Source organism: Oryx dammah, unplaced genomic scaffold (assembly GCF_014754425.2).
Source record: "Oryx dammah isolate SB20612 unplaced genomic scaffold, SCBI_Odam_1.1 HiC_scaffold_5, whole genome shotgun sequence".
Taxonomy (NCBI): Eukaryota; Metazoa; Chordata; class Mammalia; order Artiodactyla; family Bovidae; genus Oryx; species Oryx dammah.
Genome location: NW_024070189.1, coordinates 104,528,146 through 104,594,749, shown reverse-complemented (window position 1 = coordinate 104,594,749; position 66,604 = coordinate 104,528,146). Strand labels below are relative to the sequence as shown.

Below are 66,604 nucleotides of genomic sequence, written 5' to 3'. Positions count from 1 at the left end.
GCTGAGAAGGGGAGTGTGCCCACAGAGGGCAGAAGCGAGCCCGATGGTGATGGAAGAGCTCTGTCTTCTTCGCAGATACACAGGCCTACATGTGTGATCAAATCAGAGCTGCATGCAAGCGAGCATGTGGCAGCCTGGAAGAACCTGAGTGCGCCCTGTGGCTGGCCCATGCCCCCTCCCTGGACTATCGGAGGCAAGATGTTGCCCGAGGGAACTGGGTGAAGGGTATATGAGACCTCCCTGCTCATTTTTGCATGGCTTCCTGTAAATCTATAATTATTTCAAAATAAAACGTTGAAAAAGGAGCTGCCTCTGGAGAAGATGGATCCATGCCAGTGAGAAGGGAGAGGGCAGTCAGTTTTCATGAAAAGCCTTTACTGGGTTTTTTACCCATGTGTAGGTGTATTTCTATTTTTTAAGTCTCTGATCCCTGGAGAAGGAAATGGCAATCCACTCCAGTATTCTTGCCTGAAGAATCCCATGGACAGAGAAGCCTAGTAGGTTACAGTCCACGGGGTCGCAAAGAGTCAGACACGACTGAGCGACTTCACCTTCACCTAAGTCTCTGATAAAGGAAGCAGACAGAAGCAATATGAAGTACTGGCAAGAGGAAGGAATGGGCATGGGTGGACAGAATGTGAGGCCACAGGGGCAAAGTGAACCCCAGAGAGAGGAGACAGAGATGCAGGTAAAACCACGCCCAAGGAGGGCAAAGGCCCAGCATGGGGAGGGGCCTGGGAAGGGCTGGTTAAGGGGACACCAGGGCGCCAGGGTAGGCAAGCCCCAGGCTGATGCCCCATCTCACTCACGGGGTTCAAGAGAAGCAGGGTGGAGAACGGACAGGTTCTGGGCTCAGGCACTTTTTTTCTGAGCTACCTGTGCAAATGGCCTTGTGCCATTCAGCCCCTCAGGGCCAGCAAGGCTGCAAAGTACTCCTGCACCCCACCACCCCAAATCAGACTGTCTGCTGCCCCTGCTGCAGCTAAGTAACGGAGGACAGGTCAGCAGGAGAAGTGGTGACGCATGGTGAGCCTCTGCTCAGCCAGCACAGCACAAATTTGAGCTGGAACCTTCTCTGTGGGGCCATCTTGGGCACTGCTGGACACTAAGAGCACCCCTGGGCTCGGCCTCCTCAATGCCAGGAGCAGCCACACCTGAGTGACAACCACAGATACCCCTGGGGCAGGGCTGCCAGATAAAATACATGACGCCCAATCAAATTTGTATTTCAGAAAAAAAATTCATTTTTGAATAACTTCTTTAGTGTAAGTACTTCCCAAACACTACATAGGTCATCCCCCCAAAGTCACTCGTGTCTGTCTGAGATGTACCTCAGCATCCCACAGTTTTCCTTGCCCAGCCCAGCAGCCCAGCCTGGGGGCACAACCACAGCGGCACGAAGAGGAGGCTGAGGGCACCTGCAGCCTCACCAGCCAGCCTGGCGGGCAGACCCGGGTGAAGAGGTGCGCCAGTCCTGCGTTCCACCCTCCCTCTGCCAGGCACACACAGAGAACACTGCCCAGAAACCAGCTGCGCCCAGGCTCAGCACGATCCCGCTGAGACCAGCACCAGGGAAGGGCATGCAGGGAGACGAGCCAGCAGCAGACCTCAGCAGCCAGCCCGCCGGGGTGGCCCCCAGAGGCACACCTGGGCTCCCCAAAAGCCAAGCAGCCCAGCTTGCAAAACCTGCAGGACTCCTCTAACAGCCAGTACTCAACAAACACATGGTCAGGATGAAGAGAGACTTCAAAACACAAAGCCCCAGCTGAGCTGATGAGTCAAGCCACGACTGGGAGAAAAGGTTTGAAAAGTCACATCTGACAAAGGACTGTCACTCAGAACATACAAAACCACTGAAAATTCAACAATTAGGAGACAGTCTGATTAAAACTAGGCCAAAGATATGGACATCTCCCCCAAAGAAAGCGTACAGGTGGTAAACAGCATATGAAATGATGTTACATGTCATTTGTCATCAGGGAAAAGGAAATTAAAGCAAGCTTCACTGCACACCTATCAGGATGATCAAAATCCAGAATACTGACAGCACCGAAGGCTGGAGAGGATATGGAGACACGGAAAGTGTTTACTCCCTGTTGGTGGGAATGCAAAACGACACTGCCACTTTGGAAGACACGTTGGTGGTTTCTTATAAAACGACACATATTCTTACCTTACAGTCTAACGGTCACACTTCCTGGTATTTACCGAAAGAAGCTGAAAACTAACCTCTACACAGAAAACCTGCGCACAGATGTTTATAGCACCTTTACTCATAATCACAACAATATGGAAGCAACAGCCAGTCCTTCAATAGATGAATGGATATATAAACCGGTACGTGCAAACAACATAGTATTAGTCAACACTAAGAGAAATGAGCTATGAAGCCCTGAAAAGACAGGGAGGAAACTTAAAGGTACATTACTAAGTGAAAGCAGTCAGTCTGAAAAGGCTACAGACTCTGTGATCCCTACTATGTGACACTCTGGAAAAAGGGAAATTATGGAGACAGTTTCAGATCCAAAAACACCCTTTCAGTGGTGGTGAGGAGTCACGAGGGAGGGTAAATAGGTACAGCACAAAGGATATTTAGGGACAATAAAGCCACTCTGTATGATATTACAGTGGTACATACACGTTATAAAATACTCATCCAATTTCATAGAAAGCACAGCAACAAGAGTGAAGCTTAATGTGAACTGAGGACTTTGGGTAACTCTGACGTCAGTATAGGCTCATCAGCTATAACTAACGTACTGCTCTGGAGGAGGAAGCTGATACGGGGGAGGCTATGCATGTGCGGGAGCAGAGAGTATATGAGAGATCTCTGCCTTCTCAATTTTCCTATTAACCTAAAACTGCTCTAAAAAGTCTTTCCTTTTTTATTTTTGGCTGCACCACATGGCTTGCAGTATCTCAGTTCACCAACCAGGGACTAAAGCCAGGCCATGGCAGTGAAAGCCTGGAATCCTAACCACTAGCCCACCAGAATACTCCCTTCAAGAGTTTACTTTAAAAACCAAAAACTAAAGTTTTGTCTCAGAGATGGTGCTACATTCGGGAAACAAGATCACGGTGCACTGAGGAAGGACAACTCAAGGATGGGAAACTAGAAGCATGACAGTTTCAGTGAAAAATTCCAGGGAGTCCCCTGGTGGCCTAAGTGGTTAGGATTCTGGACTTGTACTGCTCTGGCCCAGGTTCAGTCCCTGGTCATGGAACTGAGATCCCACAATCCGCACAGCACAGCCAAAAAGGAAGCAAAAGAACAATTCTGGAGACAGGATACAGAGAAAACATCAGGCAAAGAATAACCATGAAGCAAGCAGGAAGGCCGCAGGCTTCCAGGCGGGACACCCAGTTGCCAGCATGTCCCCTTCCCTCCAAGAGCAGATCTCAGTGAGATCAGATGTAGGTAAACGGTCAACAGCAACCAGGAGGAGAAGGAGCACATCTCATGAACAGCAGGCGTCACCAGAAATGTATCCCAATAGAAACATTAGGGTAGGACGGGAGCCCAGAAGGCTCAGCGCCCCATGCCCCAGCGCAGAGCTGGGAGAGAGGAATCTGGGCATGATTCACCCAGCCCCCAGGCCCTAGAGCAGCCATCCGAGGAGCGTTCTCACGTCTCCCCTCCTCCAACTGCTCAGAAGTGGGGCCACTAATTCAGGCTGTCCTCTCTGATGGAATGAGGACCTCACCCCACTCGCTGGGGTTGCACTCCCCACAAAGGACTTTGAGCTGGAATCTCAGAAGAGCAACCAGGATCAGGGGACATCATTACAGTGCACTCCGATTCCCTCAGCACACAGATAGCAAGTAGCACGCCAACACCCTGCTCTCAGGAGTGAACAGAGAGAAAAACAAACTCCTCTACAGTACAGATCACAGCACACACGATGCCTAGAAAGAACTACCAGGTACATGCCTGCTGACAAGGACTGATGGCCCAGTAGCTAAGCAAAAACACGCCAAACCAGAGGAAAAGACTGAGATTAAAAAAAAAAAAAATTAGAAACAGAAAATTATATATTTTTTACACTGTAGAGTGACTTATCAGGCTATAATTTCATTACAGGAAGAATGCAAAGGCAGAAAGATATAAAGGCAGACTGGAGACTCAAGGAAGAAAATTTGAGGACCAAAACATCATTACAACACTGATAATTAACAACTGAAAAGGCCATTATAGGGGCTACTAAATGTTACAAACATGGAGGGCTTAAGATAATCAAAGAATGTAGTTCTTAAAAGAGGTTAAGCAACTACTGGGAAGATAATAATTACATAAAACAGATAATGAGAATGGTATTTCTGAAAGAGGGGACACAGAGCAGGGACCACACATGTTTTCTGTAAAAGACCAGTCTGAAAATAATTTAGGTGTGAGGCCACACAATCTCTACCACATTATTACATTATTAATTATACTTTTACCATTGGAAAGCAAAAGTGGCCACAGAGGATATAAACAAATGGACATGTAGCACTGCAAACTTTATTTACAAAAACAGACAGCTGGATCTGCCCAAGGGTCATAATTTACTGCTCCCTGTTACAGAGTCACAGAGCCCACCAAGTGCCTAGCAATGTGACATGAAAGCAGACCCCAAATACAACACATCATCACGACACTTCAAGACATCAGGATGAAGACGAGCCCCTAAGAGAACCCAGAGAAAACCCAGTCACACACAAAGGCTCAGAAATCAAACCACACTAGGCTTCTTGACAACAATGCCAGCAGCTCCAAGGCAGGCTGTGGTTTCAACGTTTTCTGGGACAATTTTCAGTGGAGCTTTAGGACCAGCCAAGTAATCGGGGATGGAGGAGGAAATGGCAATCCACTCCAGTATTCTTGGCCTTGAGAATCCTATGGACAGAGGAGTCCATGGGGTCACAAAGAGTCCACCACGACTGACTGCCTGACTCGCGCACACAAGTTATGGCTGAAGTCAAAGGTCCGCTGACAAGCCATTAAAGACTGTACTCACAGGAAGTACACTTAGGAAGATGCAGACAAAAACCCACAACAGAACAGGGCCACGAGTTTTCCGGGCGGCCTCAGGCAGGGCAACAGCCTGGAACTGCGTAAGAGGTTCTAAAGAAACCAAGTCTGAGAAACCTAAGCAAGTAAACACGGAAAGCTCTACAGGACACCAAACGCTAATATCACTGAATACGGAGAGATTTTGCAGAGAAATGCGTGTACACGAGAACTCAGGAAGTAGTGGTACAAGCCCCCTGCAGCGTGGCGCCTTCTCCGTGCAGTGGTTTGAGCATGGGCAGAGGCCGGGTGTAAGTGCTCCCAGGCGAGTCACTGTCGGCCCACCCCTCGGAGCTGGCTCCAGCCCACCTACGGCTGCCTTCCCCCAGGTGCTCAGCCCTCTGCCCACTGTGCGGGTCTCATAGTGCCCTACCCTGGGCGCTCCTTCCATCCTCAGGTGCCCTCTCTTGGGGGCCCACCTCGGCCCACCCTGTGCACAGATTCCCGGATGTCCCTTCCCCTGGATTCCCTGTCGTGCACGTCCTTTCCTGGATGTCCGTCCCGGGCTAGTGGTAGGCTTCCGCTAGGTACCCCGCCTCTGGATGTCGTTAGTTCTGCCTTCTGTCCGTCCCTCCCCAGTGTCTGCCTCTATCCCTGGGAGCCCACCATAGCAGCCCAACCCTCAAGTCCTCTCAGGCCCGCTCCCGAGTGCCCTTTCCCTGGGTGATACCCCGACCCCCACGGCCAGTCCTGCAAAACCGGCTCACCCGTAGAGAATGACGTCATAGAGAGTGCGTCCCTGCACGTTGAGAAAGTGGGCGTAGCCCGCTCGGGCCGAAGTTGACGCCTCGCCAACCGCAGGACCCGGAAGCGGCAGCTCATTGGTCAGCAGACCTAAGAGAAAGGGCGCCGAGTCCGGCCCGCGCACGCGCACTAGGGCACGCTCGCCTAGCAGAAAGCAGGCCCATGTTGCGCCACTAGCGGAGTCAGCGCCCGGACAGCAGCCGCTGTGAGCCAGGTGGCGCCTCGGAACCGCGCGCAGCCGCCAGCTCCAGGCCTGGCCGCCGCACCCGGGAGCCGCACCCCTGAGCAGTGCCGCGGCCGCCATCTTGGGGAGGACTGAGGCGGCCCGCGCAGCAGGTCGGGCGGGCGGCCGGACGCGCGAGGCGAGTTGGGGCGCCGGGAAGCGGTGCGCGCGGGCGCCACAGCGGTCCCTGGCTGCTGACGGGCGGAGCGTGCGCGGGGCGGGGTGTGCACGCGCGTACGCGGGCTGGGGCCACAGCGGCCCCTGGTGGCGGGCGAGCGGCCCCTGCCAGAGAGGCCCGGTGAAGGTGGGCGGAGCGTGCGCGGGGCGAGGCCTCCGGCTGTCGCCACACACCCATCTTGGGCTGACTCCTGCTCCTGCAAGCTGGCCGCCTCCTCAGTTCTCAGAGATGTTTCCGCTTGCTTTTTTGTGTTGAGACCCGCATGACGTGAACTTTACCATCTTTACCATCTTGGGTGCACATTTCTGAGCCATTGGGCCTGTTCACTCCGTTTTGTAGCCATCCCCACGACTTTCTCATCTTCCCAGACCAAAACTCCGCCCTATCAGATGAACATCCCTGTCTCCCTCCCCAGACCCTGCGAATGCCAGTCCAGTCTGTCTCTATGGATCTGACACCCCTGGGAAACTCATGGAAGTGGAGTCACGCAGTATTAATCTTTTGTGACACGCTCATGTCCACCAGATCCCTCCATGATGTAGCATATGTCAGCCTTTGTAAAGGCTGATTGATAGTCCATTGTATATATATATGTATGTCTGTATACACACACGCACACTACATCTGGATTATCCATTCACTCACTCATTGATGGGACATTTATGTTGCTTCCAACACACAAGGACTTCTTAGGTTACTCAGACAGTAAAGAATCTGCCTGCGATGCAGGAGACCTGGGTCGGGAACATTCCTTAGAGAAGGGAATGGCAAACCCTCTCCAGTATTCTTGCCTGAAGAATTTCATGGACAGAGGAGCCTGGCAGGTTAAGGTCCAGTTCCAGTTTCAGTTCAGTCGCTCAGTCGTGTCCAACTCTTTGCGACCCCATGAATTGCAGCACGCCAGGCCTCCCTGTCCATCACCAACTCCCAGAGTTCACTCATACTCACGTCCTTCAAGTTGGTGATGCCATCCAGCCATCTCATCCTCTGTCGTCCCCTTCTCCTCCTGCCCCCAATCCCTCCCAGCATCAGAGGCTTTTCCAATGAGTCAGCTCTTCGCATGACGTGGCCAAAGTACTGGAATTTCAGCTTTAGCATCATTCCTTCTAAAGAACACCCAGGACTGATCTCCTTTAGAATGGACTGGTTGGATCTCTCTCAGGAGTCTTCTCCAACACCACAGTTCAAAAGCATCAATTCTTCGGTGCTCAGCTTTCTTCACAGTCCAACTCTCACGTCCATACATGACCACTGGAAAAACCATAGCCTTGACTAGATGGACCTTTGTTGGCAAAGTAATGTCTCTGCTTTTCAATATGCTATCTAGGTTGGTCATAACTTTTCTTCCAAGAAGTAAGCATCTTGTAATTTCCTGGCTTCAATCACCATCTGCAGTGATTTTGGAGCCCCAAAAATATAAAGTCTGACACTGTTTCCACTGTTTCTCCATCTATTTCCCATGAAGCAATGGGACCAGATACCATGATCTTCATTTTCTGAATGTTGAGCTTTAAGCCAACTTTTTCACTCTCCTCTTTCACTTTCATCAACAGGCTTTTTAGTTCCTCTTCACTTTCTGCCATAAGGTTGGTGTCATCTGCATATCTGACGTTATTGATATTTCTCCCAGCAATCTTGATTCCAGCTTGTGCTTCTTCCAGCCCAGTGTTTCTCATGATGTTCTCTGCATATAAGTTAAATAAGCAGGGTGACAATTTACAGCCTTGACATACTCCTTTTCCTATATGAAACCAGTCTGTTGTTCCATGTCCAGTTCTAACTGTTGCTTCCTGACCTGCATATAGGTTTCTCAAGAGGCAGGTCAGGTGGTCTGGTATTCCCATCTCTTTCAGAATTTTCCACAGTTTACTATGATCCACACAGTGAAAGGCTTTGGCATAGTCAATAAAGCAGATGTAGATGTTTTTCTGGAACTCTCTTGCTTTTTCCATGATCCAGCAGATCTTGGCAATTTGATCTCTAGTTCCTCTGCCTTTTCTAAAACCAGCTTGAACATCTGGAAGTTCACAGTTCATGTATTGCTGAAGCCTGGCTTGGAGAATTTTGAGCATTACTTTACTAGCATGTGAGATGAGTGCAATTGTGCAGTAGTTTGAGCATTCTTTGGCATTGCCTTTATTTGGGATTGGAATGAAAACTGACCTTTTCCAGTCCTGTGGCTACTGCTGAGTTTTCCAAATTTGCTGGCATCTTGAGTGTAGCACTTTCCCAGCATCATCTTTTAGGATTAGAAATAGCTCAACTGGAATTTCATCACCTCCAGGCTAAGGTCCATGGGGTCTCAAAGATTCGGACACAACGGAGCGACTAAGACACACACTCTTGCACACACCATGAACACAGGTGTGCGACTCTACTTTCAGTTCCTTTAGTTATTGTGTAGAACTCACACTCCTGTGTATCTTATACTCTGGCACTGTCCTTTACTTCTGACACTTCTGATCACTAAATGTTGGTAGAGGGGGAGAGTTCCCCACATGACACAATTTTCTGATACCAGCCAGGTGTTTTACACTTTAATTCAATTTTTAATCCATCTACCTGGAGATAGCATCGGATCCCATTAGACTGTGCCCGCACATTTTCCCACCCCTTGCCTTCAGATGCCAAGTCAAAGTCCAAGTTGCACCTTTGCTTCTGATCAGCCAGCTATAGATCAGAAGTTCCAAAAAGCCCCCTCCTTGAGTTCAGTTATTTTGCCAGAGTGGCTCACAGAACTCAAAGAAACTATTTTCTTACCAGATGACTGATTTACTATCTAAGGATATAACTCAGGAACAGCCAGATGGAAGAGATGCCAAGGACAAGGTACGTGGGAAGGGGTGTGGAACTTCTCTGCCCTGAGCACAACCCGCTCGCCCTAAATCTCCGTGTGTTCTCCAGCCAAGAAGCTCTGTAAACCCAGTCCTCTTGGGGTTTTATGGAGGCTTCATTACAGAGAGAGGAGTGATTAAATTATTAGCCATTGGCTATTGATTCACCTCCACCCCCTCACCCCTCCCCAGACGTTGGCGTGGGGCTGAAAGTGCTAACCCTCTAATCACAAGGTTGGTCCTGACAACCAGCCCCCATCCTTAGGGGCTTTTCAAAAATTACCTCATTAACAAAAAGGAGCTCCCTTGGGTTTCCCATGCCCTTGATCCCCTCCCAGCTAGCTTCCTGGTTGTGACCAGTCAGGTCTGGAATGTGGTTTCACTGGCCTTGCATGGAAAAGGTCGTGCTCTGTTGGGCCTGTGTTCCAAGGGTGGCCTAGCGCCTCCCTGCCAGCCCTGTTGAGGGCAGGGAGGAAACCACTCGAGGACAACACAGGATGGGGGTGCATTCCTCCAGCCTCACGTCACCCCATCCCTCGCCAGCAGAGAACATGCCTCTCACCAGCACAACCCGCACCAAGGGCCAGCAGACTGACCCCGAGCCCCCTGGAGCCTGACCTGACCTTCCCAGTCTAGTGCCAGGCTCAGCCCACTTGGTTGAGCAGAGCTGCTGCTGCCACTGAGGACTGCTTCAGTGCAATTTAACTCAAATGAAGTCAAATGAAACTTCGCTCCTTACTGCATGGGCCACACTCAGCTGGTGGCTGCCTCTGTGAACAGAGCAGGCGGCACCTCCCACCATTCTAGAGCCTCCCAACCAGCACTGCTCCACGCCCCCTCCAGGAAGCCTTCCCAGGTCTCTGCACCAGCCTGGCCAGTCTGACAGCAGGGACACCTGCACGTAGGCACCGCCTGGCTGCTCCTCCTCTGGTCCTCTCTCTGCGGCTTCTCATGCCTACAGGTCTGGGTGGAGGGAACTCGGAACCAAGCCTCAGGGTGCCCTCAGAGAACCCCACTCACTGGCCTGGGTCCAGCTGGGGGCTTAGGTTGCTGCTGGACCCCATGCACAGCCTCCTTCCTCTGAGGCCACAGGCCCTGGAGCTGTCCCGAGGGGTGGGGATCTAAGAGCTAAAAAATAAGCAGCCCTGGGGGTCCCAGACCCTGTTTCCCAGCTGGTGCCAGCCAGGGGTTGTTTCCTGTTATTCTCTGCTCATGGCCTCCTCCCTTCCCAAAGTCAGAAGAAGGAAGCTGCCCCCATTCTGGTTACCCCCTTCCCTGCAGCCCTCCACGAGCTCCCTGGACAGCCAGTGAGTTGGCTCCAGCCATGGAAACGGATGAGAATGAGACAAGGACATTCTGTCTGATCCTGCTCCAGCCACCTCCCTGGCCTGTCCCTGCCCCTGTGCAGACCTGGGTGGGCCCACACAGCCTGAGGACCCCAGTAGGCAGTGAAGCAGGGTTGGGAAAACCGAGGCTTCACACATCGGCCTGCTCCAGAGCAGAGGAGATGAGGGACGAGGAGCAGTGGTTGCTCAGCTCTCCACCCTCACGGCCGCCTGGACACCAAGAGGCACTGTTTTCTAAGTAGTTATGTGAGCGTTAAGTGCCAAGGTTAGCGGTTGGGCTCCACCTCTGAGAATCTTAAATACTGTGTCCTGGATAGGAGATCGGAGAAGGCAGTGGCACCCCACTCTAGTACTCTTGCCTGGAAAATCCCATGGACGGAGGAGCCTGGTAGGCTGCAGTCCATGGCATCGCTGAGTCGGACACAACTGAGCGACTCACTTTCACTTTTCACTTTCATGCATTGGAGAAGGAAATGGCAGCCCACTCCAGTGTTCTTGCCTGGAGAATCCCAGGGACAGGGGAGCCTGGTGGGCTGCTGTCTATGGGGTCATGCAGAGTCGGACACGACTGAAGCTACTTAGCAGCAGCAGCAGCAGATAGGAGATGGACATCCTGTTAAAATACTGGAGTGAACCCATGAAATCATGGTCATGACTGTCCAGAACATCAAGAAATTGGGGTATGACGCTGAGATGGCTAGTGACCTCAATTGGGAGGACATGACTAAATCCTAAGTCAGCCCCATCAGAAGCTCACAAAACACACAGAACCGCAGTGGTGCACCCAGGCCCCCAAGTTCCTGAGACAGGAGGCCTGTGCTTTAGTTTGACGTCCACCTTCTAATGCGGGTTGCACTGCATCCCCCCAGCTTCACATTTTGGAACCCTAATTCCCAGGACCTCAGAATGGTGCTGTGTTTGGAGATGGGACCTTTAAAGAGGTGGTAAAGGTACAATGAGGTCCCTGGGGTGCACCTTAATCCAACAGACTAGTGTCCTTGTAAGAAGAGGAAATGAGAGCAGACGCACCGAGGGAAGACCACGTGAGGTCCCAGGGAGGAGAGGGCTCAGGCACTGACACCGTGGTCTCGGGCTTCCAGTTTTCAGTACTGGGAGAAAGAAATGTCGTCGTCTGAGTACCCAGTCTATGGTATTACACAGACCGAGCTGACAGATACTTTCCAGAGTAGTGCCTCCATCTGCAGCTTTCCTCACAGCTGGTATGCTCTTGATAACCTTTGGCTGATGGGCTGTGTGTTAGTTGAGGTTCTCCAGAGAAACAACCAATTCAGGATACACAGAGGAAGAGGAAGACAAGGAATTGGCTCACTCAACCGTGGAGGCCAAGGAGTCCCCAAATCTGCCGTCTGCAAGCTAGAGACTCAGGAGAGCCCGTGGTGTGGACCCAGCCTGAATCTGAGTCTGAAGACAGGCGACCAGTGCGCTAGCTCAGGCTGTTGGGCCGGAGTTCTCTCTGACTCTGCCTTTTTGTTCCTCTCGGGCCTTCACCTGACTGGACGAGGCCCACCCTCACTGAGGCCCATCTGCTCTACTCTGCGTGCAGATCCAGAATCACCCTCATATACAGTCCAGGGATCATGCTTGTTCTGGGCACCCCAGGACCCAGTCAAACAGACACATGAACGTGATCCTCACTGGCAGTCTGGAGGCTGAATCACCTCTTTGGGAGCCTGTCTTTGACCTTAAGGCAGCAAAGATTGGATAAGGGCCACCCACACTAGGGAGAAGGGTCTGCTTTATCAAAGTCCCCAGATGGTTGATGTTAATTTCATCTAAAAACACACCTTCACCCCAACATCTAGACTGGTGGTGGACCAACCCACTGCACACAGAGACTCACAAGCTGACCCCACCCGACTTCCGTGTCGCAGACATGCAGCATAGACTTGCCTAGCAGCCCCTGGGCAGAGTCGTCCTCCTGGGACCCAAAAGCCTCAAACTGCATCTTTGAACCAGTTAGGAGTGGGAGGACTGAGATGCTGGACACTGGACAGGCTGCACGGCCTAGGGGGAATTGTGGACTCATACCAGAACTGTGGCAAAAGAAGGGGGCAGTGTCAGCACAGGCCCCGAGCTCACACATGGTGGGGGGCTGTGCTGAGCTTCGCACCTGGCTAGGGGGCCTACGGAAACTATGCCATGTGCCCTTAAGATGTGTCACTGGCCCACTGAGAGGGATCCTGCAGGCCTATGACTGCAGTGATGTGAAATGACGTGCCTTCAGGGATGGTGATAAGAGTCAGTTGGCCTTTGCTGGGCCACTTTGCTCTAAGGAGGTCCAAAGCACATCAAGGGACCCCAGCATGGACCCCCACCTCAGTGAGTGAGGAGATCGTTAAGCCAGCCCTGGCCCCACCAGGCAGTCCAGGCTGCAGCTACACCAGGGAATCAAGTCAAGTTAGAGAGGGTGAGATCCTGATGTTACTTTACTCAGGAAAGGCCCAGAGAATGAGGTCCTGGCCCCTTGAGCATGACCTAAAGCTCCCTTTCTATGGGTGGGAGGAGGCTTCCCTGGACACTGTCACAGTGAAATCAAGAATGTTCTTCCCAAACACAAACCTGCCCAGGGGCTCCCTGTCTGCTGACATAAGGCGGCTTCTCAGGCAGATGCTGAGTGTTCCTGTCCCACCTTCCACCCCTTATGAGACCCTGTCACCATCAAGGGTGCCTCACAGCCTTGAGATGTGGGAGCACTGACCTTCGGGATTGAACCGACCTCCGAGCCATGCTGGAAGTGGACACCTGCCTTCCTCACCAGCCTTCTGTCACTAGGGTGGTTCTGAACCCCGAGTCTCCCACCATTCCCCGCCTGGAATGCCCATGCATCCCCCTGAGCTCCTGAGGTCCTGCGGGGCCTCCACTGGCTGCAGGATGCTGTCCGCAGGGAGGCCGTGGAGGGGCCACAGCAAGGTGTTCACCCACAGCGGTGCCTTGCGGATGTCCCTCCCCGGCTCCGCTGCTCACTGCCTCCAGTCGCACTGACAGGAGCCAGACATGGCTGGACGGCATGTTGCCCACCACAGACCCCGTCTTCCTTGCGACGACTGTGTGACAGCCCCCAACTCTGCCAGGGCTGCCAGATCCTTAGACTTTCCTCCCTTGGGGAGGAAAATGGTCAATCCCTGCTCTGGATCTGGATGCACTTTCCCTCTGAGGCTCTGCTTCCGGCACTGACATCTGGGACTTCGTGGGGGTGGGGCTTACCTGGGGCCAAGGCTCACTTGGCACCTCTGGCCAGCCAGTCTGACCCCACAAGGGAAAGAGACTCAGTCTGCATTTGGCATCCGACCAGAGGCAGGCTAGGTTGGGGTTCATGTGGGCTTGGAGATTGGCCCTGGGACCCCAGAGAGGGTCTGCAGTCTGAGAGGACCTCTGAGGGTCTGCCGTGGGCTGGAGGGAGACTGAGAGTCAGAAGGGGTCACTGAAGTCTAGACCAGGCTGGCTCCTTGCTGGCAGCAGCTGTTTTCCCTACTGTGCTCACCTTTGCTCTCCACGAAAGCTGCCACTGCAGGCTTTGGCCAGCATCTGGATAATGCCAGGGCCAGAGATAGGACCGCCCCTCTGTCCTCTGCCCTACCACCTTGGGCTCTAAGCATGCACGCCTGGCTGTTCTTTGTTCTCCAGCCGCATCCCTTTCCTCTGGGCCAAGCCTGTTGCCTGGCACAGAGTGGCACCCGAGTGTTCCAGGGGGCTGCAGGGGCTCAGCCTGGGCCTTGCTCCCTGGATGGTCCCTGAAGAGTGGCTTCCTCTCCCAGTCATCCTAGAGTTGAGCCATGTGTCCCCAGAGGCCACTGGTGGACACGCACACACAGGCATATGTGTGTACTCAGACACGTGCACACACCACACCCCACATGCATACAAGCACACACACACATGGGGCTGTAAACAAAAGTTAGTTTTATTTCACTCCCTTTGTTTGGAGGCTGTGTCTGAGTTGGAGAGGGGGCTGGAGGGAAGAGGCTGTGACAGGAGCTTCAGAGTCCCTTCCCTCAGCGTGGCCAAGTCATAGCCCCTGACCACCACCCTGTTGGTCTGAGTGGCAAGGGAGGCCAGTGTCTTCAGCATTTCAAGTATGTGCCCAAGGAAGGGGCCACACCAGGCCAGCACAGAGGTGGAGAGGGCATGGTCCCATCCAACCAGCCCATGCAAGGCCTTAGCCCCAGACCTGTCTGGGCGGAAACAGGGAGCAGGGCACAGTCCCAGCTGCACTGGAGGCAGCTCACACTTGGGACCTGGTGGGGGCGAGGCGTGAAGTGGTGCCGACCAGCACTGGGTGCGGCTTCCCACCACTGTGCTCACTGTTTTTCCTTCTGCATCAGGAAGACCTGGCATTGCCTCTAGCTCTGCAAGAACCAGAACATGGACTAGAAGAGTGCGGGTGCTAGGAAAGGAACCCTATTTGCTAGGCAGGGAGTGGGGATAGGCACAAAACCCCTCAACACCCAGGCCAGGCACCCCTGGGCAGTCACCCACTGGCTTCTGCAGGGAAGCAGGGCAGGATGGGTAGAGCTCCTGCCTGGAGGTTCCCTTGTCCTGAAGGGGCCAGCTGGGTGGCCAGCTGGGTGGCTCTGGGAGGAGGGCAGTGCCCCAGCCACAGTCCTATCCCCCATCAGGGCTTATGGGTCAGAGATGGGGGCCCTTCTTGGTTCCCAGGCTGCCCACCCTACCCTGGAGGAAGACAGGGCTCAAGCAGGGAGGGATGGTGATGCAGAGAAGGTTGGTGCCCTGTATCCCCTCCGGAGGGGGTGAGCAGCCAGCTGAGGAAGAGGAGGGCAGGTTGCGCTCTGCGCCTTAGGTGGTGTCCAGCCCCTAGACTTCCCCCAGAACCCCCTGCCTCTGCCCTGGGGAGGAGGGAAGATGCAGAGCAGCCAAGGTGAGGCCTCAGATCCACACGGTGGTCTTACCCTCCCTGCTGCTGCTCCCGCTGCCTTTCTCAGAGCCCATCCTGGGTTTGATCCCCTGCCGACCTTGGCCCCCCACAGTGCCCCCTGACGTGGCACTGCCAGACCCAGACGCAGGGGCGCCAGCCTTCGGGGGCCCCCGGGCGTTCGCTGGGAGGCCCGGGCCAGGTGGACTGTCAAGGTCCCCAAGTGCCCGCCGGTCCTGCAGCGCCTGCAGGGCCAGGCTGGCCAGGTCCTGGTCCTGGGCGCGTGCACGCTCAGCTGTGCGAACCACCAGGCTATAGTCAGGCGGGCAGGCCAGGCCTGAAGGTGCAGCGGGCAGAGCGCAGGGAGGCGGCCGGGGCATGGGGCCGGGGGAGGTGGGCAGTGGGCGGCGGCCGCGCACAGCGTCCTGCGCGCTGCCGAGGCCCAGGTGCGCCATCTCACAGAGGTTGAGCAGCAGACAGAGGCAGCTGACCACGTACATGACCAGCAGGAAGACCGTCTTCTCGGTGGGCCGTGACACGAAGCAGTCAACCACATGGGGACAGGGCTGGCGGCTACATGCGAAGAAGGGCCGCACCTCGAAACCATACAGAAGGTACTGGCCCACCAGGAAGGCCACCTCGAAGGCGGCCCGCGCCACCAGCTGGGCGACGTACACGCGCATCAGCCCCTCGCGCTGGATGCGCCGCCTGCCGTCATGCTGCCCTGTGGGACCCGGGACCCCCGCCACCTTTGTGTCCCCTCCTGCGCCCTTGGCCGCCCCCGTGTCCTCAGCCTCGTCATCTTCACCCAGGCCCTCGGCCACTCCCGGGTCTTCGTCCTCTTCACCCAGGCCCAGCATGGGTTCCTCCTCGCCCAGGTCGGCAGGCTCGGGCCAGCCCGGGTGGGGTGGTGGGGGCAATGGCAGGGGAGCGCGGGGTGCGCGGCGGCCGGGGCGGCGGCGAGAGGCGCGACGGCGCTCATCCTGGGAGGCGCGGGCCAGGCGGTGCACAGCGTAGCCCAGGTACATGACGGAGGGCGTGGAGATGACCACAATCTGGAAGACCCAGAAGCGCACGTGGGACAGGGGTGCGAAGGCGTCGTAGCAGACGTTGTCGCAGCCTGGCTGCCGCGTGTTGCACGTGAACTTGGTCTGCTCATCGGAGTAGATGGACTCGCCGCCCACGGCGGTGAGCACGATGCGGAAGACCACCAGCACCGTGAGCCACACCTTGCCCACAAACGTGGAGTGGTTGTGGATTTCTTCCAGCAGCCGCGTCAGGAAACTCCAGCTCATGTTGGTCATAGGGGCGGGGGATGAGACCTGCAGGTCACCAGCAGGAGCTCAACCTTGGGCAAGGACAAATGGGGCAAGGGCTGATGGGGTGGGGTGGAGGGGATGGACGGTGGCACCAGAGCCCCTCCAGGAGTACCACTCTCACCCCAAGTCCTGACCCTGCCCCTAGGATGGATACAGGGAGAGGCTGGGGCCTCTGCAGCCAGAGGACAGAGCCTACAAGGACAGATGCTGGGCCACCTTGCTGAGCACATGCCCTGGCTGCCCCAAGACCTGGCCCCAGGTCTCTGTGGCCTGAAACAAAGCCAGTCCCTCCTGCCCTCCCCCACCCTGCAGGAAAGCAGGGCTCTGGGCAAGACATGCTCATCCCCCAGCCTGTGAGGACCCCACCCAGGCCCTGAGAGCAACAGGGAGTCCATCCCATCGGGTGAGCTGCCTCTATAGGGGCAACCAGAAAGCAGAGCAGCCTCACCTCAAGGTGCCTGCTCCCACCTTGCAGCACCCCGGTTGCTGGAGTCCTGTTTCCAGTGTGCCAGGGGCCCACCAGGGGCTGAGCCCCCGTCTGCCTGGCCTTCACTCTGCAGCCACTCCAGTCCCCATCAGCCCACAGTTCCCCAGGCCCCGAGTCCCAGTGGCCCTCCCTCAGCCTCCGGTGTCCTACTGCTTCCCCATCACACCCCGATCCCATCCACCTCCAGACCCAGGGGCTCTCTCAGCCTCCAGCCCTCTCAGTTCCAGATCTCCCAACAGTGCCCCCTCCCAGCTCCCTCCACAGCCTAAAGAGGATGTTCACGCAGGATCACGGCCATGCTCCCCTCACCTCCACCGGTTCGGCTATGCCAGAGACTGGTGCCCACCCTCCAGGCTGCGACTCCCTCTTATTGCAACACTCCCGTGTCCCCTGCACAGCCTGGCTGAGGGCAGAGGTAAGCCGAGGTGTCTGTTCAAGGTGGCGCCATGTGCAGCAAGGCCCTCAAACACCATGAAGCCCACGCACAACTACACTCAGGCACCTGAGACACTCAGACAGCCCTGTGGCCCCTGGCCAGGCCCTGGACCAGTGCTCCTCTTGGATCAGCTACCTCTGAGGGGGCCTGTGCCTAGAAGGGGCTCAGTGGGCAGGAGCACACACTCCTGTACCCCCGTGCCTCTGGGGAGGGGGCTGAAGCCTCCTAACACCCACCCGCCTTCCTTCACACCAGTACCTGCTCCTGTGCAGTTTGGGAGCTGAAGACCCCTGATGCTTTTGGTCCCCTCTTTCTCAAACAGGCCTGGGAAGCAGAGTGGGCAGGTGTGGGATAGAACAGCAGGGGCGAACAGGTCTCCCGGCCTCTTTATTGAGCTGGGTCCTCCCGGAGCAAGGGGTGGGGGCAGGAAGAGGGGGCAGCCGGGATTCCTGGGGAAGTGACCCTATTTCCTTACATCTGTGTGCAACGCCCCTCTCAGAGCCACACACATGCAAACACAAGTATACAAGTGCACACGTATATACACAGTCATCTGTGCAACACACTTGTGTACAGGCACACGTTCACAGGTACATAGACTGGCACATGCCCAGCCCTCCAAGCCACGTTTGATACGGAAACTGCCTCAAGAAGGAATGACCCCCATGGAGGTCTTGGTGAACTCAGCTGGACGTTCTTCCTCAGGTTGAACCTCAGCCCTCTTTCAGGACCTGTCCCCATCCCTGACCTCGACAGTCCCACATCACAGGAGGCTGGGGCCCACAGCCCCAGGTGCAGGAACCCAGAAAAGGGATGGCAGAGCAGTCCTGACTTCTCTCCCCTCCAAGGTGGATGCCAGTGGGGAAACAGGAGGGAAGGTGATGGTGCCAGGACAATCCCGACCCGCCGTGTGTGCCATTTTAACAACTGGCTCTTGGTGGGAGAGCCGTGGTGTAGTGTTCACTGATTCCTGTGGTGTAAATGCTCCCACAGGGCCCATGAGCAACGCCAGGAGACACGCACCGGGTGGCGGGAGGATTGTTCGAGATCAGCTCTAGCATGGCACTGGGTGGACCCTGCCCTGGGGTGTGAAGGATGACACTTTGCCCTGGGGGGCTGGCCCAGATGCAGTTACAGCCTCTCCAGAGACGAGTCATGTGGAGAAAAGAGGGTGCAAGCCTTGCAGGAAGAAACCTCCCACCTTCCCTTGGGCCAGTTGGGGAGCTCAGGCACGCTCTGGGTGTGTGGCAGAGGCTCTGGCTCTGTAGATGCAGGGGCCCATGCCTGTGTGCATGTGTGCAGGGCCTGTGTCACACACCCAGCCACAGCAGGATCTTTCTGTGATCAGGGGCTGATGCTGACCAGCTCTGGGTACTGTCTTAAGTGCCATGCACTGGGTCCCCCAAATCTAGACTTCTAGTGCCAGCTGCCACCTCCACATAGGCTCATGGATGCCAGTAGGCACAGCAAATCCCAGAAGACCGGACCCCAAAATTTCCCTCCAAATTGGCTTCCATCCCAGGTGGGCTTATATTGGACAGCTCTCCGCCCCGCATTCCGTCTGCTTCATCAGGAGAGATGCCCGGCAGCCCCTTGGGCCTACCTCGCCTCCGCTCGGCACCTTCAGGAGCCCATCGAACTGTGCCCCTGCAACTCCCCCCAACTTTGGAGTAAAATGCCCAGCGTCCCTGGCCCCAGCTCACCAGCAACCCCCTTTCGCTCCCCGCAACGTGGAAACCCGCCGCTCCGCCCACATCAGGCTTCTGCTAGTACCCATCCCGTCCGGCCCACAGCCCCGCCCCTCGTCCAGTCCCTCCACTCGCCTGCCTGCGAGGCCAGCCCAGTACCCTGCCAGGCGCTCTGTGCTCCTGCGCACTTGGCCTGAACCACGGGCGGATGGGGAGCAGGCCCGCCCGGGTTCTCACTGTGTGGGGATTACAGACAAGTGAGAGGAGAGGGCTGGAATGTTCCACGTGGTCATGGCTTAGCATTGGCTATGTAGGTCTGAACTCACCTTCAGCTCAGTATGGACAAGAGGCACTTGCATATACACCGTACCTGTCAGGCCTATATGGAAAAACACCCCACAGCGATGAACACACCTTGGTCCCACTCTCCAATAAAGAAAACTGGGCTAGTGGATAAACAGCTGGTTGCAGGGCAGCAACAGGAAATGAGCCTGAAGCATCTCTTGGTGTCAGAGGAAGGAAGTGCTAACACACACACACACACTCTCACTAATGGAGGCTAGTCAAAGGGACACAACATGGGAGCTGAAGGAAGTAGATCCCAGTGTCTGAAACCAGATCAATTCAGCCAATAAAGCAAAGTACTATTATAGACTGGTTTACAGATTATAGCCCAAGGTAAAAAATATGAGTTCCCAGTGATACAAATGATACAATAACCAACTAAATGGGGGAGAAGGGAACTCTAAATATTCATGCCGCCTGTGACCTCCAAGAGGGCGTTCCTCCAGAGAGCACAGCAGGGAGGAAAGGAGGGTGCCTGACAGACAGCAGGCTGTGACAGAGATCCCCGCCCAAAATGAGAAGGTGCGCTGAGACCACAGAGCTTGCTGCCCCTGAGGCCTTCTTCCCAAACCCTCGCCACAGGCAATCATGAGATATATTGAAACAAGTTCCAGGAGGGGCTTTTACAAACTACCTGACCTGCAAAATTCCAAGGGCACCAAAAACTAAGGAAATCTGAGGAAGTCACCCCAAGAGGGGCTAAGGAGACATGGGACAGCCACCCCTCAGGGGTTCTCAGGAGAGCAAAAGGACACAGGTGCAAAGGGAGGCGCCTTTGGTTACTGGCAACGTATTGGTATTGATGCACCGGTTGTGACGAGCATGCCAGGGGGGAACTGGGCTTGGGGGCAAATGAGAACTCTCCCTGGTCTCTTCAGTTTCTCTGTAAAGCACAGGCGTTGTAAAATGAGACCGTATTTAAAGTGGCTTCCTACCCCAGCACTACAAGCTCCTTCTCCCTATCTTTTCCCATCTGGAACGGACTCCTCTGTGTCTGGAAGCTTCATGTACAGAGCAGGGACTTTCACTAGTGACCAGTCCTGGGGCTGTGGGGTGCAAGGACCCCAACACAGAGCTGGAGAAGTGGGAGGCAAAGGCCAGGCCCACAGATGTCTGGTGCTAACGGGAAGAGGCAGCCCGTGGGGGCTTAGCCCTGGCTGGGCCAGCAGGAGAAGGTGTATGAGGGGGTGCTGGCCCCTCAGGGAACAAGTTCTTGGCATTTGTTGGGAGGGATCTTGGCATCTGTTCAGAGGGAATCCCCCCCAGAGCTACATGTTACAGCAAGTGTGGGTGGGGGCCACCCAGGACAGAGGACCAGGTGCACCTGGGGTCAAGGCCTGGGAAGGGGCAGGCCTGGGAGTGCTCAGCGGAGGCTGAGCTGGGGAGGGAGGGGGGACTGGCCAGTGAGCAGGGCACATGCTGGGGCTCCCCGTGAAGGGGGCTGGGGTCATCTCCACCCAGAGCTGCCCGAGGAGGCGCCCTATTGGGAGGAGGGTGGGAGGCGCACTCTGGGCTCCAGGGGCATCAGGATGACCTGTGCTGGGGTGAGCTGGGCCCTCTACCCCTGGTTCTGGCACCGACAGAGTGGCTTCTGCAGAGGTGGGCAGCTAGGCACTCTCTCCTTCAAGCTCCTTCCACCCCTGATATGAATGAAAGCCCTGAGGGGCTGGTCAGAGACTGGGACCCAGAGGTGCCCAGGGCCACCTCCTGCAGTACAGTGAGGCCAGGCCTGCCCAGCCACTTCCTTCCCACCCCAGCCTAGCTTCCTCCACGTGCCCCCTCGCGCTGTGGGCGGGCTTCCTCTGCCTGCGGTGGGGCTGCTGGCCTGCTCCCCACTCCAGAGTGCTCGGCTCACCGAGAGGACTGATGGAACCCTTCCCTGGGAATCTCAGCACTGCAGGTAGCCTCTTCCCCTTCCTGAGGACTCCTGGGTGCAGCGGACACTAGGTGGTCCCTCCTTGACATATGAGCACCTTCAAGAAGCCCAAGGTGGACTCAACCCCGGGAGACTGTGGTCTTTATAAAGGACCGGGGCCTGTTCCAGAAACCCCACTTCTGCGGGCCTCCAAGCTAGGGTCTGTCTCCTGCTGTGTGCCCACCCAAGTACCCTGCCGGGGACAGTTCTGAGTGATGCTGCAGCACCTCCCGCTGCTCGGGTCCTAACACTGCATGCCCAGAGGAATTTCTCCCTGCCTCCACTGGCGCCAAGCCCCCAAGGCTGCTCTCCCCACAGCCGGGCCTTAGCTGCTCAGATCTCCCCTTGTCAGCTTTTTGATGCTTCTGCAGGTGGTCCTCCACATCCCTGCCCACTCCAGGCCCATCCTAGATGCCCCAGTCATGTCCTACCTGGACCCCCGGCCAGTGAGAGGTGTATACCTCCCCTACCTCAGGTGCCCAGAACCCAGGCCTGGGGCTCCTCTGCCACCTTCACCTGCCCCCAGCAACTCCAGGGTACACCACAGCCTCCCACACTGTGTAGACACCAGTTAGTGACCAGGTTCCCCTCCCAGCTGCCTACCCCCATTTCCCTTTTCCTGCAGGCACCCCAAGGTGGGGTCCCAGGAAGCCCAGGGCTCTCCGAACAAAACCCATATCCTCATGGGTCCTTAGGGATGATTACCTGACCTGCTCCTGCCAATCTAGAGCTGACCAGCTCTGTAGTCCTCCTCTCACACATGGATACACACTTACACATGCATCTGCACACCCATCCTTCATCCTCACTCACTTTCACACACACGCGCATGTACGCTGCCTTCTGCCTTGTACCACCCCCACCCCACCCCCGCAGTGGCCTTCCCCTGGGAAGTGAGGCTTCCCCACGGCATGCTCGGAAGCAATGGAGCTCTGCCACAGCACTGGGTCTGCTGAGGAACCAGGGCCGCCTGTTCCATCCTAGCTTGAACCTGGGAAGCGAGGGGCTTCCTGCAGGGGTGGAGGGCGTGGTGGGGCCAAGCCTGGGGAGTGAGTCACGGTGGAGCGGCTGGGACTGCTCCTGCCTCAGGGGAGCCCAGGCCGCAGAACGGTGGGCTCTGGCAGAGGAAGGTGTCAAGAGGAACAAGGGCGGGAGGCTGCACCGCTGGCCAAGGGCAGGATGCTACACCCCTCAGACCCCATGGGGTGCCCCACTGCCCACCCCTCCTAACCGCCTACCCTGGAGCTGCCCCAAAATGCCACAGTAAAGCCAATGTGCCCCACACTCTGCCATCTTTCTTGGTCTGCGGCACTGTCACTTTTCCTGCCCTGCATACCCCCGTCATGCCCTAATGCCTGCTCCCCCGAGGGCCAAGCGCACCACAGGACCAGCTGTGTCCCTCAGCTGTGCAACCCCTTGTCAGGATGCCTGCCCAGCCGCCCTGCACACACCCCGACCCGGACGACTCACTCACATCTGTGGCGCAGCAGGGCCTGCTCCTGGAGGACAGGAGTCTGCTCTGCTCTCTGCTCACCTCCAGGAACCAGATCTGAGGAGGCAGGTGCCCACAAGTGGGGGTTTAGGAAGATGCCCACGGCTACATAAAGGCCAGTCCAGGAGCAAGGTGGACAGCAGGCAGGTGTTCCAACCAGTCTGTCTGCCCATGTGGAGAAGGTGGGGCTCCCCAGCCTCCGCCCAGGACTGAAGAGCCCAAGGCCCCGGGCCTCTGGACACACTGCAGCTGCTGAGCTGGCGGGGGCTGGCCAGCCCCACACGGCCTGAGGGGTCCCAGCTGCTAGGGGCCACCCCTTCCCTCCTTTCTCATCAGCTAGCCTAGCAGCCTCCAGAGGGATGGGGGCAGACTGCCTCTACCTCCTCCTGCCCTCAAGTCACACTGCACCAGAGGTGTCACCCATCTGGCTCTTTTGAGGGCAGGGGGCCTGAGATGGACAGACCCTCAGAATGGAGGGACAGTCAGGCCCAGAACCTGTCATCTCGGGGTTGGCTGTTTCCAGAGTTGTGCCTAGGCCCCTGGGACCAGGGACCCAGAGTGAAGAATGTGCCGCTCAGCCCTAAAGGGCACCCCACCCATGGTCTCCTGGTGACATCTTACCTTTTCCAGGCCAGGAAACAAGTCCTTCTGAGCCTTTCCACCTGCTGGCCAGCTGGACACGGCCCTCCTGAGTGTGCACCCAGCTAAGTCCAGGGCCCGACCCAGAGCCACCTCTCACCGCCAAGCACAATGTGGGGGGAGGGCCTTCAAGGGCTCCATTGTTCCCCCCCGTGGCCCCGTGTCTGAATCCCTGATTGTCCCTGGGTCTGGATGGGTCCCAGAGAGGGAAGCAGCCTCTCCCAGGCTACACAGCAGGTCAGGAGGCAGCCCAGTCCCGTCTCGCTGGCCCTCAAGGTGAAGGCTGTGTAGCACCCCTCTGCCTGCCATCCAGAGTCCAGGCCCAGCTCTCGCCTGCCCTCGCTGTCTTTCGGGGCTCTGGGATGAAACCCAGCCTTTCTGTTCCTGCGTGGGCTCCCTGCCTCCTCTCAGTTTGCATCTGCCATCTGTCTGGGTTCCACGGCAGAACAGGGCCTGGGAGTGGACCAGGGCGCAGGCGAGCGCCCCGTGTCTAGTACTGATACAGCTCAGCTGCCCTGACTTGAGCTGGGTGGCTTCTGAAGGCATCTTCTGAGACTCTAAAGCCAGGAATCCCAGCAGAGGCCCCCAGACATCCTCCCCGGGCGGGCCTCTCCAGGGCCAGCCAGATCCCCAGGGGGCCATGCACAAGGGCCCAGAGGCAGGGGTCTCCTCTGCAGGCTCCGTCCCTCCCCAGGTCGCAGTCTCTGTCCCTCTGCCACTCTCAGCCCAGGTCAGGGACCGGGAGGAGGAGTGGTTTGAGAAGGATGAGCCCCAGGACCTTCTGACCCCAGCCTTGCAGAGAGAGTGGGAGATGAGGTCCTGCACACACCTTGGGGCAGTCCTGGGCAAGGAGTGTGTGGCAGCTCAGGAGCAGCCTCTCTGGGGGCCGGCAGCCTGGAGCAACAGGTGTTAAGGAGGCTGCTGCCCTCTGGGGGTGGCTAGTCAGAGCGGGGCTACCCAGAGTGGGGATGGGGTGGCTCTGGAATGGTATGCTGTGGACGCACCCACCCACCCACCCAGGGCCATGATCCAAGGGCTCAAGGACACTCTAACCCAGCAGTTCTTTATTTGGATGTTGGCCTGGCTTCCACGGTAAGGGGCTGACAGGGCATGGTGGGGAGCAAGCCCAGAAATGGACACGGGGAATGGGGGTAAGAGACAAGGTCCTCCAACCACGGTGGGGGTGAGGGAAGATAGACAGCACCCCAATCTCTGGGGCCTAGCTGAGATGAGCAGAGTCACTGCCAGGAGACTCTGGCCCATTGGCGTGGGTGCCAGGCCCTAGGCCCCACCTGAGAGGACACAGCTGGTGGGCCTCCTCAGGACTGACCAGTGGCTTGAGCCTTCTTTATTTCCTGCCAGAGAGAAAGAGAGGCTGAGGAAAGGAAGATCTCGCCCAGGGCCTGGGGCCACCATATCACCTGTCCCAGCCTGCTTTACCCGTTTGCCACACAGATGTCTGAGGCCCCACCTCCACCCCAGCCCACCTCGGAGAGCGCCTCCTTCAGGGCCCAGTAGGCCTTGTCCAGACTGTCGTTGACGATGATCAGGTCAAACAGGCCGGGCTCCTTGCCTGAGGGTGGGGTCAGGGTCAGCGGAAGCTCTGGGAACAGAGCGGGGGTCTGGGGACCCTTCGCAGGGACCATGGGGCTGGGTGATGGCTCCAGCCCTCCTGCGCCCCTTGGCGGGGGACTGGCCTCCTGCGGGGTGCGGGGAGGGTCCAGGGGAGGCGGCGTGACGGCGCCCTCACTCACTGCTCTCCATGTCAGCCCGGGCGGCTGCCAGGCGCTTGGCCAGGCTCTCCTCCGTCTCTGTGTTCCGCTGCCGCAGCCGCTGCTCCTGAGACAGAGCATGGGGTCAGCAGGCCCGAGCACGCAGAGCTGCCCCCCACGCCCCAGCTTGGTCCCCACCAAGACATCCAGTGAGGGCGGCTGCACGAAGATGTAGATGGGCCGCAGGTCAGTCTTCTTGATGTTGCGCACGCCCTGCAGGTCCACGTCCAGCACGCAGATGCGGTTCATGGCCTGCACGGCCCGCACAGCGGCCTTGCTGGGGAGTGAGGGGAGGGGAGCCGCTCAGCCGTGGGCGCCCCGGGTCCTAGCAGCCCCCGCTGCTTCAGAGAGCCACAGTGGGACCTCATCCCCATCCTCCACTCTGGGTCTGTCTGGGGGTGCCCACAAGGGCCTACTCTAACTGGCATCTGCTCCCTGGTTCTGGAAGCACTCCCTGAGCAACGCTTGCACGAGGGGGCCCTCTGCTGGTCCAGGGTGGTGGTAGGGAGTGTGTCTGGTAGGGAGCAGCAACCTTCAGACCCCGGCCCAGAGCCTCTCCCTCTCCTGGCACCTCCCCCCAAGCCCCACACCACCACCATCACCTCAGTCAGTCCCACCCGCCCATCATGCCCCCAGCAGCGTCTGCACTACCTTCTGGCTCACGTCCCCAGGCTGGTGATTGCAACCCCCCTCCCGTGTCCTGCATGCGGGGGCCCTGCGTGGGGAGGGATGCTCTGGCCCCCACTGCACTACAGGACACACCCCTGGGCTTTCTCACCTCCTGGCTGCCCTTTGCAGGCCTTGGCCCCTCACCCGGGGGTCACCAAGTACTATGTGCTCCTTACCCGCTGGGAGGACCGCCCCTCAGTGGCCCACCGCTCTGCCCATCTGCACCCGGGGCAGAGGACGATGGGTCCTGGCGGTGCCCGCCTCGCCCAGCCAGGCGGCTCAGGGACCGGCTGTGCACAGAGGCAGGCCTGGGCCTGCCTGCCTGAGTCAGGACACTGCTCCTGGGCCTTGTGAGTCAGATGGGAGGAGCCAGCAGAGACCCTGCTCTGGTTGGTTGGTAGTGTTGGGGTTGGGGGGCAGCTGCTGTTTTGCCAGGGACCCTTCCCAAGCTACCCTACTGACTGGAGGGGAGGGGCCACATGAAGCCTGCAGACCCCTAAGACCCAGGACCCCGAGTCCTCCCTGCACACCAGCTCGTCGTCTGGCCCACTTCTCACAGCAGCCTGGCCAGGGAGAGACAAGCGGGGCTGGGCCCAGAGTGGGCAGCCCGGAGATTTCTGACTTAAGCTCCATCGTGACCTCTAGAGGGCTGAGTCCTTGGCCCCAAGTGCCCAGACACTCGGTAGATATAACACCCCAACCTGGGGCCCAGCCAAGGGGAGACCCCCAGGGCCTACAGACACCCCCTGCCTGGGTCACCACTCCTGGTCTCTGGGGGAATGAGAGGAAGGGAAGGCCCAAAGCACCGCCCACCTGGTCCCGTACAAGTTCCCTGAGAACTCGGCGTGCTCGATGAAGTCTCCGGCAGCAATGTCGCGCTGCATCACCTCCCTGGTCACAAAGTAGTAATCTGCAAGAAGGCGCGGACGGGAGACAGGCCTCAGGCACCCCTGACGAGTGTCGGGCTGCTTGCGTCTTGTGCCGGAGCACAGGGCCAGCTGGCCAAGCTCACCTTTGCCGTTCTCCTCTCCTGGCCTCGGGTCCCTTGTCGTGTCTAGGAATAAGTAACAGCGATGGCCTTGGGACACCTGGAACCTCACATATCCCATCCCCAGGGCCTGCCCCGCGGCCTGGCTCTGCCCATCCGGAGGTGTGGGAAGGGAGGCTGCAGGCTAGGATCGGCAGTGTGGGGGCTTCTGCCCCAGTGTGTGGCAGTGGGTGCGGTGCTTCAGGGCACGTTAGCAAGGCTCTCTGTCCCCAGTCTCTCGTGGACCCTCCCCCACCTCCCCGGGGCCTCACGGGACACGCTGAAGCCAAAGATGCTGCCATGCTCCTGCAGGAGTTTCTTCAGTAGGGTGCTCTTCCCAGCCCCCGAGGGTCCGCTCAGGACAACGGGCCTTGGTCCTGACATCCCTGTGGGGAGTACGGGGAGAGGTGAGTCTCAGCAGGGCCTTGCTCCCTGCTGCATGGCATACGGCGGTGGCTGCAGTGTCCAAGTGAACTCACCCAGCAATGGGGCAGAGCCGAGGTACGATCACTCAGAGCCGTGCTTACACCCTGCCTATGCCTCCCAGTGGGTGGTAACACACGCACCGACCACAAATGTGTGGCCTCCCCAGCTACCCACTGCCAGCCTACCTCTCAAGGAGCCTGGACTTTGGCTCCTGGGAGGGGCACATCCAGGTCCCAATTCCTGTGTCTCCTGACACCACACTTCGGAGGTGTCCTTGGTCAAGGTCAGTGGAACCCAAGGTCTGTTCTGGGAACTTCCATTGAAAAGCAAGGGGCTAATCCCAGGGTCCCTGATGCCCCTCTGTGATACCTAGGTCTCATGAAGCCAGCAGGAGAGCAGGGCATCACCATCCCAGCTCGTAACACAGGTGCCTGCCACAGGTGAGAACACCGAGGGCAGGAAGAGTGGAAGAGTTCTGGAGGGGTCAGCTTAGCCTGCTCTATCCCCACTGAACCACCCTGCACCCCTCATATAGGACCTACCTTCTGAGTAGCCTCTGTGCTCAGCTTGGGGCTGCACTGGAAGAGATGAGAGAGTGGTAATCCTTGCCTGCTCCCCACTGTCTGAGCACTAAATCCCTCCCAGTGCAGCCGGCACCACCTGCTCAGCAGAGGGAAACGCTGCCCCTCACCCGAGAGAAGAGCACCTGCCTCCCCAGCCACGTGATAAGACGAGCTGAGGAGGGTTAGGTGCCCTGGGAGCCTCAGAAGACAGGAATCAAGGCCGACACTAAGCTAAGGGGCTGGGAGGCTATGCACTGCCCCAGAGGGAGGCAGAGCCCAGACGCGCCTGTGTTGAGCTGGCCTGCCCCTGCAGCGCTCTCTCTGTGTGGAGGTGTCCAAGCAGCAGCAGTGGCCAGCAGTGAGGGCCGGGAGGAACAGGCCACTCTGCGTGGGCAGCTCTCCAGCAGGGCCCCTGGTGGGCACTGCTTTCCTAATCTGCAATGTAGGCCAACCTGGGTAATCTGGCTAAAGCATAGCTATTCTGGGACCATCAGGCTGTATGCAAACGCCCTGAAGAAGGACTTGGGAATCAGACACGACCACCTGCTGATGGATGCAGAGGAGCTCATCAATGCTCCGTCATTTCTGAGTGACCAGTTCTTAGCTCCTTTGTCTCGTCCAAGTTTCCTATTAGAATAGTGAAAGTGAAGTTGCTCGGTCATGTTCGACTCTGCAACCCCGTGGACTATAGCCCACCAGGCTCCTCCATCCAAGGGGTTTTCCAGGCAAGAATACTGGAGTGGGTTGCCATTTCCTTTTCCAGGGGATCTGCCTGACCCAGGGATTGAACCCAGGTCTCTCGCATTGCAGGCAGACGCTTTACCATCTGAGCCACCAGGGAAGCCCAATAGTGCATTGTTTTAAAATAGCAAGTCCCACTGACTCACAACTCCTTTCTGGGGTCCTGATTTTCCACCCACAGTGCCACCATACAAATGCCCACGCATTTGTGTGTCTGACTCCAAGCCCACTGCTGTTGCCTGCCCAGGAGAGCACAGCACCCTTGCTATCCTAAGGACTGGTGCAACGGAAGGTCTCACTTCTGCCTCACACTGCCCTTCATAAAGTCCCTTCCTTTGCAGAACGAATGTCCTGTGGGCAGCCCAGCCCACCTCCCTGGGTCTGTCCTGACTTTCTAGATGCTGAGTGACCAGGGTGCTAGGCAAGTTATGGGGGAGGGATATCGGAGGGCAGAGGAGATACTGGGGGTCACTAGGTCCCTGAGCAAGGTTGCTGCTTCTAGAGGGGCCCTGGAAAGGGAGTATGGAGGCTGGGGTCTGTCACCCACTGGCTGGCCCCTGGATTGTGCCAAGTCACCACTGCACACACGTCCCTCCCAGCCTCACAAGCAGGGGCAGCTGTGGCCGCTCAGCATCCTAGGTCTTCCCAGGCCCCAGCAGCACACTGGCACCACAGGGATGTGAGTTTCCCCAGGGCAGGGGTACCACCACAGTGGACACAGGCCAGTTCTCACAAGAGGTGGGCCAGAAAGCCTCCCGGGGCCTCGCTCACAGCGGCAAATGTTCCACTCGGTGGGTGCAGCTGGCACCTTCTGGACCCAACTTGGGGCGTCCACCTCCGGGGAGCAGAGGACCCATCGCACCTGCCTATGAGGATTCCCCTTGGGAACACTCTGCTCCTTTCCCCACGCCCAATTTGGGCAGGTCCCCCCGCCTCACATCCCACAGCCTGCAACTACACACCTTGCCAGCAGCACGCAGAGGCTGCGCCTTCCTGCTCTGTGCTCCAGGCCAGCACACAGGCACCCTAACTCGCTCCCCTGGCAGTTCCTGCTCTGCTTCCTATGCATGCGGCCATGGCTAGATGTTGTGGTCACAAGCTCTAACATCTGAACACTGGAAAACTACACAGGGAAGCCATGTCTTCAATCAGGACCAATTACTACACATGGAAGTCCCAGCGCCTAAGCCCTCATGGGCCACGCTGTGCACAAGGCTTCCTCATGGTCTCACCTGGTAACCCTGGCTTCCATCTGGCTTTATATCCCATGTGGGAACTCTGGGGGCAGGCACACAGCCCCTGCATCCCGCTGAGACCTCCCACCCCCCAGCCCAACCACCACGGGCAGGGAGCAGCAGGCACGTACACACACCCGGGGGGCCTGGCTGATGGCTGCGACACTCACTGCCTGCGTGGGTCCGAGTCATCACTGCGCCCTGCCAGCTATCCCTCACAGGGTGTCCTCCCGAGTCCCCACCTGCCCCTCAAGCCCAGGCCCCAGGCCTCCTCAGAGCTGTCACTCATGTGCTCTTCTTCAAAGGCTACACTACTGGGCACAGGGGCTTGGGCGAACACCCAGCACCACTGCCTCGAGGTCAGTGGGACCTAGCCGGCCAAGCTCGTCTGTGCCTCTCTGTAGTCTTTCCTCGTGTGGGGTTCCTCCCCGAGGCCGTCTCCTTTCACCACAAAGCTTCGAACCACACAGACCCCATCAGATTGGCCAAGCCCTGCAGAACTGCTGAGTGCTGGGCCCCACCCAGTGACCACGGTGACCAGAGTGCTCCTGAAAGCCTGCTTCGACAGGGCACACTCAGTGGGGGACCAAGCTCAAGGCCTCTCGGTCCCAGGGACCAAGCGCCCCAGACCCCCGAGACTGATTCTGGCCCCATCTCCTGGTAGAACTGACTGGCAGTCAGGAACGTTCTGGAGCCTCTACTCCTTGACTGTTTCACAATTCCAAACTCCAGCTTCCTGGCAAGATAATGGAAATTTTCACGAGGACACCAATAAGGATGAGGGAGGCAATTTCTGTAGGAATTGCTGGTACAAGCCTGTGTGTTCTGGAATGCTCTTTTTGCAAGGAGCTTCTCAGGCAGCCCCGGGAGGCTTGCTCTCCCTTCTGCTTCCACCCAATTTCCAGTCCTGTCCCAAGGTCGGGGCACAGCCACCACCTCTCTCCCCTGTGAGAGCCTCAGTCAAGGCACAGCCCTCTGGGGACAGAGAGAAGGGAGAGTCAAACCCTACCAGCACTCTAGACCTGTGCTCATCTGGGTCAGGACGGCTGGCCACGCCCCATCCCCCAAACAGGCTGTGTGGGGCGGAAGAACTACTCTGGCCGTGGCCTCAGGCGCTCCAGGGATGGGACATGTCCTGGCCCAGTGACCTTCAAAAAACACTTCACCTTCAAGAACCTGATTTGAAGTGGGAGAGCCAGCAGTTTCCTTCTTACTTCTTCTCACAGTAGGGACCACGCCTTGCATGGAGGAAGCTTGGCCCTCTCAGGGAAGAAGCAAGAAGCCACCCTGTGGCAAGAAGCACACGCTGCAGAGGACTCAGGCCTGCCATGGCACTACACAGCTGCACCTGGGTCTCTCTCCATCGAGAAGAATCGAGATTCAGTCTCATGTGAGAGCCTCAGTTCTAGCCCTAAGGGAAGGTAGACGGTGCTTGAGCGGGAAAGGGGTCCAGGACATACAAACCATGGAGCAGGAAGAAGCCCGACCCTTTCTGGGTGGAGTGGGTTCACTCTCACAGAAGGGGAAGAAAGGATCAGCCAGGGACCAGGGAGAATCAAGGCCCAGCACACACAGGATCAGAGAGGAACCTAGAGGAAACCATGGCTGGGCACACCAAGGGAGTGCCCTTGGTGTACAATGTACAATTTTAGAACTCCCAGAATCTACTTACTACTCAAAGAAACTTCTGATCTTCCCAGTTCCAGACAAAGGCTGGGTCAGTGTGTTCTCAGAATCTAAAGGAAAGCCCAGGCAAACTACACCTGGCACAGGTGTGGCACCAACTCAGATTACAAGCTGGCCTGGTGTGTGCAGGCAAGTGTGTGCAATCCTTACAAGAGGAGAACAGAGTGAGCATTCATGTGGCAGGAAATTCAACTTGTTAACGATAAGACACGAAGCCACGCCCCCACACACATTCCTCTTAGTGGTAAAGGTTTTCCTGGGTCCCTCACAAGTCGTACGGGCTTCCCTGGTGGCTCAGGCAATTAAGAATCTGACTGCAATGCAGGAGACCCAAGTTTGATCCCTGGGTGGGGAAGAGCCCCGGAGGAGGAAATGGCAACCCCCTCCAGTATTCTTGCCTGAAGAACTGTATGGACAGAGGAGCCTGCTGAACTACAGTCCATGGGGTCACAAAGAGTTCCACATGACTGAGTGACTAACACACTTCACAAGTCATGGTGTGGGAGGCGAATGACAGAAAAGCCCACACTTGGGCAGGCACGCCACCAAGGGGCACTCGCATGGGACTCATGCATGAGTGATAGCCATGAAAAGCACATCTGGGCTTCCTCCTCCTGTCCTGGTTGGCCCCATCTCACACTGGCCAACATTCACCTCAGCTTCCACCTCCCTTACCCCTACGCTGCTGCTGCTGCTGCTGCTAAGTCACTTCAGTCGTGTCCGACTCTGTGCGCCCCAATAGACGGCAGCCCACCAGGCAAGAACACTGCAGTGGGTTACCATTTCCTTCTCCAATGCATGAAAGTAAAAAGTGAAAATGAAGTCGCTCAGTCGTGTCCGACTCTTAGTGACCCCATGGACTGCAGCCCACCAGGCTCCTCCACCCATGGGATTTTTCCAGGCAAGAGTACTGGAGTGGGGTGCCATTGCCTTCTCCACCCACCCCTATGAAAGGCAGTCAAAACAAGCGAGGTGGCATACCTCACTGCTCCTCCTCAAACGAGCACCTGGGCAAAGGAGGCTTATTCCCCTTCACTATTTCTAAAAGAATGTCTAAAAAAAAAAAAGCAGCTAAGCAGCTCCAGCAACCTAAGACTTGCGGTGTCTTGTCTCCAGGGAAGCTGAACCCCAACTTCCATGCCCATGTCATGTCAGAAAGGCCTGCCACCAACAATCTGCTCCTGTATGGAAGTGCCCAAATCTGCAATGTCCAACGGTGCTAGGTTGTGGGGCTGGCCAAGAAACTGCGGCAGTCCCAGGGGCCCTTCTGTCTGGGAGTCCTTGGAGCAGTCAGCTGTGCCCACTTAGGACCCTGCCCTGGGTTTGCAATCTGCGGTGGGAACCAAACATAGCGCCAGAGCTGGACTACTGGGAGGATTTCCCTTAAGCGCGGTGTAGACTACATATTTCTACAGGCCAGGTGAGCTAATCGGGACTTTGGTGACTCTGCCATACCAGGGGCAACCTAAGGGCCTTCAAAACCCTGATCTCCTAGCGTTTTGGGCTTTGTTCTGTGGCCCTCCTTGGAGAAGAGTGTCAAGCTGCTTTTCCCTCTTTGCCCCTCCGCATCCTGCAGGGTCCACAAAGCGTCTAGCATGAAGTCCTCAGACTGCGGGTTTTACAAACTGTTTGGAGCATCTAATGTCAGAATCAGTTTCCTCTTATATTTTGAGGACTGATACGGGGAACCAGTTTTTAAATTGTCCAAGTAAAAATAACTACCGAAGGCAATTCTAACACAGAGACACCCTGGATAAAACTTCAAAGTGAAGGGAAGCCTCCCTGAATTTAACTCCATGAAAAGACGACCCTATTCTCGTCTCCCTCCGCTTTGCTTCTCCTGAAACAGAGCTCTGGGTACCACTGAGGGACGCCGAGGGCAGTTTCGGCGGCTGGCGAAATGACAGAATTCACGAGCACAACCCCACGAGTCCCTGAAGGAGACCCACGACACCCGCGCTCAGCACGGGCTCCGGTGGCGCCTCGCACGCGAGTAGCGGCGGTCCCGCCTCTCTGCCGCGCGTTCAGACCGTGACACACGGGCCTGGACCCTCCTGCGGTCTGCGCGCGCCCAGAACTCCGTCCCGCTGTGAGGGGCCGCCACTCACCGTCCCAGAGGGCCCGGCCAAGGGCGGCCGCTGCCAGCCCGGCCAGCGGGCGCCGCAGCATGAAGGGCCGCCGTCGCCGCCGCCCGGGCGGACATACGTCACAGCGCCGCGCCGCGCCGGCCTCTCTCCGCCCCTCAGAGGCGTACGTCACCGCCGCGCCAGGCCCGCCTGAGCCAGCGGGCAAGTAAGTCAGAGCCGCGCCGGCCTCGGCGCGCCTTGGGAGGCCGTACGTCAGCGCCGCGACACCCTGCGCCCGCGGATGACGTCGGGGCGAAGCCACACGAGGAGTGAAAACTGCGTTTACCTTGTTTGTGTACTCACTTCTGGCCAGTCCTGTACCCGCTGCCCTGTGGCGGCCGAGCCGCTGGTTCTCGAGGTCTCTCCGGAGCCGGTGAGGGTGGGTGGCAAGTTGGTGCCGGAAAGGCGTCGCGTCGCGCGGGCTTGGAGGGCTTCCTTCAAGGGAGGGTCCGGGCCCTGCCGCTAGTCGCCCTTGAGGCTATCACTTGGGAGGTTTATAGCGTTGCGGTTTCCTGTTGAGTCATCTCCTAAGGCGGAAGGAAGCCTGCAGGCAATCTCGACAGGGAGGGCTCTTTTCCTGGGGTCTTAATGTTCGAGACATCAGGTATTCGACATTTGAAGCAACTGGTTTATCACCGCGGAAACCTCAGCTTCCCTGGGAGTCAGGGCTTAGGAAGCCGCGGCTGCTCTTTGGTAATCCTTACCTCGCTGGATTTTGTGAGAATGAAATGACCTTGGAAAACAGGTGTGAGCTAGTCGTCACCGTTTACGTTGCATTCCATCCTCAGAGTGACTTGTCTGACTCAGTAACCCGCCAGAATGGGCCCAGGCCCTGCTGCAGACAGTTTACTGAATCAAAGTGTTTGGGGGTAGAACTGAGGCACCTGCAGATCAGAGACGTTCCACAGATAATTCTAATGCCAGGTGAGGGCCGAAAGCCTCATAGATTGTTTGGGCAACACTTGCACTGACTGGTAAAGTCTGTCCGAGATGGCTTTGTTCTTGCCTGGGATTTGTTGAGAACCGATTAGGTGGAAAGGCCTGTCTTTTAAAAAGATCTTTTATTTCCTTGCCTAGCAGTTGCACACTGAGCCAGTGAATGACCCTAGGCCTTCAGGTGCTGCAGGCACTCTCAGGAGGAATGGCGGCCAAGGGCAGCCTGCTTCGGTAAGCATGGACTTCCAGGCCCTTGGGGACTCTTGTAATGGGGCCACCCGAAGAGGCTCAACAGCCTTAGGCTTTGCAGGCTTAGTAAAAGCCTCCAGAGCCAGCGTGTCTTATCTGGAGAAATACATACAAGTACATATGTGTGGGGGTTTCCCTGGTGGCTCAGAGGGTAAAGCGTCTGCCTGCAGTGCGGGAGATCCGGGTTCAATCCCTGTGTCGGGAAGATCCCCTGGAGACGGAAATGGCAACCCACTCCAGTACTCTTGCCTGGAAAATTCCATGGACAGAGGAGCCTGGTAAGATACAGTCCATGGGGTCTCAAAGAGTCGGACTGGACTGAGCAACTTCACTTTCACTTTCAGTCAGTAAAGAATCTGTCTGCAGTGCAGGAGACCCAGGTTTGATTGCTGGGTTGGGAAGATCCCCTGGAGAAGGAAATGGCAACCCACTCCGGTATTCTTGCCTGGGAAATCCCATGGGCAGAGGAGTCTGACCAGCTATAGTCCCTGGGGTGGCAAGAGTTGGACATGACTTAATGACTAAATCACCGCCACCACATATGTATGGACACCTTAACAGTGTTGAAGGAGGAATGGACGTGACTTGTGAGTACCTGGCACCAAACTGATGTGGCCACTGTCCTATTCAGAGCCTGCAGGCCATCCCTGGAGAAGACCATGTCCTTCCTGCTCTTCCCATCAGAACTGCCTCCCCATCTGCAAATCTCCCCAAGTGAGTGCTGATGGAGGAGAGAATGAATTCAGGTTTTAAATTGTTTCTGTGGAACCTAGGAAGAGGGATGTAGCACCTGAGCTGTGGGTTAGTAGGAAGAAGGGGAAGGGACTTGGTTGCAGCATTTCGAGGAGGGCCCTTGTGCTGGAAAAGGTTCATGTTGAAACTGCAGCTACTGTTCCGGTGGGAAAGCATTCACTCTTTCCACTCAAGGGTTGGTTCCTGCCCCTTCCAGGAGCCTCCTGAATCACCAACCCCAGATTGTCTGGAGTGCCTGTGCCCTGAGCTCCGTGGTGTTGCTTAGGTACAGGCCCTGCCCGACTCACTGGGTTCCTCTGGTGCTGGAGTTCACCCACTTCTTTCTCCCATCTTGCACTTCTGGAGGATTTTGCCAGAATTTACTGAGCACTCAGCTAGGGAGGGTCTGGGACTTCATAGCAAGTAAGATGCAGTTCTCTCACCCCAGGCCATCATACTAGTGGAAGAAAGGGGCCATCAGTCTGAGGTGTCAGCTGGAAATTGCAGTGGGGTGGCGGGGACCGCAATCAAAGCAGAGGCTGCCATACTGTGGCTGTGCAAGGCCTGTGGCTGCTTTGTGTAGAGAGAAGGCCTGAAAGTCTGGTGGGAGCTACTGAATTGATGTGAATATCAGGAAACAGATGGATTGAGGCACAGTCTGCGGTTCAGAATTCAAGTTTGTATGAAAGCAGGCTGGAAGGGACTCTGTGTGTGGGGACGGGTGTCACAGGGCAAGGGTAGGACATGGAAATCCAGGTCCTAAGTGGATGAGACAAATGGCCTCACATAGCTGGGTTGAGTGGGGTATGAATAGGCCCTAGTCTGTCACCTTAGAGCATGCGCTCTGCTGTGTGCAAAAGAGCTTTGTGCCCATCACACTAAGAAGCCAAGTGGACTGGGTGTCTCAGTCGGCTTGGGCTAACGTAGCAGAACACCACAGACAGGCAGCTTATGAAAACTGGAAATCTGAGATTAGGGTGCCAGCACGGTTCTGGTGAACCAGGTTCCCGGTTCAGAGATGGCTGCCTTGTGGTGGTGTCCTCATATGGAGAGAGTTAGCTCTCTGGTCTCTTCTTATAAGGGCACCAATCATACTGTGGGGACCCCACCATCATCTAACCCTAATCACCATCCAAAGGTCCCACTTCCTGACACCATCTCACTGGGGTTAGGGCTTCAACGTATGAGTGGGGACGGGGTGGACTCAAATGGACACTTCACAACACCAGGTTTGCCGTCCCCTGTAAGTCAGCTTCCCATTCAGTGCTATAGTCCAGCACCCTAGCCATGGGGTCAGGCCTCACCAGAGACCCACCAGGGTTCTGGATGTGGAGTGGAGCTGCCCTGACCACATCCTGCCCTGGTGTGCGTTGCCGCGTGCCTCCACAGGAGCTGGGCTGTGTGGCCACTCTGGCCCTGGCACCAGCCACTGACGAGCACACGTGTGTCTGCAGCCTGCTCTGGCAGCGTGGGATGACAAGGGCTGCCCCTGAGAGCTGCCGCCACCTGTATACATCCTCTTGGCGGGCTGACTGCAACAGAGCCTCGCTCACTCGAGTGCACCGGCAGACCTACGCACGCCTCTACCCTGTTCTCCTGGTCAAGCAGGATGGTTCCACCATCCACATCCGCTATCCGGAACCGCGTCGGATGCTCACAGTAAGCTTCCTTCCCGACACTCCCTAGGATCAGGTCCTGGAGGACCAAGCCTGTAGAAACTACTCCTCCAGGAGCTCGTTGGCTTAGAACCCACCGTCGCTGGACTGGGAGGGGAGTGAGTCATGGGTCAGAATTTTTGGTTGAGGAGAGGGAAGAAAGTGACCTGGAGTGTACTCCACAGACCAAGGTAAGAAAGCAATGAGCTGTATGGTTGAAAAAACGGTAAGTGAAATGAAAACAAGCAGAAAAGTTTTTGTTTTTTTTTTTTAATGAAAATTTTGAAGTGAGAGAAAACCCACAGAACACATAAAACCTAAACTATGGTAGATGATAACAAGGTGAAGTGGGGACCCTGGAGCGCATCCTGCCCTCCACCTGAGCCACGTACACACCCCTTCCTCCCCACAGATGCCTCTGGACCTGGACTCCTTGTCCCCAGAGGAGAGACGTGCACGATTCCGAAAACGAGAGGGCCAGCTCAAAGAGGAGGAGGAGCCAGAGCTTGGTGATGACTTTGATGTGGAGCAGTACAAGCAGTTTTGGAGCAAAAAGTGATGGTGCCTGGAAGCTGCTGTGTCCTAGGGAATGCTGTGAAGCAGGGAGGGGTAAATGTCTAAATCATGAGTTGACGAAGCTGTATCTTGTGAAAAGATCAATACAAAGGACATTCAGATAACACTCTTGACACTTCGTTGTAAATCCCTCAGAAAACATTCATTCACCCTACGGATTCAGTTCAGGGGTTGGCTAGTGGAGTGGCACGCCCCCACTCACTAGAATTGTCATCATTGAGTCTAATCTGGTCTGCTGTGATGGTAAACAGAATTGCACTTGACCACCAACTAGCTCAGTTTAGTTCGGATGCTGACCCATTAGCAGTGACTGCCAACACCTTGGGGGTGACTGAGGCATTCTCTGCGCTGTCTGGGGAATGAATGCAATGCGGCTTGCTTGCCTGCTTCCTCGGGAACTAGATACAGCTGGACCCCCGAGGGCGGAGGCCGAGCGTGGCAGGCACGACCTGACCTTGGCCGCCCTCCTGTGTCCCGGGCAGCCGGCTACCTGATAAGACACCTCCAGCAGCTGTAGTTGGAAGCCTTCAGTCGTTGTCTCTCTGGTGCCTACCCCTCCTCCAGCACAGCCCCGGGAACACGGCACGCAAAGGGAACTGTGGCTCTGGGGCGTCACCCACATAATATGATTTATAAACGTCGGTCGTGGCAGCGCGACTCTCAGGTACAACCGCTGCACCTTTCGCTAGTGCAGATGCCGTGTCGCCTCAGTGCGCAGGCGCTCTGGCTAGGACGCGGCGGCGGGGGGGGGCGGAGGGACAGTGCGCAAGCGCGCAGGGGTGGCGCGGACGTGACGTCACCGTGTGCGACGGGGGAGCGGGAGCTGGGACCTGTAGGGCCTTGGTACCGGAATCCCGGGGAGAGGGCTGCACTTTACCACAATGTTCGGCTCCAGCCGGGGCGGCGTGCGCGGCGGGCAGGACCAGTTCAGCTGGGAGGATGTGAAGACTGACAAGCAGAGGGAGAACTACCTGGGTGAGTGGGGCGCAGGGACCCGGGGCTCGCTGGCTGTGGGTTCGCCGAGCCGCGGGCCGTGCGGAGGGCTTGGCGTTCTGTTCCCGCAGGCAACTCGCTGATGGCCCCGGTGGGCCGCTGGCAGAAGGGCCGTGACCTCACTTGGTACGCCAAGGGCCGGGCGAACAGCGCTGGGCTGAGCCGGGAGCAGGAATTGGCGGCTGTGAGGCAGGCGGAACAGGAGGCGCTCATGGCAGCGCTGTGAGTGCCTCGGGAGCTTGAGTGGGGAGGCAGTTTGGCGGGGAGGGGGTGTTACTTCTGGGTGGGTGGTATCGCGGCGTGGCTGGGGGAGGAGGCGAGGCGAGGCTCGCCGCTCTCTGAAGCTCACGCGCGGCCCCCGCAGGGGCTACAAGAACGTAAAGAAGCAACCCACCGGCCTGAGCAAGGAGGTGAGATGGGCTCTTTTGGAGGGTGGGGCTGGGTTGGGGAGGGGCCTGATCCCGCTCTCCAGCGAGCACTTGCACTCCCCTCCACAGGATTTTGTCGAAGTTTGTAAGCGGGAAGGTGGTGACCCCGAGAAAGGAGTGGACCGGCTTCTGGGTCTGGGGAGCTCCAGGTGCGGGGCCGGGGGTCCTCGGGAGCCCCAGAAATCTCGAGGGCGTGGCTTCTTGGGGCTTGGCACTGTCAGCTGCCTAAGGTGGAAATCAGTACGGGTCATCTAGGCCAACCACTTCTCTAGGGAGGCCTGGGATGGGGGGTGGCCCTTGTCGTGGGGATGTTTCACCATAGAGTATTTTACCCACGCCCCCGCAGTGGCTCTGTAGGGCGAGTGGCGCTGTCCCGGGAAGACAAAGAGGCCGCTAAGCTGGGGCTTTCGGTATTTACGGTAATTACTCCCAAATTTGCTGGGATCTCATGGTGGGGTGGGAGTCGGTCTGAGCGCCTCTTCCAGTTGAGGGCCACGAGGCAGGCCGTCTCCCCTTGGGGAGGCCCTCCCAGCTTCTGGCTGGTTCTTCCCTGTCGGTATGCCGCGGCACCCTGCACGCCCCCAGAGTGGCATTTCTTGGCAGCACCACCGCGTGGAGAGCAGTCGGCCAGGGACCTCCTTGGCTTTGGCCAAGAAGAAGCCTCGGTCAGAGGAGAAGGTGGAGCCGGGGTAAGCCCCCCCCAGGGCACAGAACTGCTTTCTCTCAGCATGTTGGCTGCTTCTCCAGTCAGGTTCCCAGCTCCAGCCCACTTTTTCTTCTGAGGAGCCTTGGGGTGCAGTGAGCCCTAGGGAAAGCTCCTGGCTGCCCACCAACCTGCAGCAGGGTCAGGGGCACTGGAGGGTGTCAGCACTTGGCCCCAAGAGTGCAGGGGCATCCCGGTGGGAGGGCTGGGAGCAGCTATGAGATTGTCAGGTAGGTGCTGTCCTGCAGACCTTTTGCGTAGTCGTGTCTGTGCTGCTCACGGTAGCCGCTGGCCACACATGGTGCTGAGTTATTCTTAGTGACTTGACGTTGAAATGGCTACACATGGTCAGTGGCTACTGTGGTCTATACCCCCCAAAGCCCTAGAGGCTTCTAGCACTCACGCACCTTCCCCTGTAGTCCTGAAAGCCACAGGAAGAGCAGGAAAGAGAAGAAAAAGAAGAGGCACAAGAAAGAGAAGAGAAAGAAAGAAAAGGAGCATGGGAGAAGGCTGGATCCCTCACTGCCCCCTGCTCCCACCCAGTAGGTGCAGCTGCCTGGGGGTGGAGATGAGGCTGTGCTTGGCAGGCCGAGCCCCTCACCCCAGGCATCTCGCGGTCTCACTAGGCATGACTCTGACTCTTCAGCTTGCTGCAAGAAGCGCAGGCACGACAGCGACTGAGGCCCAGGGGTCTGGAGGACTGGCCTGTGGGGCTTACCCCAGGCTCGCAGAGAGGCTTGCAAGCCTCTTGGTCGTGTCCAACTCTTTGCGACCCCATGGACTATAGCCCGCCAGGCTCCTCTGTCCATGGAATTCTCCAGAGGTAGTTGTGGTCCAGTGTGGCTACTTCTATTTTTCTTTGTATTGACTCACTCTTTGTACTTAAATAAACTTAAGTGGAAAGTGTTTTATACTGAAAGGAAAGTTGCTGTTGTGTCACAACAGAAAGTGATGTGTGAAAATGCGGTAAATCTTGGGAGTTCCAGCAAGGCCGTCTGCAGTCACACTGAGGGGCACTGTCCTTTTGGTGGTCAGCATCCTGGCGTCCCCTGTTGGCCTGGCCCCTGCATCTACTTCAGGTGTACCAAGAGCCCTGGATTATGTGTGGTCAGCAGGGAGGGCGGAGGGACCAAAAGGTGCTCAGCTGCAAGCAGGTGACCGTGCTAGAAGGGGGCAGTCCGGGCTGGACATCTAGATCTTGGGGAAGGAGACTTGTACCTGCAGCCACCCTTGTCTTCCTCGGCCACCAAAGATCTAACCACTGTCCCACACGTACCCACCCCTGCCACCCTGCCTGCTGTAAAGGCACTGGGTCCCTCCACCCAGCCATCTCCAAGGCTGAAGGCACACATACAATGTTGCCATCCATAGAAAAAAAAAAAACATCCTACAAACCACACTGGAATAAAGACAAAACCTAGACTGGATTCATTACCGAGGTTCTTGTTTTGCTGCTGATTTTAAAAGAAATGAGAACTGAAAGCGACTCTGTCTTAAAGGCACTCGGCACTGGTTATCAACCTGTCAGAGATGAAACATCTAGGGTGGAGCCTGCCTCCTGGGGGAAGGCCACCTGGACTCTGGCCTACCAAAGGCTGCCCAGTGGGGAAAACAAGGGTCTCAAGAAGGGCTCCAGGTCAGAGGGGCGACCCCCGCAGAAGTGGGAGGGGGTCTATGGCACAGACACAGATCACCCAGCCAGGCCTGTGTCAACTACTGAGGCAGCAACACTGGAGACTGTCCTGCCCCTCCAGAGGACAAGCTGTATGGCCTGGGGGTACCAGAGAGAGTGGATGTTAGGAAGGGTGTGGGGGGGGTCTCTTCCATACCACGCTTGGCCCTGGCCCCTGGGGCATACCCTGTATGGTGACCCTGCTGTCCCTCTCATGACTGGGCACTGCAAAGCCTGGGCCCAGGGGGCTGGACTGCCAGCAGTGAGACCGAGGTGGTTACTACCAGGGTACTGGAACATACACCGGACCACGGCAAGGTGAAGGTGGGGGCGTGGGCAGGGAAGGGATGGGCAGAGCGAGAATGGGGCAAGGCAGCCATGCGGCCCTCACTAAGTGAGGAGGAAGAGGCTGTCCTTGCCCAGCTCCCAGAGGGCAGGCTGTCAGGGGCACCCAAACACAGGAGAGCCATGAAATAGTTAAGAGATTTTATTCTAATAGCTGTAATTACAGTGCTTGTTTGTCGAAATGAAAACTGAAAACAAGTATACAAAACAGTTGATTACTAATTGTGTATTGAAAGCAGTAAGAGGTTCCACGACACCAAATAAACCAGCTCTGAGGTTTTCCCCAAGATAAAGTTTAACAGCTCCAGCTTCTTCAGTGTTTATCAAAATACAAAAGAAAAAAGTAGAGGTTATCATTTTCAATGGCAAATCTGACCCTTGCAGGCTGAGGGAGTGAAAGCACATGTAGACAGGGGCTCTGAGGGGCTGGGGCTCAAGGATGACCACCCGCACTCCTGCTGGTGAGACCCCAGAGAGCCCGGAGCAGGCAAGCAGGGGGGCTGCAGGGCTCCCGCCCCAGCCAGGGCGTTCCAACCGAAGTGCCCATGCTGACCCGAGAAAAGGCCGGGGTTCTTCCAAGGGATCTGAGAATGGTGGCTGCAGCCTCCACCCCATCTCCTGGGCGGCCACGGATGCACAAATACAAGCACAAACGCTATGGGGTGTGGGAGGACCCGAGACAGCAAATCACAGGGACCCTACTGTGACCATGCAGAATGGGCATCATGGCTGGCTCTGCCCCATTTCATGTTCCCAACGGGAAACAGACCACCGGTGGACTGGACTCAGGCCGTTACCGCAGAACCTACATTAGGCACATTTCTCCCTTCTGTGTGTTCAAGTGTTCTCCTTATTTTGTATTTGTAACTATTTTAAAAAATGCACTGAGTTTGGGTTAAAAACCAACCACCAAAATGGATCTCAACACAGATCTAAAGCCCAGAGGAGGAGTATTGGGCTCGTCTGACACACAACTCCTGGATGACCCGTGTGCCTAAAATCCCTTCTCAGTACTAAACAGTGGGTTGATTTTCTTTTTACAATAAAAAAAGCTGAGTAATATTGCATAGGAGTACCAGAAACTGCCTCATTGGAAACGAAAACTATTTACATTAAATAAAAACCCAGTTGCAGGCTGCGTCTGCACATTTACAGCATGGTGAAGCACACTGTGACCGACCACGGAGACAGCTTCTGGCACTCACACCACAGGGGCACGTTTGCCACATGAGAGTAAAGCGAGGGTAGAAGGAGGGAGTGAGAGGGGAGGAGAGAGGAGTACAGCTCATTTCTGGTTCCGGAGCTGATTGGACAGCCAGTCCAGTCCCTCGTAAAGCCCGTCCCCGCTGGTGGCACAGGTGGCCTGTATGTACCAGTTCCTGTGGCGCAGAGAGTGTAGGCCCAGCTTGTCCGTGATCTCGGCCGCGTTCATGGCATTAGGGAGGTCCTGGGGGTGGCAGCACAGCAGGCGTGGGTCAGGGGGGCTACATGGAACCCTTTCCACCTGACCTGTGGTCCCCTGTTCAGACCTCCAGCCCTGAGAGGCTGGCTGCCTGACGTGCACCCCCACCGGCAGTCAGGGTGTTCAGTCACACATACCTGTTTGTTAGCAAACACGAGCAGAACGGCGTCCCTGAGCTCGTCTTCTGCCAACATCCTCATGAGCTCCTCGCGGGCCTCATTCACACGCTCTCTGTCATTGCTGTCAACCACAAAGATGAGACCTGCAGAGGGGACAGTAAGCGTGACTGCAGGCACCCGGGACACCCCGAGCCCCACTCCTGAGGAGTGTAATAGGGTAGCTCACTCTTACCTTGTGTGTTTTGAAAGTAGTGGCGCCACAGAGGCCGGATCTTGTCCTGGCCGCCCACGTCCCACACAGTGAAGCTAATGTTCTTGTACTCCACGGTCTCCACGTTGAAGCCTGGAAGAGACCTGGGTGAGCCTATCCCCAGAGCCACCACCACCTCCCAGCCTCCCAAGGCCCAGCGTCCTCACCAATAGTGGGAATGGTGGTCACAATTTCACCCAGCTTCAGTTTGTACAGGATGGTGGTCTTTCCCGCAGCATCTAGGCCCACCATGAGAATGCGCATTTCTTTTTTGCCAAAAAGGCCCTTGAAGAGGTTTGCAAAGATATTCCCCATGCTGCACACCGGTGGGGGCAACACTGGCCAGAGAAACCTGCAAGAACAAGGAGTCCTGGGGTCTTTTTCTGTGCTGCCCAGGGCCAGGCAAGCAGGAGCAGCTCAGAGACCGCTCACCCAGAGCCAGGCTGAGGCAGCTCCTCCTATCTCACAAGCTGATGAAATTCTGGTTCCTATCCAAAAGAAAACAGTCCTGCCCACCTACCTCTTGAGCCTCTAAATCACTCTAAGAAGGCAGCATATGGGAATCTTAGAATAAGGCTGACTGGAATTTGAAGCCGCTGCTACCATTATCTGAGGAACTTACACCCAAGGCCTTAGGGCAACTTACCTCTAAGTCCTTCAACTTGCCACTCTAAGGTGCAGCAGTGTGGCTTTCAAATGAATGCTAGACTCTCCATAATCTAATGCAGAGTTCTTCAAGGGGCCAGAAACAACCACTTCAAGGCCCTACCATGTCTCCCAACTGCCCCAAGTCTCAAAGAAGCAGAGTTCAATGGTAAGACAACTAACACCTGAGAACCTAAGAGGGCCCTGGCCAAGACCAGGAGCCAGCCCTTCCCAACAAGCTGAGAGCTCAGCACACCTTGCAGGCAGGACTGGCTGAGTGAGAACACCCAGGGCTCAAGAGCAGCACACCAGGGTATTCAGTCCAAGGGTGAGCCCACAGCATGGCCACGTTAGGGAGCACCTTCCCAAGACCTGTGGTCACCGCTGGTCGGAAAGGCGGCCTGTGTGGTGCAGCCACGAGTGTGCAGAAGAGCACGTGTGCTGTGTCTGCACCACCCCCCACCCCCCCAGCCAGCTCTCCTCATTCAGCAGAGCAGACTGGGAGCAGCCACTGAGCTGACTGGACCCCAGGTCAGAGCCCAGGCCCCAATACCCAGAGCTGCAGGAAGGGATAAGTGATCACAGAGGTGGGCATCTCCTGTACTGTAAGACCCACATATGGCCTCTCCACACTCAGTATATTCATCCTTCAACTGTTTTATTTCCAAACAGGGCTTTAGGAAAAAAACAGTCACTTTCTCAAATGCTTAGGAAGGTGAAGTCAAGCTGTGGAGGGCTGAGCAGCCTTCAACTGGGCAGATTCTGTGTGAATGTTGACAGAAAACCAAATGAACCACAGAGAGCTTGTTCTAAGCTAATGGGAGATGCTCATACCTCATCACTGGGAGGGTGCTGGTGGAGGCTACTGTTGAGGTTGGGAAGGAGTCTTGCCCTGCATACCTAACCCCCCAGAAGTAACTATGAGCTTCCCAGTGTTTGAACTTTGGATGGATACTGCTTGGATAAGAGGCCAGTTCCATGGAGGACGCAGATATGGGCCTGCCACAGGCACTCCCCTCTCTATTCTACCTAGGGGGTGGGCCCCAGACCCCCACCACCCCACGTCCACTATGACAGGCTCAGGTGGAGTTGCCAGGTCTCCATCATAAGCTCCTTTCTGCCTTAGCCATCAGTGAGCATTTGGGGACTATGTACATGTTCCGCTCCTCATCCAACTTCCACCCTCTACTTTCAGCATGCCGACATCTCCTGGCTCAATTACTGCCATCAGGACTGTTCAAATGGTGGTTTTCTATAGTCATTCCTTCCAGCTTTAGTTAGCCTTCTACCCAAGGAACCACCATTCTCTTCTCCATATACTGATACGGTGTTGCTCAGTGGGTCAGACCACCACTCTACTGTGACCCAGATGCTCCAACGGCCTTAGGGGCATCCAGCGGAGCCCTTCTAGCAGGCCTCAGTGCTCTTTCAACATTTTAAAATTCTTTCTGGTTCTGAATAATATTACCTATTCATAAAATTAAAGTTTAAAAATATCTTTACTATGGTATTTCCTTTTTGGCAGACAACCACTTTTCCTAAATATAGAGGATGATAAATTATGGAAAACAGAATGAAGTGAACGCATATTTATCTCAGCTTATTTCTGAAGTCACTACCAATAAAGAAGTAAAAGTGATGATTGACTCAAAAGGACCGAGAGCAGGTGCAATTCTGGCGGGCTCTGGCCCTGACCAAGCATCATCCTCAGCCATGCAGGAGAGCCAGGCGACCTTTTCGGAGCAGCTGAACCAGGGGTCCTCACTCTGCTCTCCAGTCAGAGGAGGGCCCAGGGTGCACTGCTCTGGAAACAGAGGAATATGGTGAGATCAACAGGGAGGCACACTGCCGCCACAGACCCGCACACGAGACACAGAGGCCTCAAGGCCGGGACTGAACTCTTACACCTGGAGGCCTCCAAACATCCATGCCCCTATCTCCCTGTAAGAAGCCCCCAGTGGACCTGACTGAAACAAAGAATTTGGAGAGAAGCAAGACAGAAGAGAATTTAAAAAGAAAAGTAAACAAACAGAACCCCCAAGCCACACACAGCCCTAGCACCAACGTGGTGGGGATCTGGCGCCCATCAGACATGAACAGGGCGTTAGGACAGACATGGCGGAACTCACAACCAAAGTGAAAAAAATCCACACACACAAGAGTCTCAGAATAGGGAGACCGGGAGCAACGTGAAAAAAATCCACACACACAAGAGCCTCAGAACAGGGAGACCGGGAGCAACGTAGAAGACCAACATCTACCCTGGATATGATGATGACTTTTTAGACACAACACCAAAGACATGATCTTATGAAAGAAAGAGCAGCCATTCTGAAAAATGTTTGGAGGTTTCTTACAAAACACTCTGAACATGAAACTCAGCCCTCATGCTCCCAAAGTGGCTGCAAACGAGCAACCACACAGACCCCTGATGTTCACAAGCCTTATTCATGATTGCCACAATCTGGAAGTAACCATGATGTCTTTCCGTAGGTGAATGGATAACTGTTTGGTAAATCCGAACAACAGGATGTTATTCAACACTAAAAGAAAAGTGCTAATATACAGACAAATGTATATTATTATTATAGTATAAATGTACATTAAGTGAAAGAAGCCCATTTAAGAATACTATACAGTGTATGATTCCAACTACGTGACATTCTGGAAAAGGCAACTGTGGAGAGAGTAAAAAGATCCTTTCAGTGGTTTTGAGGGGTTAGGAGGAAGGGAGGATGAACAGGTAGAGATAGGGCATTTTTAGACAGTGAAACTATTCTACAATGGTTGATACATGTCATGATACATTTGTCCAAACCTAGAGCACGCACAATACCAGGAGTGAACCCCAAGATAAAGTATGGGCTCTGAATGATGGTGTGCCAACGTAGGCTCATCAGCTGTAATGAACGCGCACTCTAGTGGGGGACACAGCGAGGAAGGCTGTGTGTTTCCCTCAATTACGGGGAGAACCTAAACCTGTCCCCTGCAAAGAAAGACACAAACACTACTTCCCATCTGCAGTTCTGTGTCAACCAAAGTATGGGGTCAGTGAAAGGGCAGGATAGAGAGGTCACCAGTGCAAAGTCTCACACGCGCCTCGTCTGCAGGCTGCCACAGGCAAGGGCAACACTCCCCGCTGCCGCCCAAGGTGACAGAGGGAGGCAGAGGAAGGCCTGAGCAGCAGCCCTGGGGAGGAGGAGAGCTCCAGGAAAAGAAGAACACATTTCCTATGTGGTTGAAACACGGGGCGTGGCAATTCTAAGGGAATTGGGAAAAAATAATGACAAACACTCAGGAAAAAACCCAAGGATGAAAATGAAGTCATTTTAAGATTTCCTGAGGGAAAACATAATAAGCCAGTCACCACTTGACTCAGCAGTGAATAACATTTATTTAGTCATGACACTTTGACTGGCACTCCTGGGTACTGGGAAGCCAAGGACAGAACTTGTAGTCTCAAGCGTCCAAAGCTGACATACTGAGAGACAGGATTAGCACCCTACTCAGAACAGTAAGGCACAAAAGGGCTATCCCTGTGAAGCAGGCTGGAAGACTGCTGTCTACATTTGTTTTAGCATTAAACTCATACAAACTGACACAGAAACCTGGGCACTAAGGAGCAAAACTCTTTTCTATGCTTCCCCAGCCCCTACATGGGACTGATGGAGCACTCCAGGTGAACTGGGCCCAGCAGCAAGCCTGCACCGCAGGTCAGCCTGAAGATGCAGTCAGCCACAGCAGGCCAGGGGCCTCCTCTTCCTCCCACCCAGCCCAGCGTGTCTGCCCACTCACAGTCCCTGGCCTGCCTTGGCCCTGCAGTCGGCTGAGCCCTAATTATCAATCTGGTCCCTTTCCTCCACACAGTTTTTCAACTTACCCAACTCCTGCAGCCCCAAAGGGAAAGTGGGCCATATATTTTGGTGGCTGAACCTAGATGGGGGTGAGCAGAACTCTGGGCTTCCCTGGTGGCTCAATGGTAAAGAATCTGCCTGCGAGATGCAGGTTTGATCCCTGGGTCAAGAAGATGCCCTGGAGGAGGGCAACCCACTCCAATACTCTTGCCTGGAGAATCCCACGGATGGAGGAGTCTGGTGGGCTACAGTCCATAGAGTGGCAAAGAATCAGACACGACTGAAGCGACTGAGCACACGGCACAGAAACTCCAGGAGACGCGACACACAGCACCTGGTTTCTCCCACTACACCAGCCATCTGTCTATATCCGCCCTGCACCTGGCCCAGGGACCCTGCCAGCTCCTGATCTAACACAGTTAAGTGTCGCAGTGGAAGGCCCAACAGTGACCACAAGAGCTGTTCTGTGGCCTCTCCATACAGGTCTAACTTTTAGTACATCCAGCCTAAGCCTATCTCACCCTTTCCTGCACCAGGATCCTTTGCACTCAGGCGGAAACCTGTTTCTCAGGTTCAGGTAATGATCGTATTTGGAAGCAATGAAGACACTGACTTTCTCAAAAGATCACTTCCCTGCACCTGCCTGAGTTTGCACCTTTGTGCTGGCTCATAAAGAGAGTAATAAAAGACCATCTCTTTCCTGAGACAGAAAGCTCTGAGCAGATGCAGCCCCTTAAGAACATTTTTTTCCTTTTTCTCATTAGGACCAGAAACAAGACTGGGTGTCAGTTCAACACTATAGCAAAGAACAGGACACAACTGGCTGGCTACATTCCTGTCCGCAAAGACTACTAGGCTACAGGCCAAGGCCAAACAAGATGCCGCCCCAGGAAAGCCAGGAGAGGGAGGGGAAAAATGTAGCGGTGAGTTTACACCTGTTCCACGCCAGTAAATGAATCCAGAGTAACTGGGTTATAGCTGTTAAAGAGAAATATGTATCTCCACGACCTCTACCTGTGCCCGCTGCATCTCCTAACAAATCTCAGAGGACTCGGGATGAACAAGGGAAGCCCACCCCTACAGAGCTGTGCAGCTTACTTCTGCAGAAGGAAAACCTGTCACATCTTCTGAAATGGCTAGGAGCTGGTTTATGTAACAGAATCTCTGTAACAGTGAATATCAAGATGACCCAATCTACTGAGAATCATTAAGAAGAATAAATCACTAACTTTGGGAAATAGAAGTGTGACCCGGGAAGGCAAAAAAAACACCAAAAACAAAAACCTGTGTTTTCTGTTCTGTGCTTCAGCCCAGGACAGGCTGCTCTGGTCCCTCTGTAAATAAGAGATCACATGGGTCTCCCCTACTCAAATGAACAAGATAGGTGACATCAGAGCTTTTTTTCATTTTACCCTTTTTTTAGAAGTTTATTAGGTATAAGTACAGCTCAACAGTTCATAATGTCAGTTTTAATATCTAATTTGAGAAAAATTAATAAAGTGAAGAAATTCCTGAGGAATTGATATACATTATAAAACATTTTCTTTAACTGTTTCATTTATTCTTTTAGCAGAATGAATGTGCTTAGATTATCAACTACTCAAAAGCCTAATTCACCTCTGACATGTAGGATTTAATTTTGAAGGGGAAGGTCCCCTACTTTCATAAGCGATATGACCACATATTACTATCTGCTACAAACTGATTTTTGTACATCAACTTGGGGTTCCAGAACATCAACTAAATAAAGCCTTAAGGCACTACTCTACTAGTCCAGCAGTCCACTTCTGTAGCTCTGACATTCTTCTGCAACTGAGTAGAACACCACATATCGTCACTATTTTATGAAAATTAGTGTAAGAAACTGAACATCCCAATACTAACGATAGGTAGATATGCCTTACAAGCCTAACACAACTGTGACAAAGCTAAGGATCAAGAACAGAATATTCAGAAGGAAGAATATTCAGACTGAGACACTCAAAGGATATAATTAGGTTGACTGAACTGTCTGTATTATATTCAGGTGTACAAAATAATGATCTGATATGTATATTTATTGTGAAATGATCACCACACAAAGTTTAGTTAACTTCTGTCACCTCATACAGTCACTCTTTTTCCTTCGTGATGAGAACTTTTAGGATTTCCTCTCTTAGCAACTTTCAAATATACAATACAGTATGGTGAATTACAGTCACCATACTGTACCTTACATGCCAGGGTTTATCTAGCCTTATAACCAGAAGTTTGTATCTTTTGACCACCTTTAGCCATTTCACCTACCTTGACTCTGAACTTTCAATACAAAGAAAAATAATAATGAAAGAACATGCAAAAACCTTCTAGAACAGTGTAACTCTTGTCTGCATCTAAAGGTGAGCTCCCACGAGAGACTGATTTTTGTTTTTCACAACAGAACTTTCAGGATGTTTTGCAGGAATCAATCAGTTAGACACTAGACCTGGTCTCTCTGCAGCAGTCACCCCCAATTCCTGCTCCTAAAGAAGGATGAGTGCCAGAAATCCAAAGGCTAGTACAACGACACTGGAGGGCTGGTCCCCAGGTGCCCTGCAAGTTGCCTCCCAAAGCTGAAGGAGGGGATTTCCGGTCAGGTCTGATTCTTAGGAGGAGCAATCAGTGAAATTCAATTTACATCCCTCTCTGCCCACTTAAGATTCAAGGTGAAACTCTTAAAATGACCACGACAAATAAGCTTCACCATGGATATGGCTCTCGGTACACACTAACGTGAGCACTCAGCAGCTGTCCGGTGTCGAATGGAGCAGGCACACCGAACCACAAGGCAAACACTGAAACAGCGTAACTGCAATTAACCCTGCTTTTCAATAACTGCAAAAGTCAAAGCACTAACTGATGAACATATTTAGGTTTTGCAGTTCCTTCTCATCCATAGTGTTTAGTTTTATTTTACCACTTTAACCAGATGATCTAGCTCAAATGAAAACAATATCCACACAGGACCTCTGAACACAAACGTCAGGTGGCCTTCAACTGGGGTGAAACAAGGAGCGGGTGATCCCTCCGAGTCGAGGCTTCGCTCAGATGCCCCATCAGGAGCCTCCCTCACGGCTCCATGTGTTTGTCCTGGCAGCAGACACTGGCTGCTCCTTGCTATTTCCTCTCCTGGATTTGACCCTGGACTTGAGGGGTTCCGGGGAAAACGTACATTCCTAGTGCCCGGCAGCTAGGCAGGACCATCTGAGTATGCTGTCTGTGGGATGGAATGGCTTGCAGGTCCTGCAGACCAGTGCTGGGCACCCGGGCCCTCCACGATGGAGCAGCCAGCACCACGGACCCTGACGAGTAATCCTATTTTAGGAGTCAGGGCACATACACCCTGACTCCAAAGACACTTAGTCTCAAGAAGTTGTTCCTGGGAGGAAAAAAAAAACTCAAAAGACCCAAAACATAAATTTGCATTAACCTCACAACATTAAAATGTGCAACAGGGACTTCCTTTGGTGGTCCAGTGGTTAAGAATCGGTCTTCCTATGCAGGAGACTTGAGTTTGAACTCTTGTCAGGGAATTAAGGTATCACATGCTGCAGGGCAACTAAGCCTGCACACCACAGCAAAGGAGCCCAGGAGCTGCAATGAAGACCCCACACAGCCAAGTAAACATTAAAAAAAAAAGACGTGTAACAAATTAAACAGAAAATGGAGGAAACAAAGCAACTTATGACTAAAATGCAAAGCAGGATATGAGACACTACAGGCAGCTCTACACCACCCGGGCTGTGCCAAGTCACTTCAGTAGTGTCTAACTCTTTGCAACCTCACGAACTGTAGCATGCCAGGCTCCTCCATCTATGGATTCTCCAGGCAAGGATACTGGAGTGGGCTTGCCATGCCCTCCTGCAGAGGATCTTCCCCTAAGCCACCGAGACACCCTGAAAAGTGCCCAGCACTAACTCCTTACTAATTCTGCACACTAGCAATCTTTTGTTCAGACCTTAGCTGTGCTCCCAGTCCCCTCTTCACACTGACTCTCCATGCCATGCCCGTCGAGCCCTTCACTCAACGTCTGAAGGCAAGTTCAGATGCTACCTTTCACAAGAAAAAGTCCTTCCCTTTCTATGTTTTTCAGGGCACCCTCAACACACGGTGGGGCGAGCAGTCACCAACACTCACGTTAAGGAGCAGCTGTGTGATGAGTACAGCTGTGGGCACACAGAAGCTCCACACTCACTGAGACCAGCTGACAGCCGCTGAAACACAAGTGCGACAGTGACACGCTCACCCTCCCAACCTCAGCTCAATGGTGAACTTTGTCAAGCGTCCAGTTACACTGGGCCCTGAAGCGTTAGCATGTGCACGCGAGGGCATGCACGCACGCGCGGGCATGCACGCACGCGCACACACACACACACGCGCGCACGCACACAACTCCAGCTGCCGAAGTCTCAGTCCCCATGATCCTGACAGAAAAAGCAGGCACATCTGTCTAACAGCACAACCCTGTGTTTTAGTTCTAGAAGTGAGAATGAGAAAGAGATGGCAGTTCAGGAGTCTGTCATGAGATAACTCACATTAATTTGCTTTTGTCACTCTACTCTAATTATGTAATCGCCACAGATGTGCTGACGCCTCTGTGGTTTCTGTCCTCTGTGGTGTCTCCTCAAAAAGGCCACCTGCACCTACGGTGCAGACACAGGGCCCTCTCCAGGCATGAGGGCAGGGCTCTAGGGAAGCCAGTGTTGCCAAGACCCTTTCCACACCCTTGAAGAAAAAGGGAAGTGCAACCAACTATTAGCTTGTCAAAGTGCCCAGTTCTTCTTCCCCAAAGTTTCTCAGAGTGGCAGGTGTGCCCCACCCCCAGGCTTTTTCAGAACAAGAAAACTTCATGAATAACTAAAATGATTAACGGAGCCGCAAAGAGTTGGACATGACTGAGCGACTGAACTGAAAATGATTAAATCAATCTCCAAAACCTGATTTTTGCCTGCAGAGAACTTTCATTTTGAAAACAAAATGTAAAAAAGATCGCAGCCCTACCTCTAAGGGATGGGCTTCCCAGAGGAGAGGAAACAGGGGAGAGCAGCAATGACTGAGAGTCTGTTAGATCCTCTACCTCTGACGCCCCCTGCCAGACCCGCCTTCGTGAGACCCGTTAGAAGCACCCAGAGATGCTGCACCAGCTGGGAGCACTCAGGACACCCTTGCTGGTTTTGCCTGGGAGGCCGATGTGACTGGGAACTTCTCATTGGCCCAAACAGCCACAGCAACCGTCTCAGTTGGCCTCCTCCTACTCTGCTCACATTTTAAACTGGGGGCAGCCCTGGACTCAGGGAAATTTCATTCATACATCTGCTCCCGCCAGCCTCTGCTGAAAGCCTCCCAGCAGTCCCTGGCGCCCCTCTCAGGCGACCAGAGGCCCCACCAGCCCAAGACTCAATGTCTGGTGCGTTCACTCACTAGCACTGCCCCTGTCCAGCCATGCAGTCTCAGGGGAATGCAGGCCCCTATAGGGGACCCCAGCTGAACCTTCCTTTCATCTCCAGACTTATCTATTTCCCCCTCAATGCATGGCTCTCCCATCAAAATCTAATCCTCAAATATAAAAGAACCCTCTCTTTCCCACTTTAATCCTGTGCAACTTCCTCCCAGTTTCTGACCCAAACCTCAGAGATACCCACAATCCCTGTCCCTCTCATCCCCAAATCTGTTTACTGGCAAGTCCCATCATCTCTTTCTTAGAAAGGTGCTTCCCCATCACTGTCTGCCTGTGCCTGGTCCTGGCCACCTTATCCCCCATCCCCTGACATTCCCAAAGCCTGTAGCTTTCACGTCACAAGGTGTTCTCGATGCCAGCAAAAGGGGACTATTAGGAAAGATCAGACCAAATTCAGGTTCCTTAAAAAGATCAGAGCCAACACTCCCACGCATTCATAGCATCACCTTTACCAATCAGAAGGAAGCTCGGAGACAATATAACCAACGTACTCACTGGACTGCAAAAACCCCACACTGCCCCAACTAAAATGTAACTGGGAAATGAAAGACAGTGTCATATGATAAAATGTGACCTTCAATACTGGTCATGACCACAAGTTCAAGGGAGGCAGCGAGAGAACCACCTAATGAAGACTGCCACAAATGCAGCGGCGTCTCAGACGCTCAAGGCCTGGTGTCTCCACCAAGTTTTTTTTTCCTTCCCCGACCTGGAAACAGAGAACAACTCTTGGTACGATTCTGCAAAGAACCAAATACAATCACCCTTAATTTACAAGGCAGTTTCATTCCCGGAGAATTCAAAACATCTATTAAAACCAAGGGCTTCCCTGGTGGCTCAGATGGTAAAGAATCTGACTGTAACGCAGGAGACCCAGGTTCAGTCCCTGGGTTGGGAAGATTCCCCTGGAGAAGGGAATGGCAACCCACCCCAGTATTCTTGCCTGGGAAATCCCATGGACAGAGGAGCCTGGTGGCTATAGTTCATGGGGTCACAAGGAGTTGGACACGCCTGAGTGACTCAGACCTTCAATTAAAACAAGTTGACCCTGTACATAAACAGAATTAGGTTTAAGATATAAACAGCTTTTTCACCTACATGAAAGTCATGCAGAATGCATCCTTACTTCTAAATATCAGTATTGCCTTCCATCTTTGACAGAGCCCAAAATCATCCCACACATTTCCAAAATACCCTTTCTGTGGGGCTCCCCCTCCAGGACCACTGGCACACACCAGCAGGCTCCCCTCCCCTCCTCTGCTCCTAGCAAAGCTCCAAAGCCACTAAGCGCGCTCCCAGCTAGGGCCTCTGCTGCTGTTTTCCCTTGCAAGGGAGAAGCTTCCTGTTTCTTCCAAAGACCCCCAGGAGCCCCTCCTTCACACCTCTGCTCACATGACACTCCTCCCCCTCCTCCGGACAGGCCTTGACTAGCTACACTCAGCGCCCACTGCTCCTTCCGGGCCCGTGGGCCTGCTTTCCCATTCCACTCACTGCCGCCGCCCTCCACCTTCCACCCGGCCCTCACCCACCTTCCCTCATCTCCCTATCTCTGCTTGTCTTTCTCCACTGGCCACCTCCCCGGGCACCCAAGAGATTCACAGACAAGGAAAGGAGAAAAGAATCATAAAAGAATATTTAAGGGCTTTAAGAATTAAAAAATAGATTAATCACACATTTTTCTAAAAAATCAGTCTGTCAGAAAAAAAAAAAACCCTATCAAGTCCACAATGACTCTCACACTGGTGTAAAAGCACACGTTAGTGTGGCGGAACCCGAACATCTCTGACACTCCAGTGAGGAGGAAACACGAGACAGTTAGCTACTCAGGGCAGATGTGTGCAGCTCAGGAATGCTCAATGCCATAGAAGGGGCGTGTACACAATCTGCTTCCTAAACCTGCCCTCGGGGACCTGCAACTAGTAACTAAGAATACCTCTGCACTGATCTCCTCAGGAATTTGCAAGACCTCTAACACTCTGATGAAGAGAAATGTTAAAAACTGTAACTATTTTAAGCAAAGTTACATCACCAGAATTGACAAGATACTATAATAGATTCAATGAGTTAGGAACTGCATGCTCATCTACAGATAATAGAAAGCTCCACAGGAAAATGTACTCTTCATAGCAATTTTTAAAGATATCCTTATTCTGAAACCTGTGCTCAAAATGCTGGCACATCTAACTTTGCCTTTATTCCTACTTTGCACATATGAGTTTAGACAGAATCTTGAAATTGTTTTCTTGGCCATTTGTCCCTATGTCAAACTGACAGGATACTTAAAACTTCAGGCCAAAAAATTTCCAGGGCCTCAGAGACCTAGCACCACTCAACTTTCTGTTTAGCGCCCACATATAGGCTGGATGGCATCACTGATTCAATGGACGTTAAGTCTGAGTGAGCTCCGGGAGTTGTTGATGGACAGGGAGGCCTGGCGTGCTGCGGTTCATGGGGTCGCAAAGAGTCCGACACGACTGAGCGACTGAACTGCACTGACAGCACTGCAAAAATAATTTGGAGTACAATACAAACTGAAAGATGCTAGCTATCTTACCTGTGACTTGCTCTTTGGAGACAAATTCTACTGACTTGCTAGCATCCTTTAGAGGACAAAAACTTACTAATTAATGTTTCTAAAATATACTCTACATTTTTAACTTCTGGAAATGTGCTTCTGTTAATTTATGCTGTATACTAACAGTGTGCCTCCTAAAGAGAATCACTCCCAAGTGCTATGTGTATAAAAATCTGCCTGCCTTGTATGTTTTCTGACTCTTTTAGTCAGTGAGAAGTCCTATTCTTCTCTTCCTATTTGCCGATGACAGGCTGCCCAGCTCAGTCTCCAACATAAGCAAAAATCAGGAAACAAGGGTTTGTTAGGAATATTGAGGTTAGTTCCTGCAACAGATAGCTTCACTATTTCTTCCCACTCATATAAGGAAGCTTAATGTGAAAGAACTGGGTGAGGGCCTAACAGACTCTCCTATGAATAAGGAGCTTGGATGTATTTGTGTTAAACTCTGCCACATTTTTTCCAGCTAATCAGGCCATCTGATCCATCTAAGAATGCTGGAGGACCTTCCAGAATAGTGTTACAGCTGTATAGCTATACCAGATGCTATATTTTAAAGAATTTTTAACAATCACAAAAGGATAAGGATGAAGTACTCCCCTCACCTTGGCTCACACTCTGAAATTAACCAACCCCCCTTTCTCACACTCACACATTCCCAAGCCCTCCTTTACTTGCCAGCAGGAAGCATTACACCCAACCCACTGTTAGGTCAAAAATGTTTCCAAAAGACCACTTCAGATGGTGCTAGGAGGACATTTCTAATACCATCCACATCAATGAAGAGCAGACAGATCACAAAAGAGGTTAAGTTCTTACCTAATTTTAAGATCCCAACTGCAAGGAATTTTTCATGTTTCTTTTCCAACCTCTGACAGATGTGCATTTTACTTCCTTCATTCTCCTAATCCTACAAAGGCTGGAAGGTCAAAGGGGAGACTATGGAATGCTGTGCACAGAGACGGTCATAAGTGGTATAGGAAGCACAGGCTAGATGGGTTTGAACACCAGCTCAGTAAGTGATCACAATCCTCAGGAGGGCTACAGAAACGCTCGGTGAGCCTGACCTGTGATCAAGAGCAGATTTAAATTCATGTATCAAGGCAACATCCAATTTGAAGAATTTGAAGAAAATTGATTCAACTCTCTCAAACCAAGTTAATATACTATTTATGAACTTGCACAAGGGTTTTCCCCACTTTGTTAGGTTTATTCCTAAGGCCATTTGACCATGGAGATCAACTCGGGGGTGCATACTAAATTTTACTAAAGTCAACAGAAAAGTCAAGGTGTACCTTGTAGTTTCAAGCCTGTTGTGATCTTTGGAAAAGGTGGCTTAGCAGGTCTGAACAGCCCCTTCACATTGCGCAAGAGGCAAAGCAAATAGCTAAACCACACAATTTAAAAAACCAGAACTGTGAGAAGCACAGAACCAGTTTTTGCTTTCTAACTTTCTTACAATGATAAGCAGACAGCATGTGAGTCAGCTATCATACAAACCAACTATTTTAAATCTTTCTGAAGTAGCAATTTTGAATACTTGTATCTGAAGTTAGCCGTCACAGGAAACAGATTTGTAATGCCCAAGTGACAAGGATTTGTTTTCAACAGGACATTTCCAGTGAAGAGGCACATTACATTCTACCCATTAACTAGAGAAAACCTTTATGGGAGGAAGATGGCACACTGTAACAGAGTGGCCATATTTGTGACACACACATTCAACGGCTCATAATCTTGGACTCAGCAACACCATGCATTCAAAGTTCTTCCAGTTTTGGCTACTCATGATGGTTTCTGAAAACTCCCAAGGACACAGCACGCGCCATGGCATCTCACACTCCTTCAGACACTCTGCCAAAAACGCCAAGAGCAACCATGCAAACAGCCAGCAGCGGGGGGGGGGAAACGCTGACCACTAGTTCTGAAACAAGACCAAGAGCTGACCACTCCAACACCAACTACATCAGTTACGACTACATCAACTACACAGTTCTCAACAGTGACTTCCGGGGACACCCAAAGCGTTTGAATTGCCCGTCTCCTGCCAGTGATTTCTTGTGCAATTTCGCTAGATTTCGCTAGAAACAGCAACTTGGTGTTCTGTTGCGCGCTCGAAAGTGGTCAACTGGTTAGCTAATATTTTAAGTACTCTGAAATTAATTGCCAAGCCTTATTAACAAAGCTACTGTTTTACCGTCCGTAACTGCTTGGACTGGAAAGCGTTAGGACGCTCTGCTAGGGAGGCTGCCTCAACTCCGGCCAGGTCGCGTTCCATAGATAGGTAGGTTAAAGATTCACCAGCTCGGAAGTGTATTCCAATCCATGCCAAAGGCACCCAGGAAGCAATCCCGGGGTTGCAGCAATCTTGGTTAAAGGAGTCCTACAAAGCCGTAGGCGCGTCCATCGAGGGCTTCCTGGGCCATAGGCGCTCCTACTCAGACCCAAGCGCCACAGCACGCGCCTAGGAACCCGGGGCTCCGCCCGGCCTCGCCGGCTCTGTCCTCGGAACAAACAGGAACTGGGCTCAAACCCTGGCCATCGTGTGACCTTGGCCGTGTCCCGGGCTGCGGGCCTCAGTTTCCTGGTCCTTGCGACCCCGAGACAGGAGGCCTCGGAGGCGGAGCAAGAAGCGGGGCTTCCTGGAGAACCCGCGGTGCGGGCCGGACTTCCGGGAGCCCGCCCCGGCCACTCTGGGGGGCTTGGTGAGAGGGTGGCCAGACAGAACCCCTCCCCGGCCCCGACTCAGCCCCCGCCCCAGCTCGGCCCCGACTCGACCCCCATCCCAGCCTAGACTCCTGGCCCCGCATTCCGCACCCACCCTGCCCCGCCCCGCCTCGGTCCCCAGCCCAGCCTGAACCCGCAGCCCGGCCTAGGCTCGCCTCAACCCCGGCCTCTATTCGACCCTGGGCCGCCGGGCCTTGGATCCCCGCCTCGCCTCGGCCCCCGGCCCGGCCTCACCTCGGCTCTCACCTCGCCCCTCGCCCGGCCTGGCCTCACCTCGGCCCCTGTCTCGGCCCTCACCTCCCCGGCTCAGCCTCGCGCCGGGCCTCAACTCGGCCCCCGCCCCCGCCTCGGCCCCAGCCCAGCCTCACCCTCGGCGGCCGCGGCGCAGATGCTGCTCGGAGGCAGGCGTTGGTTTCGCTCCCACAAGATGGCGGCTTTGACGGCGGCCACGTCAGTGCCTGCTGCCGCGGGGGACGCTGGGGAACGGGGCAGTCCCCCCCGCAGTCCCACCCACTCTCCCTTTGCGGTGCGCAGGCGCAGACTCTGTGCGGGAGGTAGGGACAGGACCTTGGGTAGGCGCGGGGCCCAGCGAGGACGCCTCGCTCACCGCTGCGCTTGCGCGCGCCCCTCGCGTCCCCAGCGCGCCTAGCCCAGGCAGAGTCCGGCTGCGCCTGCGCGCGCCTGTCTGTGATCTGCCCGGGGGTGAGTTCTCAAGCCCATTTGGCAGATGCAGAGACTGAGTCCCAGGCGGTCCCTGCGGTCCCGGGGCGGCGGTTCTGGGTGCCAGCTCCCCTCTCCAGCCTCAGGCCCGGTGACCGCAGGGACCCACGCTGTCCTGTGCGCGGTCGTGGAGCGACCTGGAGAAGCAAGAGTCAAGATCAAAAGATCTAGTAGCACGGGTGGAGCAAGTACCTGGGCAGGGAATAGTGCTGCCCTGGGGTGCCATCTAAGCGAGATCCAGGTGACACAGGGAAGCCCCTCCTCTGGGAAGCCTCCCTAAGCTGCTAAGAAGGGAGAGGGGGCCTATTGTGGTTCCTCTCCACATTCTCCAGGCTCGGGCCTTAGTGTGGCCCCCTGCTTGGGAACTCACTGTGGCCTGCCGACGCGAGCCCCGTACCATCACTCCACTCCTGCGCTACTTGAACTCTCTCCTGTACTATCCTCCAGCTGCTGTGACGGGAGGCACCGGTGAGATTGCTGGAGCAGCCTTCACTCACTATCTTGCATGTTGTGGAGAGCACAAAGCAGGTCATTACCTGGGCCTTGGTCTAGGGGCCTGCCTCTTGGTCCAGGGACCTCTTTCTTGTACTCCCCACCTACACACTCCTCTTGGGGCCTCCTTACAGCGCTGGGGTGGCTGGGACCTCACCAGCTCTCCCTGGGGCTGCCCACTACCCCCCAGGCAGCCCTCCTGCACCAAACACCGATGACCTCCTCTTCCGAGAGGCTCAGGGCCCTAGATCTTGTGAGCCAGACTCTTGCTTTGAGCCGCAGCCTCCCCCAGCCCTCATCATTTATGGAAGACCTAGCCTATGCTCTGCACCTCAGCTTCTGCCTCCCCATTGCTGTAAACACGTCACAGTGCTCACTCAACATGCCCTCAGGGTTTTGTGCCTCCAGAGAGGGGCACAGAACCTTCTGGTGCTACTGGCTCTCTTCCCTAGAGAACTGACCCACAGCTGAATGCCTGCAAATGATTGTGTCCTCAAGAGCATCCTTAAATAGACAGGAAGGAGCATGTGAAAGATACATACACAGTTTTAAAAAATAAGGTGGATTCCTACGTAAACCCGAGGTTACCCAATTTACCTTCTTCCTGATTCTTTTCTCCTGGTCTGGCCCCCAACTTGGGAAAAGAGGGTGTCTTCAGACCAGACAGGTATGGGGGCCCAGGGTGGGTGCATCCAGGGGAAGGATCCCTGCCCCAGGCAGGAGACGTTAGAGAGCCAGGAGGTACTAGGCAATTACCTAGGGAAAATGAGGCCCTAATGCCCACCAGGACCTCCCTGTCCCCTTTCGAGGGATGGAAAAGCTGTGTACCTGCCCAGCTTTGGCCAGGAGAGGGCAGAGTGAGCCGGCTAGAGGGCCTGCCAGCATCCATGGCTACAGCCACTGTCAGGCTCAAAGCCCCCAGCCCAGATCCTCACCTTCAGCTTGTGCTAGAGCGGAAGTCTGGGGCTAAGTTCCTCCCCTCTTGGGGGGTCCCTGAGTCCAGAGACAAGATCAGACACAGGGATGCTGAACCCTGGGAAGGGTAGTTGGAGGGACAGAAGTGCCAGAAAGAGCAAAGGAGCTGAGGCAGGAAGGAGAGGGATATGAGTACACCCTCTAAGACGCCCAGCCTGGTAAGTACCACATGCAGCTTCTGTGTGTGGCACCTGTGAGGCGGGCAACATTTATGCCAGGCTAGTGGCAGTCAGAGAGGTTGCGAGCGCACCCAAGATCACACGGTTAGAATTGAGCCCCTAGATTTCGGATCCTATCATGTTTGTTGCCAGCATCTCTTCCTCTGTCCCCACCCTGCCTCTGAAGACATTGGAGCTTCAGTGAATCTGTAGGCTGCAACATTATCTTGTTTTCCTCAAGTGATGGGGAGCTCAGTACTTACTAAGGCACTCAACACCCAGGACCTAGTTGCAAAACTGTATCCTCTTAAAAAATTTCTCGGGATGGTGAGGGGTTTGGGGTGTCTCTGCCTACTTGCCCTCCCCTGGTGAACTGGCCTCTAAAGAACCTCTGAGCCCATAGGGGACCCTGAGACAGGTTTCTGTCCCAGATACAGGTGGGATGTGGAGAGGACCCAATCCTCCCCTCTGCTCAGCTCAGAGCCCTTCCTCTCTAGGACCCGCCTTCAAAGCCCTCTCTCCTAGGTGTCCCTCCTCGTGCAGGCTTCAGGGATTATACCAGCTGTTCTGGTGTTGTGGGTCTTGGGGCGGCACCTGCATGCCTCCATGCTCATGCCCGTTTTCCTGCTCCATCCCCAGGCCATTCTGCCCCCTGTCCTGGGCCTGGGTTGGAGTTGGGACAGCTAGGTTATGTCGGAAGCCTGTGTTTGGCATAGGGATGTGCCCACCAAGAGCCGCACAGTGGTCAAGGGTCAGTGGGAGGACCATGGCCCAGTTCCGTGCCTGTGAGTGGGCTGACTCTGGGGCCTCTCCACCTTGAGACTCTTTGAGCATACCCACTCCTGCCTCAGTGTCCCCATATCACGCAGGCTCCTCCCTTCCCTGCATCCTCTCTTTGGCCCAGCTTACAGGAACAGCCCAGGACCATTCCCTACCCAAGGCTTTTCTCCCGCTTCCTGGGCACTGTCTGGGAATGTGCAGTTCTTGAATACTCGTCTCGGCTCTCCTGGGCATGGCAGTGCTCTCTAGAAGGCCAGCTTCACTGGGAAAGAGGTTTCTTACCTGGTTCTTGGTCTCACTTCACGCCTGGGCAGACGATAGGTAAGGCGAGTCCAGGGAGTGCTTCTCAGTGAGCTTCGCACTGGGATGCCAAAAAGCATGTCTTTTTAGGACCCTCTGACATTTACCATTCCCTCCCATTTTGAATATAGGTGACATTCCCAAATAGCAATATGCACTGGCCCTATGATGTTGTCAGCAACAGAAGCCTCAAGACAATTTTACATCTTGTCATGACTGTTGCAGGAACCATGAAATCTCGTTTCTCTCCCCCGCTCAACTGAGATTACAGAGGTTGTCAGCCTGCAGCTAGCGTTTTCATCTCTGGTGTTGGCAACGGAGGCTGACAGAAATTACAGCACTGCATTCGAGCCCCCTTCTGCACAAGGCTCCATTCCCACGTCTGCCAGCATTATGGAGCCGAACACAGTCAGAAGGACACGCTGGATGTATGCAGTCCGGAAAGTGCTAACTGCACTCGGTACATTTTGGAAACCATCATCCTCATCGAGGTCATAGAAACCTGTTGCCCCTGAAGTCACATGCCACAAAAATCTTAAAACTTTTGAAAACTGGATCTGTTTCTGATGGTGCATCATTTATGCTAGGTAGTAATAAAACCATATTCTGAGAAGGAGCTCATGGACTTCCTTAGCCTGCTATGGGGTCCCTGGTGCCTATATAACCTCCCTGCTCTAACTTCTAGATGAGATCAGTAGGGGAGGAAGAGAGGCCCCACGTGGGGATGGCATGTGGCAAGCTGTAGGGCAGGGGACCAACAGAGATATCTGACATGGAATTTGAGGGGCAGGAAGACCCCAGTGACTCAGGCACTTTCCATGGTGGTTCCTGCAATCTGGCTGGAGGCCAGGAAGCCAGCAGGAGATCATCAGACCAGGCTGACCAGGGTGTGCAGCCATGGCACTCAGCAAGCTGATGGGGAGCGGAGGGGAGGGAGAGAGGAGGGGCAGGCCCTCATGGGTCTGGGTGCAGATTGTGTCACAGACTGTGAGGGGGCCTGCAGCCCTCGTCTCCACCTGGATGAAGCTGTTCTCTTGGGACTCACCCCCAGGTTTGAGAGGGCTGGTGTCTGTTCCTCTCTCTGGGGGGCCTTTCTTCCCCTTTCAACCCCCAGACAGAGGACAGCAGGAGGGGGGGACCCAACCTGTCTTGGGAGGCATCTGATGAATTCAGGGTTTCAAAAACCTGGGAAAAGGAAAAGTTTGTTGGTCCCTGCCCTATCTATGGACGGGTGACAAGTTCCACAAACCCTGCTAAGCTAAGTTCCTTCAGTCGTGTCCGACTCTGTGCAACCCCATAGATGGCAGCCCACCAGGCTCCACTGTCCCTGGGACTCTCCAAGCAAGAACACTGGAGTGGGTTGCCGTTTAAAATAACAGCCCTTATATACGCAATCTCCCTGGGGGTTAGGACCTAGGAGCATCTTGGTGGCATGGACTGGCGCCAGGATTGCTTGTGGTTCAGCCAAATTGCGGTAGTACCTGGGTTTACCCCACAGGATTTTCAGGGAGTAGAATGGTATCCCCCCAAAGTCACATCTGTCCAGAATCTCAGAATGGGATCTTGTCTGGAAAAGGTATCTTTGCAGTTGTAATTAATCAAGAATCTTGAGGTGAGATGACTGGATGAGGGCCCTGGATTCAGTGACAAGTGTTATTACAGGTGACCTGAGACAGACCTCTGAAGGTGGCCACCTGACCACAGGGGCAGAAACCGGGGTGACGCAGCCATAAGCCAATGGACGCCCGGGCACCGAGAACCAGGAGCAGGAAGGGTCTTCCCCAGGGCCTCTAGAGGGAGCACACTCCACCCACATGTTCGTTTTGAACTTCCAGCCTCCAATCCCAGGAGAGAACAAATTTCTGTTGTTTTAGCCACTACATTTGTGGAAAGTTGTCACAGCCTCCCCAGGGGCTCATGTGGACTGGTTTCTGAGGCTGAAAGTAGGGGGGTCCCCTAGACACCCCTCTTTCCTTTCACCTGCCTGTCCAGGTGGTACCTGCACACATTGGCCTGAGGGTGGCCAGCTTCTTGCAAGTGATATAACCTGTGCAGCTGCGTGTGTTTCCCAGTGGGCAGCTGTCCCCTGCTGTGACTGCCACACCTTGCAGCGGTTCTGGCTCTTGGGGTTAGAACAGTCCTTTCCTGGGTTCCCCCTGGCCTGCAGCCCCTGGCCGGACCAGGGGAAGGACACTCTCTCGCCCTGTTTCCTTCACGCATCACTCCCAAAGCCCCGGGTCTGGAGGGAGCCAGCCGTGCAGAATGTCAGCCTTGTAGCTGCAGTCATTGCAGAACTGTTCTGAAGAAAGATGGGCAGCTGTGGGGCAGGACTCATATACCTGCCTGCCACCGTCTCTCCCAGACAGCTCCAAGCCCAGACCCAAGTGGGGACCATCCTCAGACTCACAGAATCTGTCAAGGACTCACAAGTGTCTTGCTTGCCATTCCACTGAGCAAGGCTGGGGAGCACCAAGCAGATTGGTGTCTGAGTTACGGGGGTCAGGCACTCTGGTTCCTGGAACCTAGCAGGTGGCCCAACTCAGAAGCCCTGTGTGGTCCTTGTCCACCTCAGTGACGCTAAAAACCTTCCATGCTTGTGACTTTCTGCTGTCTGGCTCCCTCTCATTTTATTTTTTAAAATTTGTATTTATTTTTGTTGATTTCTGGCTCTGCTTGGTCTTCATTGCTGCGCAAGCTACTGTCTGGCTGCGCTGTGCGGGCTTCTTGCTGTGTGGGCTTCTTGCTGTGTGGGCTTCTTGCTGTGCGGGCTTCTTGCTGTGCGGGCCTCTTCTTGTGCGGGCTTTTTGTTGTGCGGGCTTCTCTAGTTGTAGAGCAAGGCCCCAGAGCACAGGCTCAGTAGTTGTGGCCCAAGGGCTTAGCTGCTCCGCGGCATGTGGGATCTTCCCAGACCAGGATTGAACCGGTGTTTCTGGCATTGCACCTTGGATTCTTAACCTCTGGACCACCAAGGAGGCCCTCCCTCTCATTTTAGTTTGCTGGTATCAGGCAGCTCAGCTGTGCCCAGGGTTCTGACCCAAGGCCTTTGCACTGACTGCCCCCTTTCAGGTGAGTTTGCTTTCTCCTTCCGTCCTCTTTCTGAGGGTCTATGCTCCTTTGAACGCCCCTCTCCATTGAAAATAGCCCTCCCTTCACTCCACTCTCCCCTATTGCACATGAACATATTTAATTCATTTATTTCTTTCATGCGGGAGACCTGGGTTCGATCCCTGGGTTGGGAAGATCCCCTGGCGAAGGGAAAGGCTATCCACTCCAGTATTCTGGCCTGGAGAGTTCCGTGGACTATATAGTCCATGGGGTCGCAAAGAGTCGGACACGACTGAGCCAATTTCAGTTTCACTTTCACGTTTTTTGCATGGTTTTTTCCTCTGTGCTCTGCCACCCAGCAGGGCCTTTACAGTGGACGCACTGCAGATGCTCAGAGACAGGAAGAAGAGAGGGGAAGCCAGTGGGGACAGTGGCTCAGAGAGGTGCTGCCCAATCTTGGGCCACACAGAGCGGGCGAGAGGTCACAGGCCCTGCGGGTGCCATGCCTGGCTGTGGGCAAGCAGTACTTATTCTTGCCACCTGAGGTGCGCCAGCATCCTTTGGAACAAGATTAGGACCAAGACAGTCAGGTGGGGGCGCTCCTGCCTAGGCCACCGCTACCCTGGCTAGGACCCTTCAGTGCTTTAATTAAAACCCATCTCTCTGCCTGACCCCGCTCTGCCATCACATTCTCCACTTAATTGGGGCCCATCAGAGTGGCCAAGGTTAATTAAAAAGCCCAGCCCGAGGTGTAGCAGTGTCCACGTCTGCTGCCGGGATCTGCCACATGCGCCCTGCCTCACACTCCAGAGGGCTGGCCTCCACACCTGTCACTTGGCTTGGGATCCGGCTCCATGCTTTCTACTCTGGTGTCTCCGAGACTGTGAACATCGCACAGGGATCCTGAG

General features: G+C 54.8%; 6 protein-coding genes and 1 long non-coding RNA gene across 51 annotated transcripts in view; 3 read left to right on the top strand and 4 right to left on the bottom strand.

Annotated features, from left to right (window-relative positions):
• Positions 1–6,205, bottom strand: part of IBA57 (iron-sulfur cluster assembly factor IBA57) — a 10,897-nt gene extending 4,692 nt beyond the window's left edge. Inside the window, exon 1 of the mRNA XM_040241319.1 lies at positions 5,758–6,205. Coding sequence (XP_040097253.1) covers positions 5,758–6,098 — 341 coding nt within the window. The 5' untranslated portion in view covers positions 6,099–6,205. The remainder of the gene's footprint in view (positions 1–5,757) is intronic.
• An 8,074-nt stretch (positions 6,206–14,279) lies between these two features.
• On the bottom strand, positions 14,280–24,218 carry GJC2 (gap junction protein gamma 2). Of its 2 annotated transcripts, none has more exons than XM_040241311.1 (2): positions 23,570–24,218; positions 14,280–16,614 (listed from the first exon to the last, which is right to left on the bottom strand). In XM_040241311.1, the coding sequence occupies exon 2, from the start codon at positions 16,568–16,570 to the stop codon at positions 15,281–15,283; it is 1,290 nt and encodes a 429-aa protein (XP_040097245.1). In that variant the 5' UTR covers positions 16,571–16,614; positions 23,570–24,218; the 3' UTR covers positions 14,280–15,280. The 2 variants fall into 2 exon arrangements, with proteins under 2 accessions (XP_040097245.1, XP_040097244.1); XM_040241310.1 differs by lacking the exon at positions 23,570–24,218 and adding an exon at positions 17,767–18,670.
• Positions 24,219–24,629: 411 nt separating this feature from the next.
• Positions 24,630–34,314, bottom strand: GUK1 (guanylate kinase 1). 29 transcript variants are annotated; one of them, XM_040241323.1, is made up of 10 exons: positions 33,815–33,924; positions 28,024–28,054; positions 27,851–27,912; positions 27,328–27,441; positions 27,041–27,082; positions 26,842–26,938; positions 25,498–25,632; positions 25,342–25,426; positions 25,075–25,160; positions 24,630–24,942 (listed from the first exon to the last, which is right to left on the bottom strand). In XM_040241323.1, exons 1-10 carry the CDS (start codon positions 33,907–33,909, stop codon positions 24,907–24,909), a joined length of 783 nt encoding a protein of 260 aa, XP_040097257.1. In that variant the 5' UTR covers positions 33,910–33,924; the 3' UTR covers positions 24,630–24,906. The 29 variants fall into 29 exon arrangements, with proteins under 29 accessions (XP_040097257.1, XP_040097266.1, XP_040097281.1 ...); XM_040241332.1 differs by lacking the exon at positions 27,851–27,912 and adding an exon at positions 31,187–31,431 and having other exon boundaries at positions 25,498–25,636; positions 28,024–28,059; positions 33,815–33,901; XM_040241347.1 differs by lacking the exon at positions 27,851–27,912 and adding an exon at positions 32,688–32,747 and having other exon boundaries at positions 25,498–25,636; positions 28,024–28,059; positions 33,815–33,899.
• MRPL55 (mitochondrial ribosomal protein L55) lies at positions 33,966–38,089 on the top strand. 9 transcript variants are annotated; one of them, XR_005721170.1, is made up of 5 exons: positions 34,002–34,205; positions 34,910–34,999; positions 35,579–35,731; positions 37,204–37,408; positions 37,817–38,089. XR_005721170.1 is itself a non-coding variant. In XM_040241363.1 (4 exons), the coding sequence occupies exons 2-4, from the start codon at positions 34,932–34,934 to the stop codon at positions 37,961–37,963; spliced, it is 420 nt and encodes a 139-aa protein (XP_040097297.1). In that variant the 5' UTR covers positions 33,966–34,205; positions 34,910–34,931; the 3' UTR covers positions 37,964–38,089. The 9 variants fall into 9 exon arrangements, 8 of the variants coding, with proteins under 8 accessions (XP_040097297.1, XP_040097296.1, XP_040097294.1 ...); XM_040241363.1 differs by lacking the exon at positions 35,579–35,731 and having other exon boundaries at positions 33,966–34,205; XM_040241362.1 differs by lacking the exons at positions 34,002–34,205; positions 35,579–35,731 and adding an exon at positions 33,983–33,998.
• Positions 38,090–38,756: 667 nt separating this feature from the next.
• Positions 38,757–41,017, top strand: CUNH1orf35 (chromosome unknown C1orf35 homolog). 5 transcript variants are annotated; one of them, XM_040241355.1, is made up of 8 exons: positions 38,761–38,955; positions 39,045–39,195; positions 39,338–39,383; positions 39,471–39,550; positions 39,748–39,820; positions 40,005–40,090; positions 40,524–40,646; positions 40,731–41,017. In XM_040241355.1, the coding sequence occupies exons 1-8, from the start codon at positions 38,862–38,864 to the stop codon at positions 40,783–40,785; spliced, it is 708 nt and encodes a 235-aa protein (XP_040097289.1). In that variant the 5' UTR covers positions 38,761–38,861; the 3' UTR covers positions 40,786–41,017. The 5 variants fall into 5 exon arrangements, 3 of the variants coding, with proteins under 3 accessions (XP_040097289.1, XP_040097288.1, XP_040097286.1); XR_005721169.1 differs by having other exon boundaries at positions 38,760–38,955; positions 39,748–40,090; positions 40,731–41,015; XM_040241354.1 differs by lacking the exon at positions 39,748–39,820.
• A 1,231-nt stretch (positions 41,018–42,248) lies between these two features.
• Positions 42,249–59,831, bottom strand: ARF1 (ADP ribosylation factor 1). 3 transcript variants are annotated; one of them, XM_040241357.1, is made up of 5 exons: positions 59,595–59,831; positions 44,120–44,304; positions 43,935–44,045; positions 43,721–43,845; positions 42,249–43,568 (listed from the first exon to the last, which is right to left on the bottom strand). In XM_040241357.1, exons 2-5 carry the CDS (start codon positions 44,265–44,267, stop codon positions 43,407–43,409), a joined length of 546 nt encoding a protein of 181 aa, XP_040097291.1. In that variant the 5' UTR covers positions 44,268–44,304; positions 59,595–59,831; the 3' UTR covers positions 42,249–43,406. The 3 variants fall into 3 exon arrangements, with proteins under 3 accessions (XP_040097291.1, XP_040097292.1, XP_040097293.1); XM_040241358.1 differs by lacking the exon at positions 59,595–59,831 and adding an exon at positions 58,697–59,110; XM_040241359.1 differs by lacking the exon at positions 59,595–59,831 and adding an exon at positions 57,319–58,658.
• An 81-nt stretch (positions 59,832–59,912) lies between these two features.
• LOC120864341 lies at positions 59,913–63,267 on the top strand. Of its 2 annotated transcripts, none has more exons than XR_005721171.1 (2): positions 59,913–60,414; positions 62,783–63,267. It is a non-coding gene; the product is annotated as an uncharacterized LOC120864341 (long non-coding RNA). The 2 variants fall into 2 exon arrangements; XR_005721172.1 differs by lacking the exon at positions 59,913–60,414 and adding an exon at positions 60,431–62,672.
• The last annotated feature ends 3,337 nt before the right edge of the window (positions 63,268–66,604 follow it).

Bases quoted from the DNA above. Each gene is read 5' to 3' on its own strand.
- GJC2 (XM_040241311.1), bottom strand. From the start codon at position 16,570: ATGACCAACATGAGCTGGAGTTTCCTGACGCGGCTGCTGGAAGAAATC.
- GUK1 (XM_040241320.1), bottom strand. From the start codon at position 31,265: ATGCAAGGCGTGGTCCCTACTGTGAGAAGAAGTAAGAAGGAAACTGCT. The intron at 28,060-31,186 runs GTGAAGTGTTTT...CATCTCTTCCAG, and splicing joins TTCAAATCAGGTTCTTGAAG to TGCAGCCCCAAGCTGAGCAC. The intron at 27,083-27,327 runs GTGAGGCCCCGG...ACTTATTCCTAG, and splicing joins CTTTGGCTTCAGCGTGTCCC to ACACGACAAGGGACCCGAGG.
- MRPL55 (XM_040241363.1), top strand. From the start codon at position 34,932: ATGACCCTAGGCCTTCAGGTGCTGCAGGCACTCTCAGGAGGAATGGCG. The intron at 35,000-37,203 runs GTAAGCATGGAC...GTGTGTCTGCAG, and splicing joins GCCAAGGGCAGCCTGCTTCG to CCTGCTCTGGCAGCGTGGGA. The intron at 37,409-37,816 runs GTAAGCTTCCTT...TCCTCCCCACAG, and splicing joins AACCGCGTCGGATGCTCACA to ATGCCTCTGGACCTGGACTC.
- CUNH1orf35 (XM_040241352.1), top strand. From the start codon at position 38,862: ATGTTCGGCTCCAGCCGGGGCGGCGTGCGCGGCGGGCAGGACCAGTTC. The intron at 39,551-39,747 runs GTGCGGGGCCGG...ACGCCCCCGCAG, and splicing joins CTGGGTCTGGGGAGCTCCAG to TGGCTCTGTAGGGCGAGTGG. The intron at 40,091-40,523 runs GTAAGCCCCCCC...CTTCCCCTGTAG, and splicing joins GAGGAGAAGGTGGAGCCGGG to TCCTGAAAGCCACAGGAAGA.
- ARF1 (XM_040241357.1), bottom strand. From the start codon at position 44,267: ATGGGGAATATCTTTGCAAACCTCTTCAAGGGCCTTTTTGGCAAAAAA. The intron at 44,046-44,119 runs GTGAGGACGCTG...GGTCTCTTCCAG, and splicing joins GACCACCATTCCCACTATTG to GCTTCAACGTGGAGACCGTG. The intron at 43,846-43,934 runs GTAAGAGTGAGC...TCCCCTCTGCAG, and splicing joins CTACTTTCAAAACACACAAG to GTCTCATCTTTGTGGTTGAC.